Below are 72,089 nucleotides of genomic sequence, written 5' to 3'. Positions count from 1 at the left end.
CCCACAAAGTGTCATGTTCCGCTAACTTGTGACAAAAAATAAAATCTTCTATGAACTCACCATACTCCTAACGGAATACCTTGGGGTGTCTTCTTTCTAAAATGGGGTCATTTGTGGGGTTCCTATACTGCCCTGGCATTCTAGGGGCCCTAAACCGTGAGGAGTAGTCTTGAAACCAAATGTCGCAAAATGACCTGTGAAATCCTAAAGGTACTCATTGGACTTTGGGCCCTTTAGCGCAGTTAGGGTGCAAAAAAGTGCCACACATGTGGTATTGCCGTACTCGGGAGAAGTAGTATAATGTGTTTTGTGGTGTATTTTTACACATACCCATGCTGGGTGGGAGAAATACCTCTGTAAATGACAATCTTTTGATTTTTTTACACACGATTGTCCATTTACAGAGTTATTTCTCCCACCCAGCATGGGTATGTGTAAAAATACACCCCAAAACACATTATACTACTTCTCCCGAGTACGGCAATACCACATGTGTGGCACTTTTTTGCACCCTAACTGCGCTAAAGGGCCCAAAGTCCAATGAGTACCTTTAGGATTTCACAGGTCATTTTGCGGAATTTGATTTCCAGACTACTCCTCGCGGTTTAGGGCCCCTAAAATGCCAGGGCAGTATAGGAACCCCACAAATGACCCCATTTTAGAAAGAAGACACCCCAAGGTATTCAGTTAGGAGTATGGGAAGTTCATAGAAGATTTTATTTTTTTGTCACAAGTTAGCGGAAATTGATTTTAATTGTTTTTTCCCACAAAGTGTCATGTTCCGCTAACTTGTGACAAAAAATAAAATCTTCTATGAACTCACCATACTCCTAACGGAATACCTTGGAGTGTCTTCTTTCTAAAATGGGGTCATTTGTGGGGTTCCTATACTGCCCTGGCATTCTAGGGGCCCTAAACCGTGAGGAGTAGTCTTGAAACCAAATGTCGCAAAATGACCTGTGAAATCCTAAAGGTACTCATTGGACTTTGGGCCCTTTAGCGCAGTTAGGGTGCAAAAAAGTGCCACACATGTGGTATTGCCGTACTCGGGAGAAGTAGTATAATGTGTTTTGTGGTGTATTTTTACACATACCCATGCTGGGTGGGAGAAATACCTCTGTAAATGACAATCTTTTGATTTTTTTACACACGATTGTCCATTTACAGAGTTATTTCTCCCACCCAGCATGGGTATGTGTAAAAATACACCCCAAAACACATTATACTACTTCTCCCGAGTACGGCAATACCACATGTGTGGCACTTTTTTGCACCCTAACTGCGCTAAAGGGCCCAAAGTCCAATGAGTACCTTTAGGATTTCACAGGTCATTTTGCGGAATTTGATTTCCAGACTACTCCTCGCGGTTTAGGGCCCCTAAATATATTATATTGAATATATAAAGTCAGCGCAGGTCTATAGTAATACAGCTTTCATCATTTTTTGGTATACAGGATCTTCGAACAAAAGGGTAAAGAAGCAAGGCTTACCAGATTCCAACAACCCACATTATAAGGTTGTAAACGAGTTTGATAGGTGGTCCGCAGAACTTTCAAATGGTGTCGTTTCACCAGCGATGTTGCACACTACAGATTCCTCCGGAATATAGTAGATATCCTGAGATCGCAGAGACTCACCAAAGGGGAGTCCAGTAGGATAGTGACATGAAAGAGATGTACGGCACATCTAAGTGTAAACCGTCTTTATTACATAACAAGCAAAACAATTAAAAACAAGGATAAAGGAAAACTCACATACGGGGCCCGTGCACTGGGAACCCCGAAAAAAACTATGAAAACCCTCGTCCACCTCGTGATAGAAGCCCCCCTAGACCTTACAGACCTCTGGTTCGCCCCAATCAGGATAGGGACTACCAAAGGCCCATACATCCATTAGAAGATGGTGGCTGTCCGGAGGAATATTACCCACGGGATTTTGTACCCAATAATCCATCTCCCTATTTTATACCTAGGAGACCAAAACCTCTCAAACAATGGATTCCTAAACCCTTTAAAAACTATCCCCCACCACCTGAGCGTAAACCTATTCCTGTTCAAAATCGGTTTGAGATTTTTTCGGATCTTTCTGAATCAGACTTGGAGTTGTCTGAAGAGGAACCGACAACCCCTTTTATAGATCCAAAGACAGCCACCAGGGAAAAAAAGGGGGAAAGCCCACTGCTAGAAGGGGCGTTAGAGGAGGACGAAGGGTACAACTTAAGAAAAAAGAAAGGGAAGGAAAAGTAGGGGAAGGTATCTTTAATTTGAGCTCACACACTCTTACGGAATCTGAAATGAAACTTCTAGACAAGGGTCTTAAGTTTGCACCACCAAAACCATTGAATAAATTTGATTTGTTTATTGATGCTCACAAATTTATACGCAAGCTTAATGTTAAAAAGTTTTTTCTTAGTAAAACCGCTCCCACAAGTAATACTGTGGATCTTAGTCTAGAGAGAAATCTATTTAATAGTGGACTGAGGAATACATCCACTTTTAACCCTTTAATTTTTAATAATCATGCTATAGAAACTTATCTATAGCATGCACCACCTATCAAACTCGTTTACAACCTTATAATGTGGGTTGTTGGAATCTGGTAAGCCTTGCTTCTTTACCCTTTTGTTCGAAGATCCTGTATACCAAAAAATGATGAAAGCTGTATTACTATAGACCTGCGCTGACTTTATATATTCATTGCTTGTGTGGACTTTTGGACATTGTCCTTCTCGGCTGCGGTCGCCTTCTGCCTTGGCGCTGACACTTGTTGTTTAGATATAAGATATTGTTGAGCGCTCTGCATATTACCCCAACTTCATTGATTGTTCAAAGTGATACACACACTTTTTATGCAGAAGTGATCTAATAGAGCTAAGCTAAAGTGTAGTAAGGTGATTAGTATTTTGATATTAGAATGAGGAGTGCATTTGAGAGCAACCTTTCCATTTAACATTTCAGGTGACTACCTCTGTAAGCTCATCAAGAGAATGCCAAGAGTGTGTAAAGCTGTATTCAAAGCAAAAGGTGGCAACTTTGAAGAACCTAGAATATGACATATTTTCAGTTGTTTCACACTTTTTGGTTATGTACTATACTTCCACATGTGTTAATTCATAGTTTGGATGCCTTCAGTGTGAATCTACAATGCTCATAGTCATGAAAATAAAGAATACTCTTTGAATAAGAAGGTGTGTTCAAACTTTTGGTCTGTTCTGTATGTATCTCACATTTATAATAATCCCAGTTAGGTATTCTATAGGGGGAAATATGCAGGGAAAACTGGTATCCTATAGTAGGAGTGTTTAGGGAACGGGGTTCCCTGTATATAGTGCCTAGTGAAAGTATCAGCACAGGACTCGATAGGCAGCAACAAGGTCATAATTAGGGGTCCCGGGTGGGGAGTGGGTGGAGTGGGGTGGAGGTAAGGTGGCCGGAGCCAGGATAGGTGGAAGGCTGCCGTGTATATAAGTAGCAGGGAGGCCCACAGATAGGTGGAGGGCAGTAAAGTGTATAAGTAGCGGGGAGGAACTGAGACCGGACTTACCTGAATGGGAAATGTCTACTTCTTCCAGTGTGGGGAGCGGCATTAGTTAAATAACTTCCGGCCGCACGAGGAGATGGGTACTCTGGCGTCATCACTTCCGGGTGGAGGGCACGTCGCATGCGCGGCGTCAATGGAGCTGGATGCGAGTGGGTTTGGTTGCCAGGCAACGGCAACCTAGCTCGTAGAGGGAAAAGTGTGTCCCATCCGCCATTATGTAGAGGACCACAGTATGAGGGTGGTAAATGGCAACCTAATTCATAGAGGTAGAAGTGCATCCCGGGCCGCCATTATGTGGAGGACCACAGAGCGCAGCCATATTGGTGTGGTACACATGGAGTGTTGGCGAGGCAGTGGAGTGGCCTGTTGTGGAAGGAGTATTGCGTCTCGGCTGTCAGGGCTAGGGGACGTGGCCACATAAAAGAGAGAAGGGGCAAGGGGAGTTAGAGTTAAATTCAGTTACTCTCATATTGTCCCCTGTATAGCAGATCCACTATAGGGCATCCGGGCAGTAGGTATGGAAGGGATACAATCCCCAAAGAATAAAAGCAGGTTAAGTGAGGAGGAGAGCGATACTGCGGGGAGCAGAGTGGAGAGACATAACACATATGCACACACTTCTGTGCAAAAACAAATATAATTACATATACAAAAAGAAATTTCTTTACATATGCATACACATTTGATAGTAAATATAATGGTCTCCAGTGGCGTAGCTAAGGAGCTATTGGCCCCGATGCAAGTTTTACGTTGGGCCCCCTCCCAAGTACTCTATTCATTACAATTAATACGGCGCACCAAAACCTGCCAATGGCAACCCTGTGGGGCCCCTCTGGTCCAAGGGCCCCGATGCGGTCACTACCTCTGCAACCCCTATTTCTACGCCCCTGATGGTCTCAGTAATTTTATGCAATTAAGTGGAAAGCATAATAGTATGAATACATTTATGTACATTAGAAAAGTCCAGTATGAGTCCAATTGTGCAGACTTCACGGCTAGTGTGACACCAATTACAACTACTATTATTGGGAGGTCTTTGCTTTAGTGTTTATTGTCCATACATTCTTCAGAGACATTTGGGGGGGGTTCGGTATCCAGTGAATGTTTAGGAGACAGCCCACTGTGTGCGGTGATGACCCTCAATAGGGAAGTGGGTATAATAATGAGGGCATATGTAGGATGCCAGGTAATGCGAGTGGGGAGAGGGGAGGGGGTAATGGGATTGAGAATGAGTAAGGGGGGAGGAGGGGTAAAAGGAGGAGGCGAGGGTGGGAAGAACAGGGGGGTGGGAGGGTGGGATGGGGATTAGTGTTGGGCGAACAGTGTTTGCCACTGTTCGGGTTCGCCCGGATTTTGGCCTGTTCGGGTTCGGTTCGGCACCCCCCGAACACCTCATGGTGCTCGGGAGGGTGCTCGGCCACGCTGCCCGAACCCAAACAGGCCTTCTGTGTTTGGCCGAACACAACCGTGTCCGGCCGAACAAAGCCCCCTACCCCTCCCCGCTAGGCTCTCATTTCTGCTGGTCCCTATAAATGTAAATATAAGTCCCCCAAAGTACCTGGCAGGAGGAGGGCAGGAAGAGGGCAGCCAGAGATTATAGGTGCTAGTACCATCTGGTACTTCCGCCCTCTCTCTGCCGCACTTCCTGTTTACATTTGTAGTTGCGTCAAGAGAGAGCAGAAGTACCACAGCAGAAGTACCGCGATGACGCGTACGAGGGTACGTGTCATCACGTAGATGACGCGTACCCTAGTACTCTCGCGGTACTTCTGCTCTCTTTTGACGCTACTACAAATGTAAACAGGAAGTGCGTCAGAGAGATGGCGGAAGTACCAGATGGTACTAGCGCCTATGATCTCCGGCTGCCCTCTTCTTGCCCTCCTCCTGCCAGGTACTTTGGGGGACTTCTATTTACATTTATAGGGACCAGCAGAAGGGAGAGCTTAGCGGGGAGGGGTGGGGCTCATTTCCGACCCCCCCCCCCCTGCGCTCGGGGCATGCTCTGCCTTTATGCTGGGACCCATATTCGGGGTCCCCATTGACTCGCATTGGGTTCGGGGTTTGGCCCGAAGATGCCGAATATCGGGGGCATGTTCGGCCGAACCACTCCGAACCCGAACATCTGGATGTTCGCCCAACACTAATGGGGATCGGGGGGGGGGGGGGGAGAACGGACAATAACCTTCTTTTTTTTTTTTTTTAATTGAGGGTGATTATAAGTAATGTTCCAGACATACATTGAGGCCTTCCGGTTTTAAAGTATTTAGTTGGAAAACTCAATACATCACTCTCCATTTGAGTTTGCCATGTCGATCTTAGGTGACTTCCGGGACATGTTCAATGGGGCAAATCTGAGTTAGTTCTGTGCTTTGATTGTGTTGGTTTTTATAATGTCTTGAAAGGCCATGTTTCATGAAGCCTTTTTCTATGTTCCGCCTATGTTGACCCCATCTTGATCTTAGTTGCTGGGTGGCCGGTACTTCCTCACATGCTAGATGAGTGGTTGCTGTATCAGTGACCCAATTTTGTGAGTATAACTCTTGCTCCATACTAGTGTTACTCTAAAATCAAGGGGGAAATAAAGTACGCTCCTCACTGTAAGTTAATACCAATCCTCTCTATAGTTCAATCCCTGGTGCGCTATAATCAATAGGGCTGTGAATGCCCTCTAAGACAATGTATATTAAAGAGATGCAAGTGCTCAACAGGTCCTAATTCAAGATTACACCTAAATCTCAGGTCCTTGTACACATGACTTAATCATATATACAAATCCAGCTTATATAACTGGTATAAAAACAGATGTCATAGCACATTCTCCTGCTAGTATCCCACAATCATACACTGAGAAGTTAGCAAGGCTACATCCAATATACAATCTCTGTGCAATAACCATAAGTCCTCATGCATAAAAGTCCCAGTATTCAAGTCCTCCTCCAAAGTAAGTTCTACACAGCACAATGTTTGTTTTAGTCACAGTAACATATGGAATCCTAAATTAAAAACGATTATGCTGACCGGACTCCAATGCCAATCATAACAGTTGGCACAATATGTGTGTGGCCCAGCCAGCATTAATCATCCGATCTCCTGTATCAGAAGTAATGTTCCATGGTTTACACAAAAATCCTTTGTAATCGGTTGATTAGATTGTTGCCCAAGCTTTTGGGTCCGGAACAAAACGGTTTTAGACCAGACCACCAAATTGGTGACAATCTTATGATGATGATAAATAATTTTGTGTACTCCAGTAATCTGAACAAAATTTCAGCGATTCTTGTGGCCATTGATGTGGAAAAGGCCTTTGATAGGCTGTCTAGAAAATACCTTTTTGCATCTATGGGATATTTTAGTATTGGGTCCACCTTCATTAATAGAATTAAATGTTTATACTCTAATCAGTCGGCCTGTGTTAATGTTAATGGTGTCCTGGCAAGGAAGTTTGAAATCACTAATGGGGTCCGACAAGGATGCCCAGTATCACCCATTTCATTCAATTTAGTTATGGAATCCTTGATTCAAACTATACAGATAAATAAGCAAATCCATGGTCTGGTGGTGGAGGATTACGAGATTAAAGTGCAAGCCTACGCAGACGATCTGATCTTAACTCTGATGGACCCAGTTAATTCTCTGAAGAAGGTCATGCTGATACTCGATAGTTTCTCCTTATGCACCAATTATAGGCTGAATGTAAAGAAAACACAGTTCCTTAACTTGGGATGTAGTCCAGAGACAAAGTCCAGGATTAACCTCCTGAGCGGTATGGACGAGCTCAGCTCGTCCATCACCGCCGGAGGCTGCCGCTCAGGCCCTGCTGGGCCGATTTTTATCAAATAAAGTGCAGCACACGCAGCCGGCACTTTGCCAGCCGCGTGTGCTGCCTGATCGCCGCCGCTCTGCGGCGATTCGCCGCGAGTAGCGGCGAAAGAGGGCCCCCCTAGCCGCCTGAGCCCTGCGCAGCCGGAACAAAAAGTTCCGGCCAGCGCTAAGGGCTGGATCGGAGGCGGCTGACGTCAGGACGTCGGCTGACGTCCATGACGTCACTCCGCTCGACGCCATGGCGACGATCTAAGCAAAACAAGGAAGGCCGCTCATTGCGGCCTTCCTTGTTTATTATGGGCGCCGGAGGCGATCGGAAGAACGCCTCCGGAGCGCCCTCTAGTGGGCTTTCATGCAGCCAACTTTCAGTTGGCTGCATGAAATAGTTTTTTTTTAATTAAAAAAAAACCCTCCCGCAGCCTCCCTGGCGATCTCAATAGAACGCCGGGGAGGTTAATGGCTTTATGGATTTTATGTGGCAGACCAAAGAAATTACCTATTTGGGGACCAAGGTCTGTAGTAATTCTCAAGGTTTATTTTCCGCAAATTTCAAGGATGTTCTGGAGCATTGTACCAGTGCCATGGAAAATTGGAATAAACCAATTTTTAACAGCATTGGAAGGGTGGCTATTATTAAGTCCTTTTTGCTTCCAAAACTTTTGTTTTTAATTCAAAATATTCCGGTTTTTATTCCTCAATCATGGTTTAACTCGTTACATAGGCTTTTCCAAAAATGTATATGATACAATAAAGCACCGAGGATTGCATATCATCGGCTTATTAGGAGAAGGGAGGATGGAGGGTTGGCGCGCCTGACCTGGCCCGTTATTATCAGGCAAATCTTTTAAAGTGGATGCTTGAATGGAACAATATTGTGGGAGGTAAGATCTGGGTCAGAATGGAATCCCTATGTGTTGACTTTCAGAAAGCGCTCTCATGGATACCTAAAGTGATTCGGGGATTAATAGGCGGTTCATCCCACCCATTTATCAGACCAACGTTGCAAGCGGTTCTAAAGCTGATGAATTCAGAAGCAAAGAAAGCAAGAAACCAGACCCCGTTACAGAAGCTGTATGATAACCCTGATTTCATTCCAGGCCAATCTTCTGGCTGGTTTGTCACAAACAAATTAGATAAAGAATTGAGAATTTGGCACCTTCTAGATGGTTCAGTGGCCCCATCAACTTGGCTGGGAAAATTCCAAGTAAATAACTTTGTAACATCTTTGGAAAAAAGGCTGCTATAAGAAGAAGTTTGAATAGTGTGGAATCTTATTTTATAGCAAGTATAACACCTGATAAGGCGCTGGGTAAAATTTATAATTTTTTAATTTCTAATGAGAAGGATGAGCAGTACCAGGTTTCGGCTGGTTGGGAAAGGGATTTGGGTCTTAAAGAAAACCTGAACTGAAAATTAAAAGTCAAAATAAGCATACACAAGTCATACTTACCTTCCATGTAGTCTACTCCTCAGTGTCTTTCTCCTCTCCCGCGTCCTGTTTGTTCACTGTAATCAAGAGAATTTTCCGTCCTCCATTTTGAAAATGGCCATTACCCATAACAGATTCCTGCTAAACTGTAACATTGCCCACTTGAGCCATAGGGAAACATGGACAGTTACCTGGTACATCAGTTTTCCTCTCAGCTATAACTGACAGCAACTGATATTTTACTGACAGCAACTGATATATTTCAGATCTGCCAAAATGTTGTCAGAACTGGAAGGGATTATTGTCAGAAGAAAATGGTGAGCTTCTGAGAGGAACTGATGGCAAGGTAACTATGTAATGTTCATTTGAAGTTACCTCATGTGTTTATTTTAAATATTTTTACTCAGTACAGGTTCTCTTTAAGATAATGGATGTAAATTGGAGCCAAGTATTCAGGGATATATGGCTCCCTGCTAGCACCAATGTTCAGCTAATCCAGTTCAAATTGGTATCCAGATGGTACCGTATTCCTCGAAAAATTGAGGATCAGCGGGCCTGGAATAACAGAGGCTGTTGGAGATGTGGAACCCCAAACCCGTCCTATGTGCATTGATTCTGGAGCTGTAAAGGGATATCACCATTCTGGGCAGATCTAGAAAAGTTCATTAAGAGTATGATGGATCCTCAATTTTTAATGGACGAGGTAATGGCACTGTTTGGGCAATCTAAGAAACCTGCTCATCTGATTTTAGCCTCTACCCTCTATATTTTTTCTCTTATGGCCAGAAAACTAATTATAGATAGATGGAGAGATACTAAACTTTTATCTTTGTTTGATTGGAAACTAAAGTTGACATCATGTTTTAGTATAGAGAGTGGGGATGGATTTAGCTCTAGAGGGAATTCGGCTATTGACCAGATTAAAGAAGTATGGGAGAGGGCATTGGATTAAACTTAATCTTCTTAAATAGAATTTTCTATGGATTTCTGACTACTATACTGAATTATTTTTCTTTCTTTTTTTCTTGCTTCTGTTAAAAAAATAAAATAAAGAAGCGATGTTCTAGCCGTCCATGCAAAAAAAAGAATCAAGCTTTCTAGTATAGTATGTTAGTACCAGGTTTAACCACCACGTGTCCAGTGCCCACACTTTCACCAGTTGTAACCCAGTGCATTTAGAATCTCCCCATGCACTCCGCAGAAGAACACTAGCCCCTTACCAGATGAAATGGCTGACCACTCACGTGTTGATTGAACACCCAGATATTCGGGCTCGGGTCAGCTCGGCCGAACATGTTCCAGATGTACTCTGCTGCTCGACTTTTTCATCTCTCCTCTTGCTCTTCCTCTGCTGCTCCTCTCTGTCAAGCTCTTCACTGGCTACCAATTAACGAGAGGATTCAGTTCAAACTCTTAACTCTAACCTACAAAGCTCTCCACAATCTCTCTCCCCTGTACATCTCCTCACTAGTGTCCAGATACCAACTCAACCGCAATCTCAGATCTGCACACGAGCTTCTTTTATCCACTTCTACAATTACCTCCTCACATTCACGTGTACAAGACTTTTCACGTGCCTCACCCCTCCTCTGGAATACCCTTCCACAGCACATCTGGCACTCTCCCACCTTTGAAATCTTTAAACGCTTCCTCAAAACCCACCTTTTCCGACAAGCATATTCTCTAGCTTAGGCCATGCACCCACTAAATAACCTAATTACGCACTGCCTGTACATATACTGTATACTTCCCCATCTCTTGTTTCCACCCCATTCCTTTAGATTGTAAGCTTGCAAGGGCAGGGCTCTCACCCTTTTGTGTCATGGAATGTTACTAATTTAATTGCTTGCACACTGTTAGACATTTATACATTTTAGTCATCATGTTAAATCAAATTGTAATCAGCAGTGCTGTATTTTGTATCAGTGTTCATATCTGATGTATATCATTGTCTGTATCATTATGTATCCCTTGTTTGTTTTCTTACATTGTACAGTGCCACGGAATATGTTGGCGCTTTATAAATAAATAATATAATAATAATATTTAAAATAATATAATAATAATATATTTGGCTGAACACCGAGCCTAATGGAAGTCAATGGGGACCCGGGCATGCCTGCTTTGCAGGCCTGAAAAAACTTGCAAAATGAGGGAAACTTTTGCAAAATGGGTTGGAAATAGTGTGTGTGTGGTGGGGGGGGGGAGGGGGGGGGGCATTTTACACATAGATCTTAGGCTCAGAATAAAAACAGGGACTCATGTTTGCAGAGCAGTGCCCCAATTATACTTGACTGCCAATAAAACAAATAAAACTCCCAAAAAAGGCATACGAGACATGTATGGGAAAAAATGCACGCTTAAGGCCAATGCAGTTTATGGCCATGCATTGATAAATATAATAGAAATGAGATCCTAAAAAGCTGTCCTAGTACCAATGGGACCGGCAACGCTAACCCAGCCAGCACACAGGATGGAAGAGGAGGTACAGGAGAACAAGGCCACGCTTTGTGACACAACCCAGGCCTTGCATGAGGACAAAATGCATGCCGACAGCAATGCATTTTGTAGCCATGCATTGATAAATATAATAGAAATTAGATATTCCTGCAATGCAGTCCCACCAATGGGACCGGCAATGCTAACACAGCCAGCAAACAGGATGGAAGTGGAGGTACAGGAGAACAAGGCCACGCTTTATGACACAACCCAGGCCTTGCATGAGGACAAAATGCACGCTGAAAGCTATGCATTTTGTCGCCATGCATTGATAAATATAATAGAAATGAGATATTCCTGAAAAGCAGTCCTACCAATGGGACCGGCAACGCTAACCCAGCACACAGGATGGAAGGGGAGGTACAGGAGAACAAGGCCATGCTTTCTGACACAACCCAGACTTTGCATGAGGACAAAATGCATGCTTAAAGGGAACACGAGGTGAGAGTGACATGGAGGCTGCCATATTTATTTCCTTTTAAGTAACACCAGTTGCCTGGTTGTCCTGCAGATCCTCTGCCTCTAATACAATCAGGCATAGACCCTGAACAAGCATGCAGCAGATCAGGTGTTTCTGACAATAATGTCCGACCTGGCAAGATTACCTGCATACTTCTTTCTGGTTTAATTCACACACCACTGCGTCCAAATAGATCATTATGGCTGCCAGGTAACTGGTATAGTTTAAAAGGAAATAAATACGGCAACCTCCATCTCATTCTCACCTCAGGTTCACTTTAAACCAATGCGTTTTGCCGCCATGCATTGATAAATATTATACAAAGGAGATATTCCTGAAAAGCAGTCCTATTCCTATCTGGGACCGGCAACGCTAAACCAGCACAGACGTTCATGGTGGTTGGTCGGGGGGTGTTGCGAAGTCGGTTCCAATCCACGATTTATTCATTTTTATTTGTATCAGACAGTCTGCATTTGCTGTGGAGCGGCGGATACACCTATCTGTAACGATGCCTCCGGCAGCACTGAAACAACGTTCGGACATAACGCTGGTGGCAGGGCAAGCCAGCACCTCTATTGTGTACATTGCCAGTTCGTGCCAGGTGTCTAGCTTAGAGACCCAATAATTAAAGGGGACTGATGGATCGTTGAACACGGCTACGCCATCTGACATGTAGTCCTTGACCATCCTCTGCAGGCGAGAGGTGTTGGAGGTGGAACTGCGCGAATGCTGTTCTGTGGGCTGCTGCCTGTGCCTGGGTGTCAGAAAACTTTGCCACTCCCCTCCTAGTCCTGGGTTAGTGGAAGTCAGTCTGACCGAGGCTGACTGCCTCGGTACTGCTCCATCAGGTACTGGACTACTGCACTCTTCTGCTGGCAAAGGCGTGCTAACATGTGCAGCGTCGAATTCCAGCGCGTGGGGACATCACACACCAAGCGATGGTTGGGTAGACTGAATCGCTGCTGCAACTTGGTTAGTGTGGCCGAAGCAGTACTGGATTTGCAAAAATGCTTTGCCACTCATCACACCTTCTGCAGAAGATCCACCACTTCTTGGTATGTCCTCAGGAACCACTGAACCACTAGGTTCAGAATGTGGGCCAGGCAAGGAATGTGTCTCAGCTTTGCCAACTGTAACGCTGGCTGCCCAGCTGGCACTGAAATTTCATATTACCAATGGCACTCGCAAGGGGTGCCCGCTGTCCCCGTTCATTTTCACAGTGAAAAGAATTTCCCCTTAAATTAGGATTATTTGCGGACGATGTCCGATTAACCATCACAGATCTGGCCAACTCATTAAAACATAGTATAGACACAATAAATAGATACTCTGAAGTGTCCTATTATAAACTCAATGCTGGGAAATCATTAATGTTAGGTTTACATATTCCTTCCCCATCAAGAAACTAATCTCCACTATGTGAGAATCCGCTCAGCTGCCTGCGCAGGCAGGCAGCCTTTTGACCATTGTTTAGGTTTGCTTGCTGCAGGACTCTGGAAAGGAGACCTTCTGTCAGTTGTGCAGCTTGTGTTGCTGAGGGATTTGCATGCATTAGTCATGCAAATCCGTTACCTGCCTTCTTTTGATGACTGGCACTATAAAAGCATTCTGCTCCCAGAATGCTTTGCTGGACATTTCCCTTCCATGGTCTGTTCCTGATGGACACTGCTGGAGTGTCAGCCATTGCTATCTAGTATAGTTAATTCTTGGGGGTTGCTTTAGGCTCCCCTTCTAGTCCAGTCAGGTTGTATTATCTGTTTTGCCTGTTCCGTCTGTCTTGTGTTTGGATCGTACAAGCCCTAGCGTTAGCGGCTGTGGATCCTTCTGATTGAGTCTGGAGTGTAGGTTGGAACAGCGGTTGTTTCTGCCTACCTCATCTGTTCTGTCTTCTGGGATCGCGCTAGCCACTTTTCGCTAGCGCTGGGGATCCTTCTGTTCTGTCTTCTGGGATCGCGCTAGCCACTTTTCGCTAGCGCTGGGGATCCTTCTGTTCTGTCTTCTGGGATCGCGCTAGCCACTTTTCGCTAGCGCTGGGGATCCTTCTGTTCTGCTACTCTGTCTCCTGGGATCGCGCTAGCTACTTTTCGCTAGCGCTGGGGATCCTTCTGTTCTGTCTTCTGGGATCGCGCTAGCCACTTTTCGCTAGCGCTGGGGATCCTTCTGTCGCTTGTCCCTGTTTTCGTGTGTCTGTCTTGTCTGCTGCGCTTGCTGGAGGCTCGGTGAGGTAACCGTTAAGCAAGCGCTTGCGTCCTCTGTTTCATGTTTGTCTGTTAATGGTTAGTTAGGCGTGCTTGTCTCTATTGTGCTTATCACGTGGAGACCGCGCATAACCGCGTGCACTGTTGCGAATGAGTGCGGTGTTCGCGGTTAGCTAGCGTTGTTATTTTCCGTATTTCCTTATTGTATTATTTGCTGTGCCTTTGCTACTCTCGTGCTCCGCCTTGCTGTACCTTGTGTCACGTCTGGCGATCGCACCTCTCGCGATCGCGTTCCTGCTTCTTATCTGCTGTGGTGTGTGCACAGTCGCGGGTTGGCGACTAATTTTATGCACACACACACAATCTGTCTCTGTGCTCACTCTCAATCGCTTCTCTTGCGATTGCGTTTCTTCCCTTCGTACAATTCCTGTCTGGCGTGTGTGGTAGGGCAGAGGAGCTGTTCCTCTGCACTCCACAGCTCCACCTGCCAACAGGAATTTCCCTCTGCAGGTGCATAGCACCTAGCCTGGGTGTCCTCAATTATACGCTTGTGGAGGAAATCCGCCGTGTCAGCGCACGTCTGGTGCGCTGACCACGGAGACGATTCCACAATCGTTACACACTAATTTTCCTTTTCATTGGGCAAAAAAAGTCCATCCTATACTTAGGTATCAATATCCCAGCTCAGGCCAAAGATATTTATGCGGTTAATTTCCAACCTTTATTGAATAACTTAGTTAAAGAACTTGAAACAATTTCAAAATCTGAACTATCCTGGATAGGACGCATTGCCGCCTTCCAAATGAAAATTCTACCAAAAACTATTTATTTATTTAGGACTACCCACATCCCCCTACCGGGGAAATTTTTCCTCCAGATTCAAAAAATCGTAGCTAAATTCTGGTGTAATAAAAAACATAGGATTGCTTGCTACAATCTTACGATTTTGAAATCGCATGGCGGAATTGGTATCCCATACATCCACTCATATTATTATGTGTGTATACTTGAATTCTCTAAAGATTGGTGGAAACAAAATAGTCCAAAGAAGTGGATACAATTGGAAAATGCAATATCACCTATTCCACCCCTACTTCAGCTTTCACTTAACTTATCAAACCTACGACATTCTAAATACATTCTATACAAGCAACTTTATCAGCATGGTCACATTTTCTTAAACTATGATCGACTCATGATACTCCTAAAAATATTAGACTACCATTAGAATCGTTGTCTCACATATTATCAGACTTGGATCTTAGACTTTGGAAATCTGCAGGCATTCTCCACATATCTTCTTCTAATAATATCTGTTCTTTTCAAGAGTTACAAGATAAATTGGCTCTACCGTCTACAGATTTTTTTTTAAATTCTTATGCATAAAACACTTGTTAGACAAAAGTTAATTAAAGATTCCTGTAGTCTCCAAACACATATGGATCCATCCATACTCATCTTTGAATATTAGAGGAGGTATCTCCTTCTGGTACAAATAATTACTACATGACAACCAGAGTTTATTACAAAAATATGTTCGCTTCTGGGAAGAAGATCTTAAGTGTGTCCTAGATTTGGATCACACAGGTGCAGTGAAAGGTATGCACTGACTGCTGCTATAATACAATGCGCAGTCACATAGGTGCAGTGAAAAGGTATGCAGTGACTGCTGCTATAATACAAAGTGCAGTTGCACAGGTGCAGTAAAAGCTATGCACTGACTGCTGCTATAATAGAATGTGCAGTCACACAGGTGCAGTGAAAAGGTATGCACTGACTGCTGCTATGATACTATGTGCAGTCACACAGGTGCAGTGAAAAGGTATGCCGTGACTGCTGGTGGTATGATACAATGTGCAGTCACACAGGTGCAGTGAAAAGGTGTGCTGAATGTGCTGGGCCTGGCACAGTATAGCAATTAGCAAGGGCCAGCTGCGACAGACAGAGCTGTATATGCAGTGTCAGTGGGCCACAAACACACAAAAAAAACATACATCACAAGAACATTAGCTCTCAAAAGAGCTGTTTTGGTGGTGTTTTTCAGCAACAAATATCAGCAAGAAGCAAGCTAACAAGACCTAACTAAGCTTTCCCTACCTCTGCAGCAACCTTTCCCTTCTCTCACTAAAACAGCAGCACACAGAGTGAGAAAATAGCCAACACTGCTGCCTTTTATAAGGTGGGGGGGCTCCAGGAGGGAGTGCAGCCTGATTGGCTGCCATGTGTCTGCTTACTGTTATGTAGAGGGTCAAAGTTTAGCCCGATGATGTGGTTTAGGGGGCGGGTGAAACTCGCTAAAAGTTTGTGTTTCGCCGTGAATGCAAACCAGCAAAATTCGCCGGTGAACCGCTCGGGCCCTCTCTACCTTTAAACATGCTAGATGGATTTCACCTGACTAGAATCGGGACCCCAATCCCTCAGGCAATATTGCTGGGTGGAGGCTGTACAGATGCATAGCCAGCCAGCAATAAAATGTGTTCTATTGCAATGAAGGGGGGGCTGAGGGCTGATGGAGCGGCTCAGTTGAGGTCATGCAGCCTGCAAAGTGAGCAGGGAGAATAAAGCTATTGGCCATAACTCAAACAAATTAATCTGCCTGGTGGATCACTGGCTTGGTGGCTGTCTGGTGTCAGGGCGGTTGTAGACATGCCGGATTATTGGCAGAGGCTGTGGTTATCGGCTGCCTCAGCTGACGATAATCTAGCATGTGTACGGATCTTTACTTAAAAACACTGTCAGTCTTTTATTGCATTCAGGTTTCTTATTGTAGAGATTTAACCACATTTCCTGTCTTCAGTGGTCTATGGAACAAGAAGTGGAGTTTTTTTCCTGCACACCAATGAGATAGCTGCCGGCAGAATTGGGTGCAGGGTAAAGCCAATATACGGCTTACCCTGCTCCTGCACAAGTCCCGGCGGGACTAATTGCTATTCACCCTCCAGGCCTATGGTGGCACCGGCTCATTTTAACAACACTCGTTTCTCCTCGCTGGTGTCCCAGACAGGAATAAATAACTGATGCACATTTTAACTTTTTCTTACAATATTGAAAATGAAAATAAAAAATAAAACAGGTTTGTATTTTTTTTCTTTTTTAACTTTGCAAAAATATATATATATTGTTTTCAATATAAGTTTAATTTCAAATTATTATTGTTATTACTACTTTATATATGACATGTAATTAAAAAAGATTTCTAAACTGAGGCTTTGAGTTTCAGAGCTCCTGGGGAATATTCTCAATCTTCAACCATAGCATTTGTGTACCCCATAGGTTTGGCCTCCCTTGTTTATAACTTACTGTAAAAAGCATCAAGAAAATAACATCTTAATTGTCACACTTGATATCTCACGTTAAAAGAAGATGCCAAGACAAGAGAGGAGACAACTAATGTATTTACATTTTCTAATCAGAGATAATACAGTGGGTTGCAAAAGTATTCGGCCCCCTTGAGGTTTTCCACATTTTGTCACATTACTGCCACAAACATGCATCAATTTTATTGGAATTCCACGTGAAAGACCAATACAAAGTGGTGTACACGTGAGAAGTGGATGGAAAATCATACATCATTCCAAACATTTTAATAAGTGGGGTGTGCGTAATTATTTGACCCCCTGAGTCAATACTTTGTAGAACCACCTTTTGCTGCAATTACAGCTGCCAGTCTTTTAGGGTATTTCTCTACCAGCTTTGCACATCTAGAGACTGAAATCCTTGCCCATTCTTCTTTGCAAAACAGCTCCAGCTCAGTCAGATTAAATGGACAGTGTTTGTGAACAGCAGTTTTCAGATCTTGCCACAGATTCTCGATTGGATTTAGATCTGGACTTTGACTGGGCCATTCTAACACATAGATATGTTTTGTTTTAAACCATTCCATTGTTGCCCTGGCTTTATGTTTAGGGTCATTGTCCTGCTAGCAGGTGAACCTCCGCCTCAGTCTCAAGTCTTTTGCAGTCTCCAAGAGGTTTTCTTCCATGCTTGCCCTGTATTTAGCTCCATCCATCTTCCCATCAACTCTGACCACCTTCCCTGTCCCTGCTGAAGAGATGCACCCTCCGACCATGATGCTGCCACCACCAAATTTGACAGTGGGGTTGGTGTGTTCAGAGTGATGTGCAGTGTTAGTTAGTTTTCCGCCACACATATCGTTTTGCATTTTGGCCAAAAAGTCCCATTTTGGTCTCATCTGACCAGAGCACCTTCTTCCACATGGTTGCTGTGTCCACCACATGGCTTGTGGCAAACTGCAAACGGGACTTCTTATGCTTTCTGTTAACAATGCCTTTCTTCTTGCCACTCTTCCATAAAGGCCAACTTTGTACCGTACATGACTAATAGTTGTCCTATGGACAGAGTCTCCCACCTCAGCTGTAGATCTCTGCAGCTCGTCCAGAGTCACCATGGGCCTCATGACTGCATTTCTGATCAGCGCTCTCCTTGTTCGGCCTGTGAGTTTAGGTGGATGGCCTTGTCTTGTTTGGTTTACAGTTGTGCCATACTCCTTCCATTTCTGAATGATCGCTTGAACAGTGCTCCGTTGGATGTACAAGGCTTTGGAAATCTTTTTGTAGCCTAAGCCTGCTATAAATTTCTCAATAACTTGACCCCTGACCTGTCTTGTGTGTTCTTTGGACTTCACAGTGTTGTTGCTCCCAATATTCTCTTAGACAACCTCTGAGGTCCTCACAGAGCAGCTGTATTTGTACTGACTTTGTACTTAGATTACACACAGGTGCACTCTATTTAGTCATTAGCACTCATCAGGCAATGTCTATAGGCAACTGACTGCACTCAGATCAAAGGGGGCCGAATAATTATGCACACACCACTTTGCAGTTATTTATTTGTAAAAAATGTTTGGAATCATGTATGATTTTTGTTCCACTTCTCACGTGTACACCACTTTGTGTTGGTCTTTCATGTGGAATTCCAATAAAATTGATTCATATTTGTGGCAGTAATATGACAAAATGTGGAAAACTTCAAGGGGGCCGAATACTTTTGCAAGCCACTGTGTGTGTGTGTGTGTGTGTGTGTGTGTGTGTGTTTGTGTGTGTGTGTGTGTGTGTGTGTGTGTGTGTGTGTGTGTTGTGTGTGTTGTGTGTAACAAAATTGAGCTGCCACAGTTTTAATTACATCTCCTAAAAACTTGTTTGAAGTTACTAACGGGTTAAGAAGATAGTAAACAATATGTAGTAAAGATTACACAGACTTAAATTGGAACTACACTCAGAACTTCATCTCTGCTCTAAAATATTAGGCACAGTATGATAACCATTAGGGAAAAAGATGAACTTTCAGGGAGCACAGAAAGGGTTAAAGCATCTGTCTTTTCCATTACAGCCACAGCCACTCCTACAGATAGTTACACTAAACTGCAGCTAAATAAACAAACACAGCTCAGTGCAGCTGATTTCTACAGCCTTTCTATATGGAATGAAGACTATTCAGTCTGTTCTATGCAAGAGTTTGGGTCCACTGTAAGAAAGTAAAGTAAAGAATATACAGACTTTTTTTTAATAACAAAAATGTTTCATTTCATTTTAAACATGCATAGCAGACAGTAGAGTTGAGCTGAAATTTTCGTAATTTCGCATTACTATAATTACGCATGCGAAATTTGCGTTTACGATGCGAAATTAGCGTAGCGAAATTGCCATTAAAATCGTAATTGAAAATACCGTAAGCGTAATTTTCAACGCGAAATTTCGCGTTTCGTTCATGCCGTAATTTCGCATTAAACGCTACCGTAATTTCGCGTTAAACCGTAACGCTCCGTATAATATAAAAAAGCCGCCGACTTTAAGGGTTAATAGCAAAGCCCCCTTAAATGCTAAGAGCCTCAAATTTGGAGAATATATAAAGGAGATCAGGAGGAATAAGAGGAAAAAAATTTTTTTCAAAAAGACCTTATAGTTTTTGAGAAAATCGATGTTAAAGTTTCAAAGGAAAAATGTAAACATTTAAAAACCCGCCGACTTTAACGGTTAATAGCAAAGCCTGCTTAAAGTTTAGGAACACCAAATTCCCAGGGTATATTAAGGGGATCAGTGGGAATAAGAGGAAAAAATTTTTTTTCAAAAAGACCTTATAGTTTTTGAGAAAATCGATTTTTAAGTTTCAAGGGCGAAAATGTCTTTTAAATGCGGAAAATGTCAGTTTTTTTTGCACAGGTAACAATAGTGTATTATTTTCATAGATTCCCCCAAGTGGGAAGAGTTTTACTTACTTCGTTCTGAGTGTGGGAAATATAAAAAAAAAAAACGACGTGGGGTCCCCCCTCCCAGACCTCTTTAACCCCTTGTCCCCCATGCAGGCTGGGATAGCCAGAATGCGGAGCACCGGCCGCGTGGGGCTCCGCACCCTGACTATACCAGCCCGCATGGTCCATGGATTGGGGGGTCTCGGAAGGGGAGGGGCAGCCAAGCTTTCCCCTCCCCCTCCGAGCCCTTGTCCAATCCAAGGACAAGGGGCTCTTCTCCACCTCCGATGGGCGATTTCCTGGGTGGGGGGTTCATGGTGGAATCTGGGAGTCCCCTTTAAAAAGGGGTCCCCCAGATGCCCACCCCCCTCCCAGGAGAAATGAGTATAGAGGTACTTGTAGTACCCCTTACCCATTTCCTTTAAGAGTTAAAAGTAAATAAACACACAAACACATAGAAAAAGTATTTTAATTGAACAAAAAACATAACCACGAAAAAAGTCCTTTAATATTCTTAATTAACCATTAATACTTACCTGTCCCTTTAAATAAATGATCCCACGCAATATCCTCGGAAATGTTCTATCAGTTACAATGTAACAAAGTTATTACAATACAACAACTTTGTTACATTGTAACTACGCCGCACCCGACGTCACTCACCGCCGCCGCCGCCGCCGCGTCTGCGCTGCAGGACCCGACAGAGCTCTGAGCTATAGCTCAGAGCTCTCAAAAGCATCTTTGTATTTGGGCTCCAAGGAGCCCCATTGGTCCTTAGCAGACCAATGGGGTTCCTTCTGATTTGAAGGAACCCCATTGGTCTGCTAAGGACCAATGGGGCTCCTTGGAGCCCAAATACAAAGATGCTTCTCAGAGCTCTGAGCTATATAGCTCAGAGCTCTGTCGGGTCATGCAGGACGCTAAGTCCCCGCCGGCTCCGCTGCCCTCCCCGCCTCTCCCACATGTCACCCACATGTCACCCACATGTCACCCACATGTGGGTGACAGATGTGGGCGGGGTGGACAGCGGGAGCTGCGGGGACTTAGCGTCCTGCACGGACGCGTATGCGGCGGCTGAGCGGCGAGTGGCGTCGGGTGCGGCGTAGTTACAATGTAACAAAGTTGTTACATAATAACTTTGTTACATTGGGTAAGGGGTACTACAAGTACCTCTATACTCATTTCTCCTGGGAGGGGGGTGGGCATCTGGGGGACCCCTTTTTAAAGGGGACTCCCAGATTCCACCATGAACCCCCCACCCAGGAAATCGCGGCCTCCACCTCCACCGCCCATCGGAGGTGGAGAAGAGCCCCTTGTCCTTGGATTGGACAAGGGCTCGGAGGGGGAGGGGAAAGCTTGGCTGCCCCTCCCCTTCCGAGACCCCCCAATCCATGGACCATGCGGGCTGGTATAGTCAGGGTGCGGAGCCCCACGCGGCCGGTGCTCCGCATTCTGGCTATCCCAGCCTGCATGGGGGACAAGGGGTTAAAGAGGTCTGGGAGGGGGGACCCCACGTCGTTTTTTTTTTTTATATTTCCCACACTCAGAACGAAGTAAGTAAAACTCTTCCCACTTGGGGGAATCTATGAAAATAATACACTATTGTTACCTGTGCAAAAAAAACTGACATTTTCCGCATTTAAAAGACATTTTCGCCCTTGAAACTTAAAAATCGATTTTCTCAAAAACTATAAGGTCTTTTTGAAAAAAAAATTTTTTCCTCTTATTCCCACTGATCCCCTTAATATACCCTGGGAATTTGGTGTTCCTAAACTTTAAGCAGGCTTTGCTATTAACCGTTAAAGTCGGCGGGTTTTTAAATGTTTACATTTTTCCTTTGAAACTTTAACATCGATTTTCTCAAAAACTATAAGGTCTTTTTGAAAAAAAAATTTTTCCTCTTATTCCTCCTGATCTCCTTAATATATTCTCCAAATTTGAGGCTCTTAGCATTTAAGGGGGCTTTGCTATTAACCCTTAAAGTCGGCGGCTTTTTTATATTATACGGAGCGTTACGGTTTAACGCGAAATTACGGTAGTGTTTAATGCGAAATTACGGCATGATACGACTGTAATGCGAAAATTACGCGAAAATTACGCTTACGCGAAATTTCGCGAAATCCTTCTTCATTACGATTATGTACTTACGGCCATAATCGTAATTACACTAATTACGCGAAATTTCGCAAAATCGTAATTAGGTCATTACGCTCATATCTAGCAGACAGTAATCCTTCATGGGCAATTGGGCATTGTTGCTTAGAATGTAGTTGGTATATAACTTATTCCACATACATCCGTTAATTTCTTTGAGGTTAACATGTACATACTGTAGATTATTATTATTGTTGATTTATATAGCGACAGCATCTTCCGTGGTGCTGGTATGCCCAGTGAGAGTTCTCTAGTTTATGTCTGAATAAAAAGCCAAACAAAAACAACTGATTAAAGAGAACTGGGTGCAGTAAATGCTTGGTATTTACTATCAGCCATACATAAGCATGACAACCAGTTGTGTAAAGTAACTGGAGCTATCATAAGGTTGAAAGTGTTAGATTTGGTAGCTAGACATGCTAGGAAGCACCCCTAATGCTGGAACAAGGGAATTACCTAATATAACGGAAATCTTGTTTCTCTCATTTGACTGGACCACTCAGGGTAGAGAGAAACATTGGTTTAGTAACTTGTGTTGTGCATAAAAGATAAAATCAAATAAAGCAAATGTCCCAAATATACAGACTTGAAAAAAAAAAATCTTAATTATATCAAATGTATATTAACCAAAAATGCCCCATTTTTTCTTTTTCTTATTCTTTCTCTCTTGCGCAGCTCGCAGTTCATCTTCATGCCTGGCTTTTTCTACTTTTCTCTGCCTTTCCAGCTCGTCCTGTCTTTCCTTGAATTCTTCAGCATGGGCTTTTCTCTCCCGCTCTCTCTGTCTATTCTGTTCATCTTCTTGCTGCTTCAATTTCCGCTCTAGCAATGCCTTTTCCATGGCTTTCTGATTCTCAATCCTCTGCTGTTCAGCTTTCTTCTCACAGCCATGTATGTAATTTATGACAAACTCTTTTCTCTGCACCATCTCCTTCACTGGATCCCTACGATCCCTTTCTACTCTAAACTGAACATCTTTGATCACCTCATGTAGGAACTTAAGCACCTCCTCGTGTCTTCCTCTTGTCTTGAAGTGATCTTCTTTTGTGTAGTTTTCAAAGGAGAAAATTCTCTCAACTCCCATGTTCCGAAAAATATTCTCCGTCTCTGTGAGTTTTCCACTGGTCTTGTGTGTGAGAGCAACGATTGGAAACACCCCTAGAAAAACATAACACTGTGTTATTAGTTTTGTTTTGTTTCTTTCAAAGAGGAACTGTGCTTAATATAATGCAATTAATAACATTTTTTATTTTTTACAGTATTACTTTATAAATGATTTAGTCAGTTTTTGCCCACTGTAACATTTTCCTCACCTTACATTCTGAAATTTATCTGAGGTGGCAACATATTTTCCGCTGACAGGTGCATCTATCAGAAAGTTTATGATAATCTAGCTTTATAGTGTGCTGAGAAGAACAAACACATTTATTTACAGCTGCCTTTTGCAGACACAGAATGTAGAAATACTTTGTTACTAGAAAACATTGCCACCCTGTGGTTATATCTGGTAATGCATAGATATATGCATAATAGACTGTTGTTGCTAAATACACATGCCAACAGCATTACTGCAGAATGTTTGTTTGTTGTGTGTTCTGTAGTGTAAAGAAACAACACCAAGTCTCCCAGAGTGCACTGGAAGAAGGCTAAATAATAAACAGCGTATGTTAAACATCACATGTTGAAACCAGGATAATTAATGTAAAAGTGGGTATCCTAAATAATTGATTACATTCTATTACATGTCACAGAAGTTCTTTTTTAAATGTAAGCCTTTCTCTAATAGCAATATACACCTGATATACCAGGGTTGTCTGAAGCAAACATGTAGATTTGGATTTAACGATGAACAGATGTGTGAACTATTCAACCTTCATTCACATTCACTGAAGCTTCCTCAGACATTAGTGCAGGTCAATGTGGTTAAGACGATAACTGCAGCTTAATCCTATGATGTAAGATATTTTATAGAAGCCCCAATTCCATATATTTCATTTTTTTTGTTTTGTTTTTCTGTCTATCTTACTACACTACTCTGAGCTAAGTAACATTATACCCCCTCTTCCCTTCAATAACAAAAAATTGGATGAAGGGTCTGTGTCTACAAAATTTGAATAATACAAATATTTACCATAAAATGAATTACCATATTTTTCAGAATATAAGACACACTTTTTGTTCCCCAAAAGTGGGGAGAAAAAAACCACTGCATCTTATATTCCAAATACAGTAAGTCCCTATACACCCGCCAATATGAACCACCAACCCATCACAATGTCATGGACTCCCTGCACTGTATCCTCCTTTGTCTCCCATATCCTCTGCTCCCCCCATGCAGAGTTAATAGCAGCAGGAGCCAATCGACCAATCGTGTCTCTCACTTGATCCAAGGGCATCCACAGTGAAAAGAGACCTCTCCCTCGCTGTTCCTCTAGTGCCTGTACCATGTAATGACACGATCAGGAAAGCCAGCACTAGGAGAACAGTGAGGGAAAGAAGAATCCGCAGAGGGACACAAGGGGACAAAAAAGACACAGAGAACAGCAAATGAGGACACAAGTACACAAAAACTAGGACATAGAGGGACACAAGGAAAAAAGGATGACACAGGGGCACAAACAAGGGGACACAGAAACAAAAGAGACACAGGGGGCCAAATAGGAGGACACAGGTGGATGATAAGGGCACAAAGGAGGAGGTGAGGGTGACAATAAAGGACACAAAGGGACACAGAGGAAGACACATGGAGACAACAGAGGACACAGAAGGACACAAAGGGGCACAGAGGAGACAGAAGGTGAAAAATAGAGGAGACAGAAGGACACACAGGGGGTCACAGAAAGACAAATGGGGACAGAAGAGGAGACATGGGGACATAAGAGTTACAAGGTAAACACAATAATTGGAAGGAGTTTAGTATTTTCAAGCAGAATACATTTGCATACATAATTTGGATAACACTGCATCAATTCCAAATTATTTGCATTTCAGTGAACATCCTTACCACTCACTAAGAAAAAAAAAAAACCGGTACTTACGCTGTTGACAATCTACTGTGTTTTAAATGTTGATCTGGAGCAGACTGCATTTTTTTAACAAACACCTCCAATCTCCTTTATGGCCTGATTTCACAAAATAAGAACATTCCAACTGGGTATATTAAAATGTAAATTTACCTGTCAGCTTCATAGATGTTTTAAATATATCCTTAATGACCTCTAATTCTTCTGGTGGAATTGTCATTTTCACACTGTAGAAAATTAGAAAATGTCAATACTGGCAGTACAGAATCCTAAGTCTAAAACAAAAAAAGGATTACTATCAGCATGAACTTTAAAGGGAACTGTTCATCAAAACACACATACACACATATATATAGTGATGTCAGGGCAGATGTCTGCTTGGTTCTGGTCTGGATTTGGATGAAATGTTTTGGATAGTGTCAGTTGTTGCACAAACATTATCCTGTAGATTTGTTTGGGATCCAGGGACGTGTATAGGGAGAACAGTGGGCCCTGCATGCCATCCTCCAAGTCCAGGCCTGAGTCTGGCAGAGAGGCGGTTAATGGGCTCACCTGCATGGATTGCTTAACCACTTGAGGACCGCCCCCAGCCGATGGGCGGCGGCAAAGTCCGGGCCCAAACGACCGCAATACGCCCATCGGCGGGGGAGTGGCTATGCGGAGATCGCGTCATTCGTGACGCGATCAGCCGCCGGGGACTGGCTCCGCCCACCACTCGTACTAACCCGCCGGCCGTTCGGAAGTGCCGGCGGGTTACTAGCACCCAGATCGCCGCTGCACATATGTATAATAGGCTTTGTAATGTATACAAAGCCTATTATACTGGCTGCCTCCTGCCCTGGTGGTCCCAGTGTCCGAGGGACCACCAGGGCAGGCTGCAGCCACCCTAGTCTGCACCCAAGCACACTGATTCCCCCCCCCCTGCCCCCTGATCGCCCACAGCACCCCTCAGACCCCCCCCCTGCCCACTTCCCAGACCACTGTTTGCACCCAGTCACCCCCCTAATCACCCATCAATCACTCCCTGTCACTATCTGTCAACGCTATTTTTTTTTTATCCCCCCCTGCCCACTGCCCCCTCCTGATCACCCCCCCACCCCTCAGATTCTCCCCAGACCCCCCCCAGACCCCCCCCCCCATGTACTGTATGCATCTATCCCCCCTGATCACCTGTCAATCACCTGTCAATCACCCGTCAATCACCCGTCAATCACCCGTCAATCACCCCCTGTCACTGCTACCCATAAATCAGCCCCTAACCTGCCCCTTGCGGGCAATCTGATCACCCACCCACACCAATAGATCGCCCGCAGATCCGACATCAGATCACCTCCCAAGTGCAGTGTTTACATCTCTTCTCTCCTCTAAACACCCACTAATTACCCATCAATCACCCATCAATCACCCCCTATCACCACCTGTCACTGTTACCCATCAGATTAGACCCTAATCTACCCCTTGCGGGCACCCAATCACCCGCCCACACGCTCAGATTGCCCTCAGACCCCCCCTTATCAATTCGCCAGTGCAATATTTACATCTGTTATTCCCTGTAATAACCCACTGATCACCTGTCAATCACCCATCAATCACCCCCTATCACCACCTGTCACTGTTACCCATCAGATCAGACCCTAATCTGCCCCTTGCGGGCACCCAATCACCCGCCCACACGCTCAGATTGCCCTCAGACCCCCCTTTATCAATTTGCCAGTGCAATATTTACATCTGTTATTCCCTGTAATAACCCACTGATCACCTGTCAATCACCTATCAATCACCCCCTGTCACTGCCACCCATCAATCACCCCCTGTCACTGCCACCCATCAATCAGCCCCTAACTTGCCCATTGCGGGCAATCTGATCACCCACCCACACCAATAGATCGCCCGCAGATCCGACATCAGATCACCTCCCAAGTGCAGTGTTTACATCTCTTCTCTCCTCTAAACACCCACTAATTACCCATCAATCACCCCCTATCACCACCTGTCACGGTTACCCATCAGATTAGACCCTAATCTGCCCCTTGCGGGCACCCAATCACCCGCCCACACCTCAGAACGTCCTCAGACCCCAGCCCTGATCACCTCGCTAGTGCATTGTTTGCATCTATTTCCCCCCTCTAATCACACCTTGAGACACCCATCAATCACCTCCTGTCACCCCCTAGCACACCTACCCATCAGATCAGGCCCTAATTTGCCCCGTGTGGGCTCCTGATCACTCGGCCAAACCCTCAGATCCCCCTCAGACCCCCTTCCGATCACCTCCCCAGTGCATTGATTGCATCTATTTTCCCCTCTAACCGCCCCCTGAGACACCCATCAATCACCTCCTGTCACCCCCCTAGCACTCCTATCCATCAGATTAGGCCCAAAACATCCTGTCATCTAAGAGGCCACCCTGCTTATGACCGGTTCCACAAAGTTTGCCCCCTCATAGACCACCTGTCATCAAAATTTGCAGATGTTTATACCCCTGATCAGTCATTTTGAGAAATTTGGTTTCCAGACTACTCACAGTTTTGGGCCCGTAAAATGCCAGGGCAGTATAGGAACCCCACAAGTGACCCCATTTTAGAAAGAAGACACCCCAAGGTATTCTGTTAGGTGTATGATGAGTTCATAGAAGATTTTATTTTTTGTCAAAAGTTAGCGGAAATTGGATTTTTATTGTTTTTTTCACAAAGTGTCATTTTTCACTAACTTGTGACAAAAAATAAAATCTTCTATGAACTCACCATACCCCTAACGGAATACCTTGGGGTGTCTTCTTTCTAAAATGGGGTCACTTGTGGGGTTCCTATACTGCCCTGGCATTTTAGGGGCCCTAAACCGTGAGGAGTAGTCTAGAAAACAAATGCCTCAAATGACCTGTGAATAGGACGTTGGGCCCCTTAGCGCACCTAGGCTGCAAAAAAGTGTCACACATGTGGTATCGCCATACTCAGGAGAAGTAGTATAATGTGTTTTGTGGTGTATTTTTACACATACCCATGCTGGGTGGGAGAAATCTCTCTGTAAATGGACAATTGTGTGTAAAAAAATCAAAAATGTGTCATTTACAGAGATATTTCTCCCACCCAGCATGGTTATATGTAAAAATACACCACAAAACACATTATACTACTTCTTCTGAGTACGGCGATACCACATGTGTGACACTTTTTTTGCAGCCTAACTGTGCTAAGGGGCCCAAAGTCCAATGAGTACCTTTAGGATTTCACAGGTCATTTTGAGACATTTGGGTTCAAGACTACTCCTCACGGTTTAGGGCCCCTAAATTGCCAGGGCAGTATAGGAACCCCACAAGTGACCCCATTTTAGAAAGAAGACACCCCAAGGTATTCTGTTAGGTGTATGATGAGTTCATAGAAGATTTTATTTTTTGTCACAAGTTAGCGGAAATTGATATGTATTGTTTTTTTTTTCACAAAGTGTCATTTTCTGCTAACTTGTGACAAAAAATAAAATCTTCTATGAACTCACCATACTCCTAACGGAATACCTTGGGGTGTCTTCTTTCTAAAATGGGGTCACTTGTGGGGTTCCTATACTGCCCTGGCATTTTAGGGGCCCTAAACCGTGAGCAGTAGTCTAGAATCCAAATGCCTCAAAATGACCTGTGAATAGGACGTTAGGCCCCTTAGCGCACCTAGGTTGCAAAAAAGTGTCACACATGTGGTATCGCCATAATCAGAAGAAGTAGTATATTGTGTTTTGGGGTGTATTTTTACACATACCCATGCTGGGTGGGAGAAATCTCTCTGTAAATGGACAATTGTGTGTACAAAAAATCAAACAATTGTCATTTACAGAGATATTTCTCCCACCCAGCATGGGTATGTGTAAAAATACACCCTAAAACACATTATACTACTTCTCCTGAGTACGGCGGTACCACATGTGTGGCACTTTTTTGCACCCTAAGTGCGCTAAGAGGCCCAAAGTCCAATGAGTACCTTTAGGATTTCACAGGTCATTTTGCGACATTTGGTTTCAAGACTACTCCTCACGGTTTAGGGCCCCTAAAATGCCAGGGCAGTATAGGAACCCCACAAATGACCCCATTTTAGAAAGAAGACACCCCAAGGTATTCCGTTAGGAGTATGGTGAGTTCATAGAAGATTTTATTTTTTGTCACAAGTTAGCGGAAAATGACACTTTGTGAAAAAAACAATTAAAATCAATTTCCGCTAACTTGTGACAAAAAAAAAATCTTCTATGAACTCACCATCCTCCTAACGGAATACCTTGGGGTGTCTTCTTTCTAAAATGGGGTAATTTGTGGGGTTCCTATACTGTCCTGGCATTTTAGGGGCCCTAAACCGTGAGGAGTAGTCTTGAAACGAAATTTCTCAAAATGACCTGTGAAATCCTAAAGGTACTCATTGAACTTTGGACCCCTTAGCGCAGTTAGGGTGCAAAAAAGTGCCACACATGTGGTATCGCCGTACTCAGGAGAAGTAGTATAATGTGTTTTGGGGTATATTTTTCCACATACCCATGCTGAGTGGGAGAAATATCTCTATAAATAGACAATTGTGTGTAAAAAAAATAAAACAATTGTCATTTACGGAGATATTTCTCCCACCCAGCATGGGTATGTGTAAAAATACACCCCAAAACACATTATACTACTTCTCCTGAGTACGGCAATACCACTTGTGTGGCACTTTTTTGCAGCCTAACTGCGCTAAGGGGCCAAAAGTCCAATGAGCATCTTTAGGCTTTACAGGGGTGCTTACAATTAGGCACCCCCCAAAATGCCAGGACAGTGAACACACCCCACAAATGACCCCATTTTGGAAAGTAGACACTTCAAGGTATTCAGAGAAGAGCATAGTGAGTCCGTGGCAGATTTCATTTTTTTTGTCGCAAGTTAGAAGAAATGGAAACTTTTTTTTTTTCTTTTTTTTGTCAGAAAGTGTCATTTTCCGCTAACTTGTGACAAAAAATAAAATCTTCTATAAACTCACCATGCCTCTCACTGAATACTTTGGGATGTCTTCTTTCCAAAATGGGGTCATTTGGGGGGTATTTGTACTATCCTGGAATTTTAGCCCCTCATGAAACCTGACAGGTGCGCAGAAAAGTCAGAGATGCTTGAAAATGGGAAAATTCACTTTTAGCACCATAGTTTGTAAACGCTATAACTTTTACCCAATCCAATAAATATACACTGAATGGTTTTTTTTTAATCAAAGACATGTAGCAGAATAACTTTCGAGCTCAAATGTATAGGAAATTTTACTTTATTTGAAAAATGTCAGCACAGCAAGTTAAAAAAGTCATTTTTTTGCCAAAATTCATGTCTTTTTTGATGAATATAATAAAAACTAAAACTCGCAGCAGCAATCAAATAGCAGCAAAAGAAAGCTGTATTAGTGACAAGAAAAGGAGGTAAAATTCCTTTAGGTGGTAAGTTGTATGACCGAGCAATAAACCGTGAAAGCTGCAGTGGTCTGAATGGAGAAAAAGGCTCTGGTCCTTAAGGGGCGAAAAGACTGTGGTCCTCAAGTGGTTAAGTAGCTGCTTCTCTCAGTATGCAGTGAGCTGTGTGTGGAGCAAGAAGGCTCCTGAAAGGCTGTGCAGCCGAGATGACTGCCAGGCCTGTTGAAGCAGGGAAGCTGCTATAAAGTGCTGGAGGGAGTTGGACTCAAGTACTGGTAGTCCAGGAAAAGCCTGGAAAAGGTGAGTGACCCAGGACTGCCATTAGGCCCGTGGCAGGGTGTCACTGAAGAGCCGAGTACACAGGGGTGGTATGCAGTAACCACAAAGGTAACCTGAGGTCAGGGTTGACACAGAAGCAGAGTGCTGTACATACAGGCCTCAATTCACGGAGCATTATCAAACGTTTATCAAACACTTTATCAAACGTTTGATAATTTACCTCATGGGTAAAATCTCATTTTAAATTCACTAAGGTGTTATATATTTATCGAATGTTTTACCGATAAAACGTTCAACAAATATATAACCCCTTAGGCCTCAATTCACGGAGCATTATCAAACGTTTATCAAACACTTTATCAAACGTTTGATAATTTACCTCATGGGTAAAATCTCACTAAGGTGTTATATATTTGTTGAACGTTTTATCGGTAAAACATTTGATAAATATATAACACATTAGTGAATTTAAAATGAGATTTTACCCATGAGGTAAATTATCAAACGTTTGATAAAGTGTTTGATAAACGTTTGGTAATGCTCCGTGAATTGAGGCCTTAGTGAGATTTTACCCATGAGGTAAATTATCAAACGTTTGATAAAGTGTTTGATAAACGTTTGATAATGCTCCGTGAATTGAGGCCTAAGGTGGTATATATTTGTTAATCGTTTTATCAGTAAAACATTCGATAAATATATAACACCTTAGTGAATTCAAAATTAGATTTTACCCATGAGGTAATTTATCAAACGTTTATCAAACGTTTGATAAAGTGTTTGATAAAACTCTGTGAATTGAGGCCACAGTGTGATAAATACCCAGTGTGGTTGAATGTTTCTGTTTTGGACATTGTTTGACAGACAAAATAAAGCTGTATTGTTTTGTTTTAACCCTAAAAAGCCTAGCTGGCTGGTATATTGTGACCCTTAATGCTTAATGATCTCCTCTACCAAGTTGAGCTAAACACCAGAACTTCCCCAGGATATCCATATACAGTATATATATATATATATATATATATATATATATATATATATATATATATATACAGTATATATATATATATATATATATATATATATATATATATATATATACAGTATATATATATATATATATATATATATATATATATATATATATATAGTACAGACCAAAAGTTTGGACACACCTTCTCATTCAAATAGTTTTTTTTATTTTCATAACTATGAACATTGTAGATTCACTGAAGGCATCCAAACTATGAATGAACACATGTGGAAGTATAGTACATAACCAAAAAGTGTGAAACAACTGAAAATATGTCATATTCTAGGTTATTCAAAGAGGCCACCTTTTGCTTTGATTACTGCTTTGCACACTCTTGGCATTCTCTTGATGAACTTCAGGAGGTAGTAGTCACCTGAAATGGTCTTCCAACCGTCTTTAACCACTTGAGGACCGCAGTCTTTTCACCCCTTAAGGACCAGAGCTTTTTTTTCTATTCAGACCACTGCAGCTTTAACGGTTTATTGCTTGGTCATACAACCTACTATCTAAATGAATTTTACCTCCTTTTCTTGCCACTAATACAGCTTTCTTTCGGTGCTATTTGATTGCTGCTGCGATTTTTAGTTTTTATTATATTTATCAAAAAAGACATGAATTTTGTCAAAAAAATTTTTTTTTAAACTTTCTGTGTTGACATTTTTCAAATAAAGTAAAATTTCTATATACATTTTTGTCCAAATGTATTATGCTACATGTCTTTGATAAAAAAAAAATTCAGTGTATATTTATTGGTTTGTGTAAAAGTTATACCGTTTACAAACTATGGTGCCAAAAGTGAATTTTCACATTTTGGAGCATCTCTGACTTTTCTGAGCACCTGTCATGTTTCATGAGGTGCTAAAATTCCAGGTTAGTATAAATACCCTCCAAATGACCCCATTTTGGAAAGAAGACCTTCCAAAGTATTCACTAAGATGCATGGTGAGTTCATAGAAGATTTTATTTTTTGTCACAAGTTAGCCGAAAATGACACTTTGTGACAAAAAAAAAAAAAGTTTCCATTTCTTCTAACTTGTGACAAAAAAATGAAATCTGCCACGGACTCACCATGGCCCTCTCCGAATACTTTGGGGTGTCTACTTTCCAAAATGGGGTCATTTGTGGGGTGTGTTTACTGTCCTGGCATTTTGGGGGTGCTAAATTGTAAGCACCCCTGTAAAGCCTAAAGGTGCTCATAGGACTTTGGGCCCCTTAGCGCACCTAGGCTGCAAAAAGGGGTCACACATGTGGTATCACCGTACTCAGGAGAAATAGTATAATGTGTTTTGGCGTGTATTTTTACACATACTCATGCTGGGTGGGAGAAATATCTCTGTAAATGAGATTTTTTTGATTTTTTTTCACACACACACCATTGTCCATTTACAGAGATATTTCTCCCACCCAGCATGGGTATGTGTAAAAATACACCCCAAAACACATTATACTACTTCTGAGTACAGCGATACCACATGTGTGAAACTTTTTTGCAGCCTAGGTGCTCTAAAGGGCCCAACGTCCTATGAGTACCTTTAGGATTTCACAGGTCATTTTGAGGCATTTGGTTTCTAGACTACTCCTCACGCTTTAGGAACCCCACAAGTGACCCCATTTTAGAAAGAAGACACCCCAAGGTATTTTGTTAGGTGTATGGTGAGTTCATAGAAGATTTTATTTTTTGTCACAAGATAGTGGAAAATGACACTTTGTGAAAAAAAAACAATAAAAATCAATTTCCGCAAACTTGTGACAAAAAATAACATCTTCCATGAACTCACCATACTACTAACGGAATACCTTGGGGTGTCTTCTTTCTAAAATGGGGTCACTTGGTGGGGTTTTTATACTGCCCTGGCATTTTAGGGGCCCTAAACTGTGAGGAGTAGTCTAGAAACCAAATGCCTCAAAATGACCTGTGAATAGGACGTTGGGCCCCTTAGCGCACCTAGGCTGCAAAAAAGTGTCACACATGTGGTATCGCCGTACTCAGGAGAAATAGTATAATGTGTTTTGGGGTGCATTGTTACACATACCCATGCTGGGTGGGAGAAATATCTCTGTAAATGGACAATTGTGTGTAAAAAAAATCAAAAAATTGTCATTTACAGATATATTTCTCCCACCCAGCATGGGTATGTGTAAAAATACACCTCAAAACACATTATACTACTTCTCCTGAGTATGGCGATACCACATGTGTGACACTTTTTTGCAGCCTAGGTGCGCTAAGGGGCCCAACGTCCTATTCACAGGTCATTTTTAGGCATTTCGTTTCTAGACTACTCCTCATGGTTTAGGGCCCCTAAAATACCAGGGCAGCATAGGAACCCCGCAAGTGACCCCATTTTAGAAAGAAGACACCCCAAGGTATTCCATTAGGAGTATGGTGAGTTCATAGAAGATTTTATTTTTGTCACAAGTTAGTGGAAAATGACAATGTCATTTTCCACTAACTTGTGACAAAAAATAAAATCTTCTATGAACTCATCATACCCCTAACGGAATACCTTGTGGTGTCTTCTTTCTAAAATGGGGTCACTTGGTGGCGTTCCTATACTGCCCTGGCATTTTAGGGGCCCAGAACTGTGAGGAGTAGTCTGGAAACCAAATGCCTTAAAATGACTGTTCAGGGGTATAAGCATCTGCAAATTTTGATGACAGGTGGTCTTTGAGGGGCCGAATTTTGTGGAACTGGTCATAAGCAGGGTGGCCTCTTAGATGACAGGTTGTATTGGCACTGAAGTGCAGGAAGTGCAGGATGTTCTCAAATCATGACCTGGACATGGCAGCAGAGAACATGGGCATGTGATGTATTGGGTGCGTAGACCAATAAGACCGCAATACATTCTTTTTGACGAGACCCATGTTAAGGAGAAGGCCCCAAAAAATGTTACGTTTAGAAACTTGGAGTGGTTTCCACCGAAAAGGCTGGGCATGGTAGCTTCTTGGATTGGCGGTTGCGTATTGTGTGGCATAACGGTTGGTCTCAGCAACAATTAAGTCGTAGAGACCAGCAGTGATCAGAAAAAAAAATTCTGTCACTGTGGTGAGGCGGGTGAGGGTTTGGCCAGGTGATCAGAAGCCCGCAGGGGGCAGATTAGGGCCTGATCTGATGGATAGGAGTGCTAGGGGGTGACAGGAGGTGATTGATGGGTGTCTCAGAGGGTGATTAGAGGGGACAATAGATTCAATCAATGCACTGGGGAGGTGATTGGAAGGGGGTCTGAGGGGATCTGAGGGTTTGGCCGAGTGATCAGGAGCCCACACGGGGCAAATTAGGGCCTGATCTGATGGGTAGGTGTGCTAGGGGGTGACAGGTGGTGACAGGAGGTGATTGATGGGTGTCTCAAGGTGTGATTGGAGGGGGGAATAGATGCAAGCAATGCACTGGGGAGGTGATCGTTGGGGGGGGGGGGTGTCTGAGGGCGATTAGAGGGTGTGGGCGGGTGATTGGGTGCCCGCAAAGGGGCAGTGAGGGTCTGATCTGATGGGTATGATGGGTAGCAGTGACAGGGGGTAATTGATGGGTGATTAGAATGCACTGGAGGGGTGTTAAGGCGGGGTCTGAGGGTGATCTGAGGTGTGGGCGGGTGTTTGGGCGCCCGCAGGGGGCAGTTTAGGGTCTGATCTGATGGGTAGCAGTGACAGGTGGTGACAGGGGGTGACGGGGTGATTGATAGGTGATCAGGGTGTGATTAGAGGGGAGAATAGATGCAAGAAATGCACTGGCGAGGTGATCAGGGCTGGGGTCTGAGGGTGTTCTGAGGGTGTGGGCGGGAGATTGGGTGCCTGCAAGGGGCAGATGAGGGTCTGATCTGATGGGTAGCAGTGACAGTTGGTGACAGGGGGTGACGGGGTGATTAATAGGTGATCAGTAGGTGATTACAGCGGAGAATATATGCAAGCAATGCACTGGCAAATTGATAAGGGGGGGGGGGGGGGTCTGAGGGCAATCTGATGGTGTGGGCGGGCGATTGGGTGCCCGCATGGGGCAGATTAGGGCCTGATCTGATGGGTAGCAGTGACAGGTGGTGACGGGGTGATTGATGAGTGATTAGTGGGTGATTATGGGTGAGAACAGATGTAAACAATGCATTTCGGATGCAATCTAAGGGCGGTCTGCGGGCGATCTGAGGGTGCGGGCGGGTGATCAGGTGCCCGCAAGGCTAGGGTCTGATCTGATGGGTGTTAGTGACAGGTGGTAACAGGGGGTGATTGATGGGTGATTGACAGGTGATTGACAGGTGATCAGTGGGTGATTACAGGGAAGAATAGATGTATACAGTACACAGGGCGGGGTCTGGGGAGGATCTGAGGGTGTGTGTGTGTGTGTGGGGGGGGGTGATCAGGAGCCCCCAGGGGGCAGTTAAGGACCTAACCTAAAAAATAGCGTTGACAGATAGTGACAGGGAGTGATTGATAGGTGATTATGGGGGGTGATTGGGTGCAAACATGGGTCTGTGGGGAGGGCAGGGGGGTCTGCGGAGTGCTGTGGGCGATCAGAGGGCAGGGGCGGGGGCAGATCATTGTGTGTGTGTGCAGACAGACAGGGCTGCAGCCTGCCCTGGTGGTCCCTTGATCACTGGGACCACCAGGGCAGGGAGGCAGCCAGTATAATACGCTTTGTATACATTAAAGCATATTATACGCTTACTATGCGGCAATCTGTGGGTTAACAACCCGCCGGCACTTCCGAACGGCCGATGGGTTGACATCACGGGTGGGCGGAGCCTATTGCCGCCGGATGCGTCAGCACAGCCCATCGGCTGTGGGCGGTCGGCAAGTGGTTAAGGAGTTCCCAGAGGTGCTTAGCACTTGTTGGCCCTTTTGCCTTCACTCTGCGGTCCAGCTCACCCCAAAACATCTTAATTGGGTTCAGGTCTGGTGACTGTGGAGGCCAGGTCATCTGGCGCAGCACCCCATCCCTCTCCTTCCTGGTCACATAGCCCTTACGCAACCTGGAGGTGTGTTTGGGATCATTGTCCTTTTGAAAAATAAATGATGGTCCATTTAAACGCAAACCGGTTGGAATAGCATGCCACAGCAACATGCTGTGGTAGCCATGCTGGTTCAGTATGCCTTCAGTTTTGAATAAATCCCAAACAGTGTCACCAGAAAAGCACCCCCACACCATCACACCTCCTCATCCATGCTTCACGGTGGGAACCAGGCATGTAGAGACCATCCGTTCACCTTTTATGCATCGCACAAAGACACGGTGGTTGGAACCAAAAATCTCAAATTTGGACTCATCAGACCAAAGCACAGATTTCCACTGGTCTAATGTCCATTATTTGTGTTCTTTAGCCCAAACAAGTCTCTTCTGCTTGTTGCCTGTTGTAACGATTGGGGAATTATTTCCGTGGTCAGCGCACAAGATGTGCGCTGACACTGCGTAAATCCTCCACAAGCGTGGAACACAAAACAGCGGAAACCAAGTGGGAACGCAATCACAAGAGTGCCGATTGCAATAGTGACACAAGACTGAGTAAGACAGAGCACGAGTGTAGCAAGAAAGACACAGCAAATAACAATGATCAGAACACCAAGGAAAATAACAAACGCACTCGCTAAGCGCGGTCGCCGCGCGAAAAGCGCAACAGCGACAAAGCACACTAATGGCGCGTTCTCCGCACGAAAAGCGCAACAGAGACAAAGCACGCCAACCCTAACTAACCAATGTAACACGAAAACAAATAGAGAACGCGAACGCTTGCTAAACGGTAACCTCACCGAGCCTACAGCAAGCGTTCGTTCCAGACAAGACAGACAGAAGGAGTAACCAGTAGCAACCGCAGCTCTGGCCTACACTCCCAGACAGTGTACAGAAGGAACCACCGCCACTACCGCTAGGGCGAATGCGATCCAAACAGACAGAACGATTTCCTGTCGACCACTGCTGGTGACAAGACAATCGCAACAGAGAGACAGTACAAGGCAAACATATAATACAACCTGACTATGCTAGAATGAATGTTAGGGGCACTCCCAAAGTGTAACTACTCTAAGCTAGCAATAATAGCCTACTATGAGCAGAGGGCTGAGACTTTCAGGCAAGTTAGCAGGAACAAACCATCATGACCAGCAGGGAATTCTGGGAAGAAATGGTATTTATACTGCAAGCCATCAGAGGAAGCAGCTAGGCAATTTGCATGACAAGTAGATGCAAATTCCTCACCAGCAGAGCAACTCTGAAACTTGCAGAGTGAAGATAGGCCTCTTTTCCAGAGACCTGCAACACTCAGACCTAAAGAATGGTCAAACAGCTGTCTGCCTGTGCAGGCAGCTGAGCAGATCATTACACCTGTCCTTAGCAGTGGTTTCTTAGCAGATATTCTACCATGAAGGCCTGATTCACACAGTCTCTTCTTAACAGATGTTCTAAAGATGTGTCTGCTGCTAGAACTCTGTGTGGCATTGACCTGGTCTCTAATCTGAGCTGCTATTAACCTGCGATTTCTGAGGCTGGTGACTCGGAAGAACTTATCCTCCGTAGCAGAGGTGACTCTTGGTCTTCCTTTCCTGGGACGGTCCGCACGTGAGCCAGTTTCTTTGTAGCGTTTGATGGTTTTTGAGACTGCACTTGGGGACACTTTCAAAGTTTTCCCAATTTTTCGGACTGACTGACCTTCATTTCTTAAAGTAATGATGGCCACTCGTTTTTCTTTACTTAGAATTTGTATTATGGCAAGAAAAAAGCAGCTAACAGTCTATTCAGTAGGATTATCAGCTGTGTATCCACCGGACTTCTCCACAACGCAACTGATGGTCCCAACCCCATTTATAAGGCAAGAAATCCCACTTATTAAACCTGACAGGGCACACCTGTGAAGTGAAAACCATTTCAGGTGACTACCTCTTGAAGCTCATCAAGAGAATGCCAAGAGTGTGCAAAGCAGTAATCAAAGCAAAAGGTTGCTACTTTGAAGAACCTAGAATATGACATATTTTCAGTTGTTTCACACTTTTTGGTTATGTACTATACTTCCACATGTGTTAATTCATAGTTTGGATGCCTTCAGTGTAAATCTACAATGTTCAGAGTCATGAAAATAAAGAAAACTCTTTGAATGAGAAGGTGTGTCCAAACTTTTGGTCTGTACTGTATATATTGTGAGAGAAATGCTGGGTTAGAGGTAGAAGGTGTGTATATTTCTACCAGATCTCTCTCTGTTAAGCTCCAGGGCAGCAAGCATTTCAGCAGTGAAAGGGTGTTCTTTCACTGCATTTGGGTTTTTGGAAAAGCTGGTAAAATGGGCCCTGGAGTGAATGGAAGTGAGCGGGTGGGACTTCCATTCACTAGGCTACCCAGGCTTTTGAAGAAGCCTGGCTAATTAATTGCCTCATTAGGCTTCAGGGAAAACCCTTTAAATATGGTGTCTCCAGTGTTTGTCTCTCTCTCTTCCTGGGATATGCCTGCCTGAAGTAAGGAGAGAGCCAGACACAGTGAGTAACCAAACTTAAATTGTTCTGTAAAGCTGGATGCTGTTACGATACCAATGCACTGGTAACATAAAACATCACATGCAGTGCATAGGAATTGCAGGTTAGTCACTAATGTGGAAATACACCAAGACTCAGGCCAGGAATAGGGAAAAATAACAAGGTTTATTGCAACGTAAATTAAGCACATAGCATTAAACGTACATTAGCTTCATGCACGGAAACCAGGCAAAAATAAGAAGATATGCAACTGCAAAAAGGAAACCATACACAGGACTAGTAATAGTCAGGGATATATATGCACTAAGTGCTCCTTGCATATAGTGAATATGCAAGGCAGCCTTAAGCATATATCACTAGTGTGCACACTAAACCCTGGAACCTGGTTAATATATATACACACAAACTATATACAATATATACATAAACAAGCCGGCTAAAGCAGATATCGGCAGGCAACAGATAGTCATACAAGCAGAGTCAAACCAGGAAATCATACAGAGATATAATCGCTTAGGTAAAAGATTAGTCGAGGAAATAGCAAAAGGTCATACACGGCAGGTAACAAGACTGAATCTGGGAAGGCTAGAACTCGGGGATCAGGTCCAGGAAACAGGTTTGAAGAACTAGCACTGAACTGGTCTGCTGAAGCTGGTTAAATGGTGTGCTGGGAGGTCAGGTGACAATATCCATGTGATCCCAGACCTGCCTTCATTAGCAGTCTGTAACAGAAATGTTTCTGGAAATGGAGACCTCTGCTGGTGGGCAGAGAGCAGTTCAGGCTGCACAATCCCTGAAGAGATTGGTGACATCTGCTGGTGAGACATAGGAAGTCCATCCATAAGAGTTCATGATGTTACCAGCAGATGCAGATCGTGACATTACCCCCCCCCCCTCAAGGAGCGGCCTCTGGACGCTCCACATGAACTCACACCCACCTGGATCCCAGGAAACACTTGGCAAAAAGGCAGGTAGTAATTTGGTCAGAACACTATGCAGTAATAGATAAGGAAGGAACTCAAATGTTACCGGGCTGAATACATTTAAGATCACCAAGCAAGAAAGCAAATTGGAGACCTTTCGGAAATGCAGGAAACCAGAAACCAACTGGAGAAGCAATAGGCAGAGCACACGTAAGAATCCTGGATCCATAGTAGAGTAGCACAGTAAGCTGGATACCAACAGGAAGAACAAAACACCCTCAAGAAGAGTAGCAGACGGGAGGGCATCGGCAGAAGCAGCAGACGGGAGGGCATCGGCAGCAACTGCGGACTTGGAGGCAACAGGAGCAGGAACTGCAGACTTGGAGGCAACAGGAGCAGGAACTGCAGACTTGGAGGCAACAGGAGCAGGAACTGCAGACTTGGAGGCAACAGGAGCAGGAACTGCAGACTTGGAGGCAACAGGAGCAGGAACTGCAGACTTGGAGGCAACAGGAGCAGGAACTGCAGACTTGGAGGCAACAGGAGCAGGAACTGCAGACTTGGAGGCAACAGGAGCAGGAACTGCAGACTTGGAGGCAACAGGAGCAGGAACTGCAGACTTGGAGGCAACAGGAGCAGGAACTGCAGACTTGGAGGCAACAGGAGCAGGAACTGCAGACTTGGAGGCAACAGGAGCAGGAACTGCAGACTTGGAGGCAACAGGAGCAGGAACTGCAGACTTGGAGGCAACAGGAGCAGGAACTGCAGACTTGGAGGCAACAGGAGCAGGAACTGCAGACTTGGAGGCAACAGGAGCAGGAACTGCAGACTTGGAGGCAACAGGAGCAGGAACTGCAGACTTGGAGGCAACAGGAGCAGGAACAGCAGACTTGGAGGCAACAGGAGCAGGAACAGCAGACTTGGAGGCAACAGGAGCAGGAACTGCAGACTTGGAGGCAACAGGAGCAGGAACTGCAGACTTGGAGGCAACAGGAGCAGGAACTGCAGACTTGGAGGCAACAGAAGCAGGAACAGCAGACTTGGAGGCAACAGGAGCAGGAACAGCAGACTCTAGGTCATCAGGAGCAGGAACAGCAGACTCTAGGTCATCAGGAGCAGGAACAGCAGACTGGACACTATCAGGATGGATAAACTGAAAGTCATTTACCAGTAGGACAGGCAAAGCAGCAGACTGGATAATCTCAGGCAAAAGTTTGTAAGGCTGGGCACTAGTTAATGAATGCAGAGTCTCCGGAGGATCAGAAATTTTTGAGAATAAACCATCAGCCAGAATGTGTGTGCACTGTGCCTCAGCAGTAAACTGTGGGGACTGACTTTCAGCAGAGCATCGGGAGAACTGGGTCTCGGCAGGTGTAAATGAGTACAGGGCCTCAGTGGAAGCCTGTGAAAACAGAGCATAAACAGGGGTCTTTGGTGTCTGTATTTCAGTGGATGACTGTGGGAACTGCATAACAGTGGAAATCAGTGGAAACTCAGTGTCGGACACCTGTGCGAAATGAATGTTAGCGAGAGTCTGGGCTCTAGCAGAAGTCAGAGGGCAATGAACATCAGCAGGGATTTGAGAAAGCTGGACCTTTGGCTGAGCGACTGGCTGGACCACTGGCTGCATAGCTGGCAAGACCTTCGGCAGAGCAATCAGCTGAACCTTAGATCGGGCAGCTGACAGACCTAATGGTCGAGCATCCGGCTGGGCCTTTGGCTGAGCTGTAGTGTGCGGTTCTGCTGAAACGGAAGACTGAGACTCTGCTGGAACAACTGGCATGAGATCCACTGGTACGTCTGGAGAGTCCACCGCCGAACTGGCTGGCAGGGGTTCTGCCGAGCTGTCCGACTGGGCCACTGCCAAACTGATCAACATGGACACAGCCAAGCCGACCGACAGAGACACCGCAAAACCGTCTGACAGAGGGGTCAGCAAGCTGACAGGCAAGGGTGCTTCTGAGCCTACAGACAGGGACCTGGCTGAGGTGGCAGGCACAGGCATGGCAGAGGTGGCAGGCACAGGCATGGCAGAGGTGGCAGGCACAGGCATGGCAGAGGTGGCAGGCACAGGCATGGCAGAGGTGGCAGGCACAGGCATGGCAGAGGTGGCAGGCACAGGCATGGCAGAGGTGGCAGGCACAGGCATGGCAGAGGTGGCAGGCACAGGCATGGCAGAGGTGGCAGGCACAGGCATGGCAGAGGTGGCAGGCACAGGCATGGCAGAGGTGGCAGGCACAGGCATGGCAGAGGTGATGGATGCAGCTGGAACGGCAGGCTGGAATACAGATGGCACCTGTTTCTGCAAAGAAACGGTTTGTGAGTCTGCAGAAGCTGTTAACATAGCTGTTGTAGTCCTTGCGGAGGTAACTGGAAGGATGGAAGATGTAGGAAAATATTTGCGTCTTGCCTTTGTCTTCTGAACTAGTCTGGAGGCAGGCGTACATTTGTAAGAGTCTATGTATGTGGTTGCTGGATGCTGGAATGACCAGGGTGTGGATCTAATAGCTGTCTGCAAAGGAACAGGTTTCTTTTGAATCACAGGTGAAGACAAATTGAAGTCTCTGGAGCGGGTTTTAGCTGCTGTAGGTGGTGAGTTCTGGTCAGAGGTAGGTACGGAGTTAATAGAGGAAGGATAAACATGGGAATAGGAAGACAGAATCTTTTGCCAAGCGATTATTAAAGCAGAGGCAGGTTCATGCTTACAAAGTTTATGATCAACCATAGATTGAACTGCACGCATGCATGCCAACACATACAGATCCTCCTTTTCTAAGTAAAATTCAAGAAAACGATCCCTGTCTTTCTTAAGATAAGCAAACATATGATCAATTTGTTCAGGCTGAAATACTGGATCAAAGTTAATAAACTTGGTACTGGAACTGACAAGGTTACCATTGGTTACTGAGTGCTGCATAAACTGACTGTTAGAAACATCGGCAAAAGGAAAATTGGCATGCAAAATCTTTTCCCATGCATCAATCAATGGGGCCACAAAGTCACGTGTACAAACATTCATATTTATCAGAGCTGTTGCAGAATTAATGCAGGCAGACAAAAACTTTGCATCTTTTGTTGCATAGTAATCAGAAAATGATTCCCAGTCATACCTTAATTCATCATTTAAAGCCTCAATTTCCCACTTTCCGAATGGGGGATCCCAATCACTCTTGGTGGGGGTAGATAAATTACTCTGAGTAGCAGGAACTGAATTTGTTTGAGTTGGTTTGGTCTGGTTTGTTATTGTGGAGAATTTGTTGTGAAAAACTGGTAAGGTTCTGGTTTGAGTCCAGGTGGTAGAAGAATCTCTTACTGTAACAAGGGTTTGCAGAATCTGCAATAAAGATTGCACCTCAGTTTCTGCTATATTGCCCTGTTGCATAAAAGATTCAACATGCATAATTATTTGCATTAACTCTTCATGGGAATATGCTGACAATTTCTTATAACAGTCATATTTGTCTCTCTCTGCAAGCAGGGAATAATACTTATTATGCTGGATGGTCCAGTCAACTTCCATAGCTGAAGCAAATGCAAATTCAGTATTAATGGAAGCAGCAGGATTATGATTGAATTTAATTGGCTTAGTCTGCTTAATTACTGGCTGGGATCTGGCTTGATTCCAAGAGGTAGCTGGATCTTTAATGGGGTCTGATAAGTTAACTCTTACAGGTACTGGCGGCTGAGAGCAGGAGGAAAAATTAACTGAACTTGGTTGGGCTTCAGAACAACATTCCTGTAATACAGACAAGAAATCCTCTAACTCATAAGGAAAGATTTTTTCTCTGATGTAGGATTGAACCTGTAAAATTAACTGTTTTAAATCATCATAGGAGTCATCAGCAAACATATGATAACAGAGTTTCCTTTTATTTCTCGCTAAAGCAGCGAATTCAAGAAATTGCTTAGTATTCATTTCAATCATGATTGCAACAATGGAGTTTTGGTATTTCCCAGTGACAGTGTATGGCTAGTTCTTCTGTTACGATACCAATGCACTGGTAACATAAAACATCACATGCAGTGCATAGGAATTGCAGGTTAGTCACTAATGTGGAAATACACCAAGACTCAGGCCAGGAATAGGGAAAAATAACAAGGTTTATTGCAACGTAAATTAAGCACATAGCATTAAACGTACATTAGCTTCATGCACGGAAACCAGGCAAAAATAAGAAGATATGCAACTGCAAAAAGGAAACCATACACAGGACTAGTAATAGTCAGGGATATATATGCACTAAGTGCTCCTTGCATATAGTGAATATGCAAGGCAGCCTTAAGCATATATCACTAGTGTGCACACTAAACCCTGGAACCTGGTTAATATATATACACACAAACTATATACAATATATACATAAACAAGGCGGCCAAAGCAGATATCGGCAGGCAACGGATAGTCATACAAGCAGAGTCAAACCAGGAAATCATACAGAGATATAATCGCTTAGGCAAAAGATTAGTCGAGGAAATAGCAAAAGGTCATACACGGCAGGTAACAAGACTGAATCTGGGAAGGCTAGAACTCGGGGATCAGGTCCAGGAAACAGGTTTGAAGAACTAGCACTGAACTGGTCTGCTGAAGCTGGTTAAATGGTGTGCTGGGAGGTCAGGTGACAATGTCCATGTGATCCCAGACCTGCCTTCATTAGCAGTCTGTAACAGAAATGTTTCTGGAAATGGAGACCTCTGCTGGTGGGCAGAGAGCAGTTCAGGCTGCACAATCCCTGAAGAGATTGGTGACATCTGCTGGTGAGACATAGGAAGTCCATCCATAAGAGTTCATGATGTTACCAGCAGATGCAGATCGTGACAGATGCTAGATCCTCTCTATTGCATAGAAAGGGAATCTGTGTATGTTAGTTAGAGCCGGACAGGCTAGGGTTTATTTTTATGTTTTGTTTTTTTGTTGTACTCCTGGGTTTTGGAAATGTAAATAAAGCTGATGCAATCAGCTTACCACTTGCTGACTGAACTGTTGATTCTGAGACCAAACTGGTCCCTGCAATCTGCCTAAACCTCCTGAGACTGCATCGTTTGGACTAGTTCATTTACAAGTGGTGGAGGATGCTCTGGCATTGGACAACTGTTGAACACAAAAGGCAAAACCATCCCTGGGTGGGCTTGAACCACAAACTTTTCGATTAACAGCCAAACGCCCTAACCGATTGCACCACAGAGACTGTGCGCAAAGTTGTTGATTCTACATGGCTATCTGGGGTTCTCTTCGGGCAACTGTTGAACGCAAAAGGTAAGGATGTCCCTGGGTGGGCTTAAACCACCAACCTTTTCATTAACAGCCAAACGCACTAACTGATTGCACCGCAGAGAATGTGCACACAGTTGTTGATTCTTCATGGCTATCTGGGGTTCTCTTCGGACAACTGTTGAACGCAAAAGGTAAGGATGTCCCTGGGTGGGTTTGAACCACCAACTTTTCAGTTAACAGCCAAACGCACTAACCAATTGCACCACAGAGACTGTTCACACAGTTGTTGCTAAACAATTTTATGTGGATGCATGTGTGTCTTGTGGAGGGAGGACAAAAGTCTGCTCCAAAAAGTTTAATGCCACTTTAAACAAAACCAGTATATATCAAATTTCTACATATATTTCTATGATCCTTTCATGATGACAGAGGCCAGAAAGAAGTAGGCAAAGGAGTGCCCATTTTTCCGTACTGCTAAGTAGTCTCACTCACTTTTTCCTACAATGAAGCATCTGCTGTATGGCAGCAAAGTGGCGCAGTGGAAGATAACCCAGAGGTTGATGGATCGAAACCATCCTCTGCTAGGTGTACTTTGTTTTTTACACCTTGCTTTACCACATGGGCCAATTGGCAGCCATAGCCCCTTAAGAGAAAGTGTCATTAGGGCCTTGCTGTAACATAGATTGTAGTGTAACTATTTCAACTAATGTACCCAAGCTTATTTTTCTCTTGGGTATATCGCAATCGTACATGCTAGGCTGGCTTCAGCATGTAGTGCTGTTGGTAGTATAGTAGTGAGCATAGCTGCCTTCCAAGCAGCTGACCTGGGGTTGATTCCTGGCCAATGTATGTGAGCTTGCTTTTGACATCCTGCAAATCCCTGGAAGACAAGATCGAGGAGGAGGAGGGATAAGAGGAGGTGGTTTTTAGCTTCCAAAACGGTTTGGAAGCATTTTAAAGACCTCTTCCGGTTTTCAATCCGGATATCCGAATCCGACAGTATATTGGGTTCAGATATCCAATTCTGCTTGGATACCCAAAAGTTCGCATTCGGACCTGAATCTATTTGGATTTTAAAAATTTGTATCCGAGCACCCCTGTGTATATATATATATATATATATATATATATATATATATATACACATATGTGTCCTCCCCATAAGGAAGGTTCATAATAGAGTGCACTATTTGAGGGGTAATGGGAGTAGGAAGATAATTATTCCTTGCATATGATTGGGGGGCAGGGACTGCTCCACTCGCGCAAAGCATCTCTATACTCACATCAATAGACAAGATCAGCCGATATGCATTGCGGTGTTCATGAAGGCAAGTTTCCACCAGGAACTAAAACATTCCACACAGTGCAGGCTCTCCTGTGGAATATGGCAGCTGCCATATGGATGGGGCTAGGGAGCAGCCACCCTTAGATACGTAATACCGATTGCCCTTGATCCCCCCCCCCCTCCTCCCAAGCACACTTTGTTATGAACTTACCTTTATATATTTAATTTTTTTATGCACATGCGGATTTCCAGTATTCCGATTTATGAGTACGCGGAATCCTTTTTTTTAAATCATTTTTTGCATTCTCTGATTGACCATATACAGTGCTTCCAAGTTGACTCAGAAGTATATGACCAATCAGAGAATGCAGAACAGTAATCGGAATGCCATAGAAAAGTTAGGCCACTCACAAGACTCAAGAATATTCGGTAGTATCTAAGTTATGTGATTGGTCTAAAGTTACCACAGCAATCTGATTTTCATGGAAAAATCCTGCATTCTCTGATTGATCCAATGCTTTTGATTTCTGTGATTGGAGGACCGTGGGCTTTACCCCCCTTAAGGACCAGGCACTTTTTTTCCATTCAGACCACTACAGCTTTCACGGTTTATTGCTCGCTCCTACAACCTACCACCTAAATGAATTTTGGCTCCTTTTCTTGTCACTAATAAAGCTTTCTTTTGGTGCTATTTGATTGCTGCTGCGATTTTTACCTTTTATTATATTCATCAAAAAAGACATGAATTTTGTCAAAAAAAGGATTTTTTTCACTTTCTGTGCTGACATTTTTCAAATAAAGTAAAATTTCTGTATACATGCAGCACGAAAAATGTGGACAAACATGTTTTTGATTAAAAAAAAAACCCATTCAGCCTATATTTATTGCTTTGGGTAAAAGTTATAGAGGTTACAAACTATGGTGCAAAAAGTGAATTTTCCCATTTTAAAGCATCTCTGACTTTTCTGACCACCTGTCATGTTTCATGAGGGGATAAAATTCCAGACTAGTATAAATACCCCCCAAATGACCCCATTTTGGAAAGAAGACATCCCAAAGTATTCACTGAGAGGCATAGTGAGTTCATAGAAGATATTTTTTTTTGTCACAAGTTAGCGGAAAATGACACTTTGTGACAAAAAAAAAGTTTCTATTTCTTCTAACTTGCGACGAAAAAAAAAAATTAATTCTGCAACGGACTCACCATGCCCCTCTCTGAATACCTTGAAGTGTCTACTTTCCAAAATGGGGTCATTTGTGGGGTGTGTTTACTGTCCTGGCATTTTGGGGGGTGCTAAATTGTAAGCACCCCTGTAAAGTCTAAAGGTACTCATTGGACTTTGGACCCCTTAGCGCAGTTAGGCTGCAAAAATGTGCCACACATGTAGTATCACCATACTCAGGAGAAGTAGTACAATTTGTTTTGGGGTGTATTTTTACACATACCCATGCTGGGTGGGAGAAATATCTCTGTAAATGACAATTTTTTAATTTTTTTTACACACAATTGTCCATTTACAGAGATCTTTCTCCCACTCAGCATGGGTATGTGTAAAAATACACCCCAAAACACATTATACTACTTCTCCTGAGTACGGCGATACCACATGTGTGGCACTTTTTTGCACCCTAAGTGCGCTAAGGGGCCCAAAGTCCAACGAGTACCTTTAGGATTTCACAGGCCATTTTGCGACATTTAGTTTCAAGACTACTCCTCACGGTTTAGGGCCCCTAAAATGCCAGGGCAGCATAGGAACCCCACAAATGACGCCATTTTAGAAAGAAGACACCCCAAGGTATTCTGTTAGGAGTATGGTGAGTTCATAGAAGATTTTATTTTTTGTCACAAGTTAGCGGAAATTGATTTATATTGTTTTTTTTTTCACAAAGTGTCACTTTCCGCTAACTTGTGACAAAAAATAAAATCTTTTATGAACTCACCATACTCCTAACAGAATACCTTGGTATGTCTTCTTTCTAAAATGGGGTCATTTGTGGAGTTCCTATACTGCCCTGGCATTTTAGGGGCCCTAAACCGTGAGTAGTCTGGAAATCAAATACCACAAAATGACCCTTGAAATCCTAAAGGTACTCATTGGACTCTGGGCCCCTTAGCACAGTTAGGGTGCAAAAAAGTGCCACACATGTGGTATCGCCGTACTCGGGAGAAGTAGTATAATGTGTTTTGGGGTGTATTTTTACACATACCCATGCTGGGTGGGATAAATATCTCTGTAAATGGACAATTGTGTGTAAGAAAATCAAAAGATTGTAGTTTACAGAGGTATTTCTCCCACCCAGCATGGGTATATGTAAAAATACACCTCAAAATACATTATAACACTTCTCCTGAGTACAGCGATACCACATGTGTGGCACTTTTTTGCACCCTAACTGCGCTAAGGGGCCCAGAGTCCAATGAGTACCTTTAGGCTTTACAGGGGTGCTCAAAATTTAGCACCCCGCCCACTTGCCAGGACAGTTAACAAACCCCACAAATGACCCCATTTTGGAAAGAATACACAACAAGGTATTCCATGAGGGGAATGGTGAGGTCATTGAAAATTTTATTTTTTGTCACAAGTTAACGGAAAATGACACTTTGTAAAAAAAAAAAAAAAAAAATCTGCTAACTTGTGACAAAAACTAAAATCTTCTATGAACTCACCATGCACCTCACAGCATACTTTAGGGTGTCCTCTTTCCAAAATGGGGTCATTTGTGGAGTCTGTCCTGGCATTTTAGGGTCTCTGCAATCATTACATGTATGGCCAGTATTAGGAGTTTCTGCTATACTCCTTATATTGGATATACGGGTAATGCACTCTGGGCTGAAAGGAAAAATGAACGGCAAACATACCTTGCTCCACATCAATGGCAGGTCTTCCTCCACATCAATGGCAGTGATAACCTCAGGAGAGAGACACCCCGTGCCACCCTGCACTCAGGGTGAGCTACCAACTTATGTGACTGGGCCTCAGAACTTTAGTATACAGCATTATGCCTGTAGTATACAGCAATATGCCTGCCAATAGAGATGACTCTGTGTGGCATTAAAGTATCATCATAGGTCCAAAGTAAATCACATATAAACCGGGGGTGTCCACACTCAAGGGAAATTCAAACATGCCGTCTTATATCGCCAACCCAGGACAGATCAGCAATATCAAGCATGGAAACCGATGCTTCTTCCGACTTTTATGCTTACCTGTTTGTTTGGTTTTCAAGCTTACCTCTCCTCTCCCTGGGACAATGTGCGAAAGACCACTGAGTGTGTGCCTACTCCTGTGTCTGGAGTTCCCTAGGTTCTAATAGTGTACCTGCTCGTGGTACCTCTCAAAACACTCCCCTACGCATAGGCCAGGCTGGTCAGGACATTTGGGACAATAAAAACTGGTGTCAGTCCTTCTTCTAGTACTGCTGCAGACACGACAATGTTTTCTTCGGATGCGTTGACCTGGGGTACTCGGAAGCTGATAGGCGTAATGCCTTCCATGCAGTCGGCTAGTTGCATCTGGGGGGGGGGGGCTGGCACCTCCTGGATACAGGATGTCCAGAATGATCTGTTCCTGAAATTGAAGGAAAGATCCAGTTCTCCCAGCCTTACTGTAGAGAACAAAGCTGTTGTAAACTGCCAATTGAATCAGATAAAAAGACACTTTCTTATACCAGCGTCTTGTTTTCCGGGAAACTAAATAGGACGCTAACCTCTGGTCATTGAAGTCCACCCCTCCCATGTTGACATTATATTCGTGGATGACAAGGGGCTTTTCAATGACCTCAGTTGCCCGTTGAATTTGGACTGTCGTGTCTGTGTGAATGGTGGACAGAAAGTAAACGTCCCTCTTGTCCCTCCATTTCACCACGAGCAGGTCTTCAGTACGCAAGGCGGCCCTCTGCCCCCGTTCAAGTCTGGTGGTAACAAGCCATTGGGGGAAGCCCTGGCAACTAGGCAGTGCCACAGCATCGGATTCCTTCTAACTTTAAGTGCTGATAGAGGGCCACACTTGTGTAATAGTTGTCCACATAAAGATGGTACCCCTTCTGGAACAAAGGTGACACCAAGTCCCACACAACCTTTCCACTGCTCCCCAGGTAGTCAGGGCATCCGACCGGCTCCAATTTTGAGTCTTTTCCCTCATAAACCCTAAAACGACATGTATAGCCTGTGGCCCTTTCACAGAGCTTATACAGTTTCACCCCATACCGGGCGCGCTTGCTTGGGATGTACTGTTTGATGCCAAGGCGCCCGGTAAAGCATAAGAGGGACTCGTCTATGCAGATGTTCTGCTCAGGGATATAAGCATCTGCAAATGTTGATGACAGGTGGTCTATGAGGGGCCGAATTTTGTGGAGCCGGTCATAAGCAGGGTGGCCCGTTTCATGACAGGTTTTGTCGTCGTTGAAGTGCAGGAAGCGCAGGATGGACTCAAATCGTGTCCTGGACATGGCAGCAGGGTACAAGGGAACATGATGTACTGGGTTCGTAGACCAATACGACCGCAATACATTCTGTTTCATTAGTCCCAAGTGAAGGACAAGGGCCAAAAAGATTTTAATGTCGGAAACTTGGACTGGTTTCCACCGGAAAGGCTGGGCATAGCTGCTCTCCGGGTGCTCGGTGATGAATTGTGTGGCTTTACGGTTGGTCTCAACCACAATTAAGTCCAAGAGAACCTGGGTGATGAACAGCTGCAAAAAGTCTAGGGCCGTTCCTAGATAAGCTGTCGCCGCCTGGAATCCAGACTGGGCGGTGAAAGGGGGCACTACGGGTGCTGCGGAATCAGGGGATTGCCAATCTGGATGTGCCAGCACCTCTGGGAGTCTATGGGTACTATGGGCCCATCTTCTTCTTGGGGGCTGCGACGGGGTACTACTGCACGTGCCACCGTACCAGTTTCAACTTCCATGCTGGCGCTCACCACTTCACCAGGGTCTACGGAAGTACTGGTACTAAGTCCAGGAGATGCTGCGCTGCTGGTGCCTGCCTCACCAAGAAAACTCGCATCAGCGTTAGCACCACCCTGCTGCCCTTGAGGCGGATCCTGCGCCACCTGCGGTCTAACGACATGGGGGCTGGTATGCCTGGCTTTAGCCGGGACCAAAGCCTCGTCATTACTTTTGGTCAGAGAACCACTACTTTCCACAGGTTCAAATTCGGACCCAGATGATTCGTCGGATGAGTCTTCCCAAAATCTCTCATCCGACTGGTCCATGTACCTGTATACCTCCTCATCGGAAATCCCCCTTCTTGCCATTGTGGATTGCTAAATTTATGGGGTTTTCCTCTGAGACTACACAGAAAAAAAGAGCACCTACCTAGCAAAAGGGAGTATTTGAGAGGTATTGGGGTTGGTGGGAACTGGGGTCTCAGAGGCAATCAAACAATCATGGACAATCAAATACAATTACAGCACAAACAAATCCAATCACAGCACAAGCAAATCTGATGCACTCGGAAGGTGGAGGTTGGAGGTGGTGGGGGGAGGGTGGGGTTGGGTGTGGCGGGAAGTGGGGTCTCAGAGGCAATCAAACAATCACGGGACAATCGAAGCCAATCACGGGACAATTAAATACAATTACAGCACAATCGAATCCAATCACAGCACAAGCAAATCTGATGCACTCGGAAGGTGGTGGTTGGAGGTAGTGGGGGGGAGGGTGGGGTTGGGTGTGGTGGGGGGGAGGGTGGGGTTGGGTGTGGCGGGAAGTGGGGTCTCAGAGGCAATCAAACAATCACGGGACAATCGAAGCCGATCACGGGACAATCAAATACAATTACAGCACAATGGAATCCAATCACAGCACAAGCAAATCTGATGCACTCGGAAGGTGGTGGTTGGAGGTGGTGGGGGGGAGGGGGGAGTTGGGTGTTGTGGGGGGGAGGGTGGGGATTGGGTGTGGCGGGAAGTGGGGTATCAGAGGCAATCAAACAATCACGAGACAATCGAAGCCGATCACGGGACAATCAAATACAATTACAGCACACTCGAATCTGATGCACTCGGAAGGTGATGGGGGGTGGTGGTGGGGTGGGGGTTGTTGGGAAGTGGGGTCTCAGAGGCAATCAAACAATCACGGGACAATCAAAGCAGATCACGGGACAATCGCAGCACAATCGAATACAATCACAGCACAGTCAAATACAATGCACTCGGACAGTGATTAGGGGGGGGGTCTGAGGGCGATTTGAGGGGGTGGGGGGTTGATCAGGAGCCCGCATGGGGCAGACTGAGTCCTGATCTGATAACAGGCAGACACAGGGGGTTACTGATCGCAGATCAGTTAGTGATTGCTGTGGAGGACAGATGTAAACAATGCGCAGGGGATGTAATCAGGAGGGGGGTATGAGGGCAATCGAGGGTCTGGGCAGGTGATCGGTTGCCCCCGCGGGGCAGTTAGGGTCTGCTCTGATGGGTGGGGGTGCTGAGGGGTGATGGACAGGTGATAGACAGGTGATAGACAGGTGATCAGAGGGGGATCAGAGGGGGATCAGTGGGTAAGGTAGCTGTATACAGATGTATACAGTATACAGGGGGGTAGTCTGGGATGGGGTGTGGGGGTGATCTAAAGGTAGGGGGAGGGATCAGGGGTGATTAGGAGGCAGTTAGGGACCTAATGCAGGGGATAGCATCGCTAGTTAGTAATAGGTGGGGGGGGGGGTTAGAGGGGTGCAAGGGTGCTGGGCAGGGGTCTGCTGGGGTGATCAGGGGGGGTATGAAGGCTGGGGTGGGAGATCAGGGGGGCTGTGGGCAAAAAAAAGCTGTGTGCTGTGTTACTCACAAGTGCTTCCTCCTCGCTGGTGGTCTCTGGAACAATGAGACCACGAGGCGAGGAGGAAGCATATATAAGGCACTTTGTTTACCTAACAAAGTGCCTTATGCGCATTTGATTGGCGGAATCTGTATATTCCTCCACTCGCCGGCGCTGCTAAGTGGCCGGCGAGCAGAGACTAAATGGCCGGCTACCGATACCCGGCGGAGGATCGCGTCACGGATCACGCGATCGCTCCGCCCATGCCCCTACAAGGACCGCAGCCTCTGGGCATGAGCTGGTCCTTGCGGGATACACTTTCCGCCCGCCCCGGTGCAGTGGGCAGTCGTTAAGTGGTTAAAATGACAAAGTTGTGGTAAATCGGATTTCCGTTTTCTGATTTGCAATCGGAAATGCTGATATCCGATCAGAAATGCGAACATTTCAATTCCGTGTAATCCGAATGAGCATCCCTAGTGTGGAGTCTAGGGGGCAGTTTTGTGACAGCCAGGTTATAAAGTAGCAGTATTTCGCCCCATTGCTCTTTCTTTGTTGTGTTTTTGTACCCTTGTGTTTGTTGTGTTTTTGTACCCTTGTTCTCTGTTTCAGTACCTTACATACTTTACAAACCTGCATCCCACATTCCTTCTGTGCTCAAACAAGCACACATTTGCTTAGTAATACTACTACTACTACTACTACTACTACTACTGCTAATAATAATAATAATAATAATAATAATAATAATAATTAGAAAATGATGGGACACAGTTTTCTTACCTGTGTATGAACACTGGAAAAATGAAATCAGATGCTTGAACTAACTTTTCTTCCTTCACAATTCTTTCTACAATTCCAAATTTTTCATCCCAATTAACTTTTCTACCCAATGGAAGTAGATTACCTGAAAAAATGAACATAAAGAGAGAGACAGCAATGTTAAACCTTGTGAAACTTACAAGAGCCCCGTTGGCCTCTACAGTCTTTGCTTGTAATCAAACAATTTTGCTTGTAATCAAACAATTCCCATTAATAATGTTGGAGGTACATCTTAGTGGCATTCATTTTTACTGCTTTTGGATTATTCACTGTGCATTTTCTGGCCATTTGTTTACTGTCAGGCAGTCCACTTCTGCTTCCAACCCCATCCCTGTTTGGCACCCCACTTAGGCCCGTTACACATCAAAAGCGTGCAGGAGAACGGCTCCTGCACGCGTTGTGGCGTGTCGTCGGGAAACTCCGGTGCAACGCTGAGTAGCGGCGGTAGTAGTTAATTAACCTGAAGGGGAAACAGCGATTCCCGACGATAAAATGCGCCGGGATGCGTCGTATCGCAACGTATTGAAACGCAGCGTCGGGTGTGAAAGGTAAAAGGAAAGTCTATGGACTTTCCTTTTACCTTGGTTAACGCAAAGTATAGACTTTGCGTTAAAACGCGGAAAAAGGACTCTGGTGTGAAAGAGCCCTTATGAGCACAAATCTACTCTCCAGGGTCTGCCAGACAGACACTTAGGGAGGAGGAGGATCAAGACACAGTGGTAGAAGATAGAAGATTTTGCCTAATGACCCCCTTGGACTAGAGCCTCAGGGAGACTGTTCTACCCAAATGGGGACAAGCATTCCCTGCATGTGCAATTGTTGTTGGTTGCTGATGTAACAACCAGGCTTGTGGATGTAACATTATTTCATATTAAACCTTTGAGTCTCATTACGTACTACACCTATCATGCTGGTGCGTGACGAGATAACAGATACAGATAATACCATGCAGAATGAGGTCTAGACCAGTCTGTCCTTGTGCACAAGTATCAAGTTGAGGTACAAAATCGTCAAGCGTAATCGTGGTCGGTAATCAGCAGGGTCAATAACGAGTATCAGATGACTGTCAGTTTGCAGGGTTATACCAAAAGCATAAACGTAAGTCAGGCCAGGTCAATAACAGGAGTCAGATGGCTATCATACAAAAGGATGAGACAAGAGCTAGGTCAGTAAACAGGCAGAAGTTGATACACAGATAATCACACAATATACTTCAATAATATCAGGAGGATATTACAAAGAAATTACAAATTACAGCTATCAATGAAAAAGCACAACAGACTAACTAGAGTACTTACAGTATATATGGTGTGTACCACAATATATAGCTCAAGAAGCTAGCTAGGGCCAAGAAACAGCAAACTGATTAGTATCAAAACCAGTGAGTGACTGAATCCACTGGCCTTAAATACAATTCACAAAACTCCAAAAACCAGCCCCCAATCAGTGACGTCACCTGCCGTCCATTCAGATCCTCCTCCTGAGCCTATAAAGCTCAATCAAACTTGCGAGTGCGCAATGCGACCTTTGGTTGGTGCGCAAGCCGGAATTCACCGCTGGAGAGATGCCGGGGATGCCGCCAGAGGAGTTCTGTTGCGAAGTCCCGCCACTCGCCCGGACCACGCCGGAGATGCTACGGGACCCGCCGTTGGAAGGTAAGATCGTTACACCATTTGGGCTCCTGGTGTCTCCTTATGTACTTTTACCAAGGACCCTCTTCTTCTCCTTGAACCTATCCACTCCTCAGAGTTTTACAAAGCTTGTTACTAGAGATGGCCCGAACGGTTCGCCGGCGAACGGTTCCAGGTGAACTTTGGGTGGTTCGCCTTTGCCGGCGAAGGCAAACTTTCCCGGAAGTTCGGTTCGCCCCCATAATGCTCCATTAGGGTCAACTTTGACCCTCTACATCACAGTCAGCAGGCACATTGTAGCCAATCAGGCTACACTCAGTCCTGGAGCCACTCCCCCCCCCCTCCCCCATATATAAGGCAGGGAGCACCGGCCATTACACTCAATCGTGTGCCTGCAATAGTGAGAGAAGGGACAGCTGCTGGCAGACTCTCATAGGGAAAGATTAGTTAGGCTCTTGTAGGCTTGTTAGCTTGCTCCTGGCTGATTCTTATTGCTAAAATAGCACCCAACAACAGCTCTTTTGAGAACTAAACTTGCTATTGTGATCTATTTTTTTTTTCTGTGTGTCCCACTGACACTTGTGTTGCATAGACAGCTTTTGTAATTCATACTGTGTTTGTGCCACTGCCAGCCCAGGCCCAGCAAAATCAGACAGTGACTGCCTGTGTCAGTCAGCTGCACATTGTGTAATACCCATTATTACTGCACTTGTGTTGCATAGACAGCTTTTGTAATTCATACAGTGTGTGTGCCACCGCCAGTGCCCAGCAGCCCAGGCCCAGCAAAATCAGACAGTGACTACCTGTGTCAATCAGCTGCACATTGTGTAATACCCATTACTGCACTTGTGTTGCATAGACAGCTTTTGTAATTCATACTGTGTGTGTGCCACTGCCAGTGCCAGGCAGCCCAGGCCCAGCACATTCAGTGACTCCTGCACCTGTGTGTGTGTTAGGCAGCTGCACATTGTAATACCCATTACTGCATATACCTACCTAGCTGTTGTGTTCAGTGAACCCACCTCATCACTGTATATACCTAACTATTGTGTTCAGTGAACCCACCTCATCACTGCATATACTTACCTACCTTTTGTGTTCAGTGAACCCACCTCATCACTGCATATACCTAGCTCTTGTGTTGAGTGAACCCATCTCATCACTGCATATACCTAGCTGTTCTGTTGAGTGAACCCACCTACCTACGTGAGTGAACGCAGTGTGATATACCACTCCGTGCATACCTGTTAACTGCTGCACCTGTGTGACTGCACTTTGTATTAGTCAAATCAGTGCATACCTTTCACTTCGTCCCCCCCGATATGGACAAAATGGACAAAACAGGTAGTGGAAGAGGTAGAGGCAGACCCAGAGGAAGGCCCCCCAGCACCGGCAGGTCTGTGCGAGGTAGTGTTGATGTGATTTTGTGCAGCCCTGGCCCAAAGTACAGTGCTCAGAAGAAGGCACGTCCCATCACCTCCCAAGATTGTCAGGACGTGGTTGACTATTTAACACAGAACACCTCATCTTCCGCAGCCACCACCGCTACTACAAGCACCACATCTGCTGCATTTGACACTTCGCTGGAGTTATTTGGTGAAATCACTGATTCACAGCCACTACTGCAACAACAAGATGAAGGCGCAAAGCAAGTTATATCACCTCATATGTGTGAGTTAGGCGACACTATGGACGTAATGTGTGAGGAGGAGGATGATGAAGTACCTGCTGTTGGTGCAGTTGGAGTTGTCTGAGGCAAGCGAAGCTGGGCAGGATGATTATGATGTTTATGATGATACGGATCCCACATGGGTTCCTAAGAGACAAGATGACCAAGGGGACAGTTCAGAGGGGGAGTCATGGAGGAGTAGGAGGAGACGAGTTGCTGAAATAAGCAGGGGGAGCTCATTGTCAGAAACAGCTGGTGGCAGTGTCCGGCGCCATGTATTGCCACCTATGGGCAGCCAGCCATCATGCCCTTCAACGTCAGCTGCTGAGGCCACCATAGTGCCCACACCCCAGGGTGGTTCAGCGGTGTGGAAATTTTTTGATGTGTCTGCCTCAGATCGGAGTAAAGCCGTATGTTCTCTCTGTCTCCAAAAATTGAGCCGTGGAAAGGCCAACACTCACGTAGGGACAAGTGCCTTACGAAGGCACATGGAGAAAAGGCACAAACTGCAATGGTAAGAGCACCTGACCAAAAGCAGCACACAAAAGAAAAGCCACCCTCCTTCTCTTCTTCCTCCTTCAGGTGCAGCATCTTCAGCCACTTTCTCCCTTGCACCTTTACAGCCACCCTCCTCCACTCTGCCTCTGCCGTTGAGTGGTTCCAGCTCCTCTGCCCACAGCAACAAGGTGTCCGTGAAGGAAATCTTTGAGCGGAAGAAGCCAATTTCTTCCAGTCACCCCCTTGCCCGGCGTCTGACAGCTGGCGTGGCAGAACTGTTGGCTCGCCAGCTGTTACCATACAAGCTGGTGGATTCTGAGAGTTTCCGTAAATTTGTGGCTATTGGGACACCGCAGTGGAAGATACCAGGCCGCAATTATTTCTCTAAAAAGGCGATACCCAAACTGTACCATGAAGTAGAGAGGCTAGTGGTGTCATCTCTGGCACACAGCGTTGGGTCAAGGGTCCACCTGACCACGGATGCCTGGTCTGCCAAGCACGATCAGGGCCGCTACATTACTTACATAGCCCATTGGGTCAACCTGGTGAACGATGGCAAGCAGGGAGTACATGGCTGTGCAGCGGACCAACTTGTTGTGACACCTCCACGGCTTGCAGGCAGGCCTCTTGCCACCTCCTCTCCTTCTCCTCCTGCTACATCATCTTTGCTGTCCTCCTCCTCCTCCTTCTTGGCTGAGAGGCAGTTCAACTCTACTGGTGCTGCCATCTCCTCTCCAGCTACACAGCCCCATCTCCCCAGAGCCTATGCTGCATGCCAGGTACGACGGTGTCAGGCCTTACATCTTAGACATGTCTTGCCTCAAAGCGGAGAGTCACACTGGAGCAGCTCTCCTGGCTGCTCTTAACAAACAGGTGGATCAGTGGCTGAGCCCGCACCAGCTGAAGATCGGCAAAGTGGTGTGTGACAACGGCAGCAATCTCCTTTCCACTTTGAATTTGGGAAAGCTGACACGTACCCTGCATGGCACATGTGCTGAATCTAGTCGTTCAAAGATTTGTGTCAAAGTACCCTGGCTTAGCGGACGTCCTGAAGCAGGCCAGGAAGTTGTGTGGGCATTTCAGGCGGTCTTACATGGCCATGGCACGCTTTGCGGACATTCAGCGGAGAAACAACTTGCCGGTGAGACGCTTGATATGTGATAACCCGACTCGCTGGAATTCGACCCTGCCCCTGTTCTCTCGCCTGCTAGAACAGGAGAAAGCCGTCACCCAGTACCTGTACAATTACAGTAGAAGGACACAATTTGGGGAGATAGGGATGTTCTGAACTTCTGGCCACCAAACTGGACACTGATGCAAAATGCATGCAGGCTCATGCAGCCGTTTGAGGAGGTGACTAACCTGGTGAGTCGCAGTAAAGGCACCATCAGCGACTTGATCCCCTACGCTTACTTCCTGGAGCATGCCGTGCGTAGAGTGGTGGATAAAGCTGTGGAGGAGCGTGAAGAGGAACAGTTACAGCAGGAAGCGTTGTGGGATCAATTCACATCAGAACCAAATGTTTCCTCAACACCTGCGGCAGCACAGAGGGGGGAGGAGGAAGAGGAAGAAGAGGAGTCGTGTGGGGAAGAAGAGGAGTCAGACTCGGATGATGAGGAAGGTGTTTCTGTGGAGGAGGAAGAGGCAGCAGCAGAAGAACAACCGCAGCAGGCATCACAGGGGGCTTGTGCTATTAAATCCCGTGGTATTGTTAATGGCTGGGGGGAGGAAGAGGACTTGACATGACATCACTGAGGAAGAGCAAGAGGAGATGGATAGTACGTCTGGATCCAACTTTGTGCAGATGGCATCTTTCATGCTGTCCAGCCTGTTGAGGGACCCCCGTATAAAACAAACTCAAGGGGAATGAGCTATACTGGGTGGCCACACTACTAGACCATCGGTATAGGCACAAAGTGGCGGACATGTTACCAACTCACCAGAAGGCAGAAAGGATGCAGCACATGCAGAACAAGCTGGCAACTATGCTTTACAATGCGTTTAAGAGTGATGTCACACCACAAAGCAAAGGTACCACTGCCAGTAATCCTCCTCCCATGTCCACGCAGGCAACGGCACGACTCTCCAGTGATCTCATGGTGATATTGGACAGACATTCTTTAGTCCAACGCCTCGTCTTAGCCATTCCGGATCCACCCTCCACCAACGCCTGGACCGGCAGGTAGCCGACTACCTGGCCTTAAGTGTGGATGTAGACACTGTGAGCAGGGATGATGAACTCTTGGACTACTGGGTGCGCAGGCTTGACCTGTGGCCAGAGCTGTCCCAATTTGCCATCCAACTTCTGTCTTGCCCTGCTGCAAGCGTCCTGTGAGAAAGGACCTTCAGCGCAGCTGGAAGCATTGTCACTAAGAAGAGAAGTCGCCTAAGTCACAAAAGTGTTCAGTACCTCACCTTTATCACAATGAATGAGGCATGGATCCCGGATGGCTACTGCTACCCCAAGACTAAGTCAGTCCCCCCACACAGCATCTCTGCCTGCACGCCGTGTGACTGACTGCCTGCCCCAAGACTAAGTCGCTCCCCACACAGCATCTCTGCCCACAGGCCACTTAACTGCCTTCTCCGCCACCACCAACAGGGTCCAGGACTCCAGGTGGAGTCCTGAATTTTTAGGGCGCTGCTAGCAGCGGCCGCTATACTAATTTTTCTGGTGCGTATACATGCCTGTCTAATTTTTTGGCTGCACTGCAGCTGCAACAACAAAACAAAAGACATGTACATGTGCCAAATTCCCCTTCATGATCATTACCTTGCTGCGGTGAAGGGGCTTGCGTATCACAATGAAGCAATGACCGCCAGCTAAATGAGTCTCTCGGGGGTTGGCACACCAAAGATAATAAGGTCATTGCTTCATTGTGGTCAGACCAAATTTGATTAGCCATTGCTCTGTCGTTCAGCTACCTCAGCCCGGCGGAACCAATTCAATTCACTTTATTGTCATTGTGTAACACAGTGGTCCTCAAACTAAGGCCCGCGGGCCGAATGCGGCCCCCTGAGGCTTTTTTACCGGCCCACACACACAAAATGTATTACTTATAGATGCGGTCAGCTACATCTTTAAATATTGGTGATCCACATATAGAATAGCAGTGCTGGCACCACCCATCCACATGGAAGCCAGTAAGCAGTCATTCTCTGGTTTCCAATCAAATTCCACATCAGCTGACATTGCTGTCCAATTGGACTGCAGGTTGTCACCTGGGTATGCTTCACTGTCTGGCCCGCAAAGACATCATTTTATGCATACTTCGGCCCTCCAGCAGTTTGAAGTATGTTGACCCGGCCCTCGACCCAAAACGTTTGGGGACCCCTGACACAACGAAATTACTTTTCATGACAACCCCACGGTGCATATAGGGAACATAGTGATAGTAACAAGGAAGAGAAGAAATTATACACATATGCCAGGTATTACAGATATTTAAACAATTTGTACACAGTGTTAATTATTTCAGAGAGGATTCAGAGATCATCAAGTTTATGGCAGATGGGAAAAAGCTGTCTTTCAGTCTGTTTGTGTGTGTGTGGATTGATCTAAAACATTTACCTGATGGAAGGAGCTCAAACAAGGCATTTCCAGGGTGAGTGTTGTCCTTGATAATGTTTTTGGCCCTTCTCACGCTGCGAGTATTATACAAAAGTTCCAGTGATGGTAGTTCAGTGCCAATAATGGCTTCTGCTGTTTTAACAACTCGCTGCAGGGCTTCTCTAGTATCCTTTGTACAGCTGTTGTAGCAGGCCGTCATGCAATTGGTCAGAACGCTTTCTATAGTGCATCTGTAGAAATTAACCAGCAGCTTCTGTGGGAGGTTAGCGCTCCTTAGTTTTCTCAGAAAGTAGAGGCGTCTTTGTGCTTTGCCAGTTAGAGCTAAAGCATTGTCAGCCCAGCAGTGGTGCTCAGCAGAGCTCGAATATTCGAGTAGCTCGAATATTCGAGCTCTTTTTCAGCTATTCGAGCTCGGTATTCGAGCTCCGAATAGCTGCAGCTATTCGAATGGGCTATTCGAGTAAACGCGAATAGCCCATTCACTATTCGAGCTATTCGAGCAAACGACGGTATTCGAGCTCGAATACCGAGTTCGAATACCGTCATAGCCCAGATTGATGTCCTTAGAGCCAATCAGAGGGCTCCCAGGCCCTCTGACGGCAGCCAATCACAGAGGGGGACCCTGGCCAGCCCCTACCCTATAAATAGCGGCCGCCATGTTCCGTTTCTCCGTCCTTGCCTGAGACTTGCATAGAGAGATAGTTGCTCCTTTGTGCTTTGGCTTAGCAAGAGCTCTATTGTGGTCATTTACCTAGCGTTTTTGCTCACATACACCTCCTATACACACCTATATTGTTGTTAGTTAGATAGACATTGTATTTTAGTTAGTAGCTTTTGTGTTACATAGAGACAGGCCAGCTGCTGCAGGCAAGCTTACAGCTTTAGGCCTCAGGGCCTGCCTGTGTGGGCAGCTGTCCTCCTGTCCTCTGTTAGTTTATTTCTCATTAGTATTAGACAGTATTAGACAGTATTAGATAGTATTAGACAGTATTTCTGCTGTCCTTTACTACTTAGTGATTGTATTTTGTATTGTAGTTATATACTACTGTAACTGTACTAGGACACTCACTGTCACTGTTCATAGGCTACTAGCTCCTGCGTGTGTGTGTGCACTCACTGTCTGTGTACTGTACACACACTCTATTTCCTTCTGATTACTGATTGATTATTGTAAATTCTAGTTGTACTTCCTGACAGTTACTACTTACTTACTGTAGTAGGGACACTCACTCAGTCACTGTTCATAGGCTAGCTCCTGCACGTGTGTGCGCGTGCGTGCACTCACTGTCTGTAGTGTACACACACTCTATTTCCTTGTGATTACTACTGATTATTGTAACTTCTAGTTGTACTTCCTGACTGTTACTACTTACTTACTGTACTAGGGACACTCACTCAGTCTCTGTTCATAGGCCAGCTCCTGCGCGTGTTTGCGCGTGCGTGCACTCACTGTCTGTAGTGTACACACACTCTATTTCCTTGTGATTACTACTGATTATTGTAACTTCTAGTTGTACTTCCTGACTGTTACTACTTACTTACTGTACTAGGGACACTCACTCACTTTCTGTTCATAGGCCAGCTCCTGCGCGTGTTTGCGCGTGCGTGCACTCACTGTCTGTAGTGTACACACACTCTATTTCCTTGTGATTACTACTGATTATTGTAACTGCTAGTTGTACTTCCTGACTGTTACTACTTACTTACTGTACTAGGGACACTCACTCACTCTCTGTTCATAGGTCAGCTCCTGCGCGTGTTTGCGCGTGCGTGCACTCACTGTCTGTAGTGTACACACACTCTATTTCCTTGTGATTACTACTGATTATTGTAACTGCTAGTTGTACTTCCTGACTGTTACTACTTACTTACTGTACTAGGGACACTCACTCAGTCTCTGTTCATAGGCCAGCTCCTGCGCGTGTTTGCGCGTGCGTGCACTCACTGTCTGTAGTGTACACACACTCTATTTCCTTGTGATTACTACTGATTATTGTAACTTCTAGTTGTACTTCCTGACTGTTACTACTTACTTACTGTACTAGGGACACTCACTCAGTCTCTGTTCATAGGCCAGCTCCTGCGCGTGTTTGCGCGTGCGTGCACTCACTGTCTGTAGTGTACACACACTCTATTTCCTTGTGATTACTACTGATTATTGTAACTTCTAGTTGTACTTCCTGACTGTTACTACTTACTTACTGTACTAGGGACACTCACTCACTCTCTGTTCATAGGCCAGCTCCTGCGCGTGTTTGCGCGTGCGTGCACTCACTGTCTGTAGTGTACACACACTCTATTTCCTTGTGATTACTACTGATTATTGTAACTTCTAGTTGTACTTCCTGACTGTTACTACTTACTTACTGTACTAGGGACACTCACTCACTCTCTGTTCATAGGCCAGCTCCTGCGCGTGTTTGCGCGTGCGTGCACTCACTGTCTGTAGTGTACACACACTCTATTTCCTTGTGATTACTACTGATTATTGTAACTGCTAGTTGTACTTCCTGACTGTTACTACTTACTTACTGTAGTAGGGACACTCACTCACTCACTCTCTGTTCATAGGCCAGCTCCTGCGCATGTTTGCGCGTGCGTGCACTCACTGTCTGTAGTGTACACACACTCTATTTCCTTGTGATTACTACTGATTATTGTAACTGCTAGTTGTACTTCCTGACTGTTACTACTTACTTACTGTACTAGGGAGTCGGGACACTCACTCAGTCACCTCACCCACCAACCCACTCCATTAAAGTACCCCACTTTTCACCCACCCTTTTCAAAAACTTTTGTGTTTACGCCCAAAACATCGAAGATGTCTGGAAGTGGCAGCCAGCACGGTTTGGGCAAGGGGAAGGGCAGCAAGAGAATCAGGAGGAGAGGGAGCAGCATTGTGGCAAGCCGCGGGCGCGGCCGCGCCACCATGCACAGTTCCGCAGCAGCAGCAGCGTCAGTGGCTAACTTTCCTCCCATAGCCACTGGCCGTGGACGCCTTGGGCGCCGCCCAGCAGGAGCATCTGCAACTCACGCTGCAGAGACACAGCAGCAGCAGCGTGTAGCACCTGCTCCGATTTTCCTCCAGCCGGGTCGGAAACGTCCCATTGAGGAAAAGGATGCAGACACTGTGGTGCAACTGATGACGGAGGATGAGCAGCCCGCCATCAGCTCTGCATCCGAGGCCTCCACCCTCACCACCACCACCACCACCCCTGTTCGCAAGCAGCCGCCCAGCAGGGCCTGGGGAGGAGGCCAGTTCACCGTCAGTCACCGACCTGTCACTCAGCAGTCTTTTTACCCCAGGCACCATCAGGGTATTGTCTGCTGCTGTTGGCGATTTGGAGGAGGAGATGCTGATGGGCACTTTGGGGGATGAGGGATTGGACAGCAAGACTGTGGCGACAGTCAAGCAGCCCATCCATGCATCAGGAGAGGAGTTTGGGGGGTCATCATCCCAGCAGGACATGTTTCAGGAGGGGGAGGATGATGATGACACGGTGACAGACAGAGACTGGGTGCCACCACCTCCAGGGGATGTCGTCATCAGCAGCTCTGAGGAGGAGGAGGAGGATGCGCTTGTGGGCCTTGCAAGGAGGCGCATCATTGCAAGCATTGGCAGCAGTAGGCAGGTCCCACAGCCTGCTGGTGTCTCAGGCTCAGCAGCAGCAGCAGCAGCAGCATCTGCCAGTACCACCACCAGCCGCACCCAAGCCCCCCCCCCCCCAACCACCACAGGGAGACAGGCAGCAGCGGTTCCATGCCGTAGGGGGTTGTTTTTGTCACCAATCTGGCGCTTTTTCACCATGCCCACAGTGTACAGCAAGTACGCCACTTGCAACCACTGTCAGCGGAAGTTCAGCAGAGGTGCAGACCCCTTAAAGTTCAGCACCAGCTCGCTCATCAACCACCTTGCTGCGAAACATTTCCACCAGCATGAGGAGTTCCAGAGGCTGAAGGCATCTGGTGCTGGCAGTGGCACCACACCCATCACTGCACAGCCTTCAGCAGCAGCAGCAACAGCAGCCACCCGCCCTCCTGCTCCTCCAGCAGCACCAGCAGGAGTGCGGAAACGCACTGCTCCTCCCCCCTCTGCAACTCCTGCCGCCGACACTGAGGCCTGTTCTGGCAGCCAGTCCTCAGTGGCCTCCTCTGCTGTGTCTGCTGATTCCCGTGCCAGCAAAAGGCCACGCCAGAGCCTTTTGAGCGAGTCCTTCCAGGGGGTGGTTAGGGCTCTGCCTCCCAGCAGCCGTCGCGTGCGGCAGCTGAACGGCTTGCTGGCACGGGCCATGTGCTCCCAACTCCTGCCGTACACGCTCGTGCAGGAGGGGAGCGACATGCGTGCGCTGCTTGCTTGTGCAGCCCCAGACTGGCAGCTCCCCAGCAGACACTTCTTCGCCCGCAAGGCCATTCCTGCACTGCACCGCTTTGTGATGGCCAATGTGGAGCGAGGGCTGGAGCACGCGGTTGGTGAAAGGGTCCACGTCACCATGGACTCCTGGAGCAGCCGCTTCGGGACAGGCCGCTACCTGTCTTTCACTGTCCACTGGGTCAGCTTGGTGGAAGGGGGTGAGGATGGGAGAGCAGCAGCGGGCACAGCAGCAGCAACACAGTGGGTGGTGCCCCCCCGCAGGGTCAGGGGAACTGCAGCAGGTTCCTCCGATCCTCTGCCATCCTCCGGCACACCTGGCCAAACCCCCCGCCTCAGCAGCAGCGTGAAGGCTCGCCACTGCCAAGCGCTGCTGCAGTTGGTCAGCCTTGGGAAGACCAAGCTGACGGCAACCCATGTGTTGGCCAAACTCCAGGAGCAGGAGAGGATTTGGCTGACCCCCAGAGGCCTCAGAGTCGGAGAGGTGGTGGCCGACAATGGGGCCAATCTGGTTGCCGCAATAGACAGGGGAAACCTGACCCACATCCCCTGTCTTGCCCACGTGCTGAACCTGGTGGTGCAAAAGTTCTTGCGCACCTACCAGGGGATGGGCGAACTGCTGGAAACGGCAAGGAACGTTGTGCGTCACTTCCGGCGCTCGGCTGCAGCCTGTGCGAGCCTGGAAGACGTGCAAAAGGAGCTGGAGCTGCCACGCCATCGGCTGATCCTTGACGTTCCGACTCGCTGGAACTCCACCCTGGCGATGTTGGAGCGTCTGGTTGAACAGAAGCACGCTGTCAACCAGTACCTTGCCCTGGCCACTGTTTCCGCCGCTCAGAGAAGGGACAAGACCAGCAACCCCGATGATGACTGGAGGCACATGCAGCAGGTGTGCTTAGTGCTGGCTCCCTTTCTGCAGGCCACTAACATGGTGAGCAGGGACCATGCTATAGTCTGCGAGTGGGTGCCCCTGGTTTGTCTGCTGAACAGGGCCCTCGATGCTTTGCTGGAACAGGGAGCGGCAGCCTTGGACCAGCAGGAGCGGCAAGCAGCTGCACAGTCCACCTCTGAGGGGGAGGAGGAGGAGGACTTGGTGGAGGTCCCTGACCTTGCTGGTGATGAGGGGGAGCAGCACAGTGCAGCTGAGTTGGTGCGGGGGTGGAGAGAGGATGAGGCTGATGAGGCAGAGGAGGAGGATGAGGACAGCACTGCCATCGATGTGCCAGCACACGTGGCCCACCTCTTCCCAATGGCAGCGCACATGCTGGCGTGCCTGCGCAAGGACCCCAGGGTGATCCAGATGAAGCAGAGGGAGGACATCTGGATCAGCATGATGTTGGACCCACGCCTCAAGGGGAAGTTGAGCCAGTTCCTGCCGCCTGCAGGAGGAGACCCAGCACAACAAATAAGGAGCTTGCAGCAGGCCCTTGTTGAGCGCTTGGAGGAAGCCTTCCCCCAGCCTTCCACCCCCACTGTCCAGCAGCCAGCACAGAGGCAGCAGCAGGTGCCTGCATCCAGCAGCAAGCGCCCCACAGACCTGCTGTCTCTCAGCCACGAGCTCTACAGGACTGTAGAGGCTCCGGCAGCAGTGACTAGAGAGCAGGTGCATGCAGCAGCATCCTCCTCCGGTCACAGCCAGCGCCTGACCCGCATGGTGGCTGACTACATGGGGTCCTACAGCGGGCTTGACAGCGATGCCCCTGTTGATCCCATGGAGTATTGGGTCAAGCGCCTGGAGATCTGGAGCGAGCTGGCGCAGTACGCACTGGAAGTGCTGTCCTGCCCTCCTTCCAGCGTGCTGTCCGAGCGCTGCTTCAGTGCAGCTGGTGGCGTGGTCACCGAGAAACGCTCACGTCTGTCTCACAAGTCTGTGGACAGACTGACGTTTCTCAAGATGAACCAGGCGTGGGTGGAAGGCGAGTTCCTGGCCCCTGTTGTCCGCGAGAGGGGGACATGAACTGGCTAAGAACCATCGTTAATGTGCCTTACCACCCTTTACCACCTCCTGGCTCCTGCTCACTACTAAGCCAGCCTGGTTCAGTTTGACTATTACGTCGCCTGCAGCCACACATTTTACACCTACAGTGGGCTGCTGTGTACTGCCCTTCTGCTGTCGGTCTGTGTTTCCCACTGCCAGGGTACACAGAATTACATTCTGCTGCCACTCTGCCACCAGCTATTACGTCAAACAATAGCTATATATCTGTGTAATTGTTTTTACAAACAAAACCAAAAAACCATTAAAAAAAAAAAAGGTTTAATTTTTCTGAGGTGCCCGGGTTGAAAACTGTGTTGTCCCATTTGTGTATTGGACACGATGTGGGCTGCACGACCGCTGTCTGGGACCTCCTGTTGTGTTTATTTACAGCCCTGGTATCACCGCTAGGTACCAGGGCTATTATGTCACGCTGCCTGCCTGCTGCCACACTCACACTACTCCTCCATTCCTCCTGCTGCTGCTGTCTGTCTGTGTTTCCCACTGCCAGGGTACACAGTATTACCTTCTGCTGCCACACTGCCACCAGCTATTACGTCAAACAATAGCTGCTCACATTACTCCTCCATTCCTCCTGCTGCTGCTGCTGTCGATCTGTGTTTCCCACTGCCAGGGTACACAGACAGAATTACCTTCTGCTGCCACTCTGCCACCAGCTATTACGTCAAACAATAGCTGCTCACATAATTACTCCTCCATTCCTCCCGCTGCTGCTGCTGTCGGTCTGTGTTTCCCACTGCCAGGGTACACAGAATTACCTTCTGCTGCCACTCTGCCACCAGCTATTACGTCAAACAATAGCTATATATCTGTGTAATTGGTTGTACAAACAAAACCAAAAAACCATTAAAAAAAAAAAGGTTTAATTTTTCTGAGGTGCCCGGGTTGAAAACTATGTTGTCCCAGTTGTGTATTGGACACGATGTGGGCTGCACGACCGCTGTCTGGGACCTCCTGCCTGCTGTGTTTATTTACAGCCCTGGTATCACCGCTAGGTACCAGGGCTATTGTGTCACGCTGCCTGCCTCATTGACTGCCTGCTGCCACACACTCATCCTCCTCCTCCTGCTGCTGAATTTACCTCCTGCTGTCTGTGTGTTTCCACTGCCAGGGAGCACATACAATGGCGCTTCCAACATGCGTGCGCCACCAGCTATTTGTTACGCTCAAAAATAGCTGCATTTCTTTAAAAAAAAATTTGAAAAGAGAAATAAGTGAAGAAGAAGACGATATAGAAGAAGATGAAGAAGATGAAGAAGATGAAGAAGAAGAAGATGAAGGAGAAGAAGAAGATGAAGAAGAAGAAAATGAAGAAGAAGAAGATGAAGAAGATGAAGAAGATGAAGAAGAAGATGAAGAAGATGAAGAAGAAGGAGAAGAAGAAGAAGATGAAGAAGAAGAAGAAGAAGAAGATGATGAAGAAGATGATGAAGAAGAAGATGAAGAAGATGAAGAAGATGAAGATGAAGAAGATGAAGAAGAAGATGAAGAAGAAGAAGATGAAGATGAAGAAGATGAAGAAGATGAAGAAGAAGAAGAAGATGAAGAAGAAGAAGAAGATGAAGAAGATGAAGAAGAAGAAGAAGAAGAAGAAGATATAGAAGAAGATATAGAAGAAGAAGATATAGAAGAAGAAGAAGAAGATATAGAAGATAAAGAAGAAGAAGAAGTATATACAGTACTGAACAAAATTCTGGACACAACTTCTCTTTTCACCTTTTTTTTTTTTTAAAGGAACATCCCCACATAATCACTTGCTGTTGTTACTTGGAAAAAAAGATGTTTCTTGCATCAATTACCCTCAAAACAAGTGTTGGAAGCTATTTAAGGCCAATTCGAATAGTCAGCTCGAATAATGAGTTCGAATACCGACTCGAATAGTGAGCTCGAAGTCCGAGGTCGAATCGAATAGTAAAAATTATTCGACTCGAATATTCGACTGACCTCGAATAATTTACTATTCAAATTCGACCAAACTCGAATTTTAAAAAGGGGTATTTGAGCACCACTGCAGCCCAGGACAGGTTCTCTGCGATGGTGACCAGATGGGCTGGAAAGCCGCCATCACATGCACTCTCGTCATGGTGCGCAGTAGTCCAACACGGCCGTCACTACACAAACAGCTGTTTGCGGTGCTTTACACAGTGAGTTTGGTGTGTCAGTGTGAAGCAGTACACTAATTACACTCCCTGATTGATGTATATACATGCAAGATGTTTTAAAGCACTTTAGGCCTGCTATTTAGCATTTAATGTGATTTCTGCCCATAAAACGCTGATTTACGTCCAATCCAGATTTTTCCCCGGGACTTTTGGCATGTATCCCACTCTGCCATGCCCCCTCTAGGTGTTAGACCCCTTTAAACATCTTTTCCATCACTTTTGTGGCCAGCATAATTTTTTCTAGTTTTCCAAGTTCGCCTCCCCATTCAAGTCTATTGCAGTTCGCAAAAGTTTGCGCGATCCAAACTCTTTGCGGAAGTTCGCGAACCCGGTTCGCGAATCGAAAATCGGAGGTTCGGGCCATCTCTACTTGTTACTATAAAATGTGAGGTATCTATATATATTAGAGTAAGTGCCTCAACCTTCAAGCAAGAAGAAGAAGTAACGCCCTGCCCCCAGGGCCGGTCCAAGCAAGAAGAAGGGGCTGGTCCAAGCAAGAAGAAGAAGTAGTGCCATATCAAACCAAGGGCGAAGAGGGATAATTTGCATATTCAGTAGCAGTGCATTGTGGGTAACCACAAATGTTCACTTATAGCTGAATTATTGCAGATTTGGTTCTGTTTTAAGAAGGCAAATTACACCAATCTTTGCTTTTTTTTTTTTAGTAGGAGGGCTTTTTGGTCCCTTTTATCCCCCTATACATTCTTAGTAGTTTGGGTCACCCCGAGCTGCTTGGTTACTCTGTTGTATTGGTCCAAGCCCTATATCATCCAGCCATATCAATCCCTGCTGTGTACTGATGAGGACCAAAAGTCAGAAATAGGCTGTCACATGTGGGTTTGATATGACTGTGTAAAATTTAAAGTTATAGATTTGCTATACTCCATAAAGATGGGAAGTTTGGATCTTTTCAATGATCTGGATGATTTTAATTGGGTCATTGAAAAGATCCGGAGTGAAGCAGATGGGGTGAAATGACTAGCAGGATGGGACTTTCCCTACACTGTACATTCGGTTCAAGGCTGGCTGCTATTATAGCAAACCAGTATAGCAAGCTATGTGTCAACTTCTTTGATATATTTTACTTTTAGTTCTGTTTAAAGACATGATATGTAGACTTGTGCAGAATGATAAGATAACCTTTCCTCACCTAAAGAGAGAGGTTTAGCAAGCAAGGGGCCTTATCCTCCCCGAGTTAAAGGACTTATCCCCCCCGAGGCCAAAAATAATGAAAATGACACTTTACCTTTTTATCTGCAGAATCCACGGAGGACGCCCTCCGTGACCTCTGCTCCATACCGCCATCAATCTAGACCTTTTAGTTTAGTTAGGGCTTGTCCCGACCCCACCGAACGGGTTGCATCCATTCTACCCCTAAGATGGCCGCCGCCTTGATCCGCGGCTGCGCAGTATGCTTTGCCGCGAGTGCGACTGCGCAGCCTTTGGCCTGCCTCCAGCCGCGTAGTGGTTCCCAGCATCCTCCTGAAGTGTACGTCAGGCGCGGCTGGAGGCGGGCTAAAGGCTGCGCAGTCGCACTCGCGGCACAGCATACTGCGCAGCCGCGGATCAAGGCGGCGGCCATCTTAGGGGTGGAATGGATGCGACCCATTCGGTGGAGTCAGGACAAGCCCTGGGGGAACTAAAAGGTCTAGATTGACGGTGGTATGGAGCGGAGGACGCGGAGGGCATCCTCTGTGGATTCTGCAGATAAAAAGGTAA

The sequence above is a fragment of the Hyperolius riggenbachi genome, chromosome 7 (genome assembly GCF_040937935.1).
Source record: "Hyperolius riggenbachi isolate aHypRig1 chromosome 7, aHypRig1.pri, whole genome shotgun sequence".
NCBI lineage: Eukaryota > Metazoa > Chordata > Amphibia > Anura > Hyperoliidae > Hyperolius > Hyperolius riggenbachi.
Note: the sequence above shows the minus strand (reverse complement) of the source record.